This window comes from Lactuca virosa, chromosome 9, assembly GCF_052849685.1.
Source record: "Lactuca virosa cultivar CGN04683 chromosome 9, Lactuca_virosa_CGN04683_v6, whole genome shotgun sequence".
Lineage (NCBI taxonomy): Eukaryota > Viridiplantae > Streptophyta > Magnoliopsida > Asterales > Asteraceae > Lactuca > Lactuca virosa.
The window spans coordinates 45,626,595-45,698,683 of record NC_136434.1 but is presented as its reverse complement, the minus strand read 5'-3'; the positions used below and the strand labels follow the sequence as shown (position 1 = coordinate 45,698,683).

The window sequence follows — 72,089 nt, the reverse complement described above, 5'->3', positions numbered from 1 at the left end:
AAAGGGACTACATCTGCAGTTTTTTAAACAAGAACTATTTTTTTATTTTGTTAAATATGGAACATTTCTGTATTTTTTTTAAACATGAACTATTTTTGTTGAAAGAAATAAAATTAATCCTTATTATAGCATTGTCATCCAAATAGATTTGAATTCCGGTCATTATTTATTTATATTAATTCATTTACTATGTATTATTTTTTGGTATTTTTAGTTTTCAACCCACACCCGTGTATTACACGGGTTTTAACCTAGTAAATAAATACTGAAAATGCTTTTTATTTAACTTATTAATTATATACTAATATTCTAAACCGGATTTACAGCATATAGTCTAAGGCGAAGAAGATGCAAGATTTTGTTGATATTCTTGTTGGTAGTGTGAAAATATACTAGTATGTTTGAGGTCATGTTGCACTGACTTCATGTCTCGAAACTTTTTTTATTTCCATATCATATGGTGTTGTCTCTAGCTATGTGGATGTCTTTATGAAATGGTCCAAAAGTTGTTTATTTCCTTGTTTAATAGTATTGATGATGGTTAAATTTTTTCATAAATTCTCTTTTTAATTTCTAGATTTATTTATACCTAATTGGTTGTTGAGATAGAGAACAACCTTTATGAGATTTTTTTTTCATCTAAATTCAGACAAAATAAATACAGCCTTGAAGACATTTGTTTACAAGACATGTCAAAAACTATGTGAATAGACATATCAAAAACCATATTCACTTGATACAACTTAAGCATGAACTAACTTCTAGCCTTTTTAAATTTGGATGGTCGATGAATATTACTTTGGCTTGATAATAAATCGTTAATTAATTATCCATAGTCTATTTATAGAACTAATAGGGATAAGCTTCTTAGTTTGGTTTAATTGGATTTGACAATGCGATGTATCAAACATTTTCATGCATCTCGATATGTTTAAACAGATTTGATAATATCATGACAAATTCAAGATTCTCATACTTCTCAACTTGATTCAAATATAATTTAACAATATAAGAATGTATTACGTAATGTTGAATGTGATAAACCACTAGAAATATATACTTTACTATTTTTTCTAGTTTTTTTATTCCTTTTTCGAAATTAATTCTAACTTCGAAAGGTATATGTAAATCACTTTATAACATTTTATTATCATTGTCTTACTCTTTATATAATAATGATAACTTGCAAATGACATCTAGTTTTTGTATTAGGCTATATATAAATAAAGGACAAAACTGCAAATTTGGTCCCTGTGGTATTCAAAAAACTTTGGATAGGGTCCAAAAAGTTTTCAACTTGCATGGACCGTCCTTTTTCTCAATTTGTTCTGATTCTCGTCAATATGAGCTTTCAAACAAGAACCAGTTGTTAAATGATTATTAAAATCTGGAAGAAGTAAGAAAATCAAACCCAATTGTATGTCTGTGTTCGATTTTGATATGTTGTATGTGAAAATGGCGATATTTCTGGAAAAAAGTGTGGGTCAGACTAGAGTCTGTGGGCAAAAAAGTTGAAGAACAAGAAGTTCAAAAGTGAAGCCTACCCCAAGATGAAGCATCCCACCATCTCCTATTTCTTTCCCCCCCCCCCCCCCCCAACCATTTTTCAGAAACCCATATCTACAAGCTTTTCTTTCAATTTGAATCTGCATTTGGATCGAGATTTGCAGGGGTGTGAGTTTTTCATCATCAATTTCTGGGTTTTGCATCATTGTGTGTGTGTGTGTGTGTTTATTTGCGCTGTATGTGTATGAATGTGTTGAAGAAGATGAAGTGATTATTACAGCAAGCCATGAACGATTATTACATCAGCAGGGGTGAAGAAGGCTCTGTATCCAGAGACGGTTCTTTTTTAGAAAGAGGCGAGAGAAGAAACCCATAGCATATAGTCGTCGATGACTACTTCATGAGTGTGTTAAGGTATACGATAGTATGTGTGAGAGAGAAGGGAGGGTGACTAGAAGCTCTGATTGTGATGACGGGATTGTTCTGATGATACTTAAGGTGTGATTAGGACTTGGAAACCCTCAATTGGACCTTAATTCCTCACATTCGATGTCGTGTCCGTCATTACTAAACGTGGAAGGTAAAATTATCCTTTCCTGAATCTCTCTTCTCTTCTTCTTGGTTGATTGCTCATGTACGACATCCTCTTCTAACTACTTTTTTTGTTCTGAAGATGATGTTCTTGGGAAGAAGAGACAGGTGAATGAAGATGGGGAAGAGAGAGAGAGAGAGAGAGAGAGAGAGAGAGAGAGATAAAACGGTGGGGGTAGGTGGGGGTGGGGGATAATTCTTTTTTTTTCTTTTTTTTTCAAATAAAAAAGGTATTAGAATGATTATAAAAAATACAAAAAAGAAAATAAAAAGGCAAAACCGTCTTTTCATGTTTTTTTGGACCAAAATCACAGTAAATTCTTGATTTTGGACGGTCCATGCAAGTTGAAAACTTTTTGGACCCTATCCAAAGTTTTTTGAATACCACAGGGACCAAATTTGCAGTTTTGTCTAAATAAAGCCTTCTAGTCTTTCGTTTTATTCATTCTAAACCTTTTATCACTTCCATCGATTATTGTAATTCTTTTATACCTTCTCATTTAGTCGACATTAATACATATCAGTGTTGGTGATTTTAGTGTAACCATATTATGTTTGGTGTAAGAGAATCTACAGATTAACAATGAAGTTCAATTCTTTATTTAGACAAGTTATGAGGTGCCCCCAACCTAACTTGACCCAATCTATTTAATTAAATGAGTTTAGATTTCCAATTCAATCTAACTTGTTGTAGACCGTAAAGTGCTCCTAATAAACTAGTTGCTAAGATCTAAACGAACTCCTTATTGTGAATATGTATATAAAACTCTAGGCACAACTATTCGCAAATATAACTATTCCATGTATGATTACTTTAGAACAATTTAAGAATATATTGCAAGAAAATTGATAATGCTTTTGAGGTCCTAGTTGTCTATAGTTCGGCCATATAATTTCATTTAGCGAAATACTAAAAGCGAGTGCACAAGGCATAAGCAATGAGTTCAAACATTTTGAACTCTTTATAAAGGAAAAAGAGGTAATGGTGACTTGTTCATCAATTGAACAATAAATCTTCCTTTACAGGCCTCTACTAATAGTCAGTATTTATAAAATATATTTTTTCATGAACTAAATTTACAGTGATTTCTACCCCTAGCCATTTGTCAGTTTGTTAGTGATAAAACCTATGTTCTATACATAAGAGTTTAACAATTTTGTATAACTTCACCATAATACAAGTAACTAAAGTGTAAAAATGACACTCTTGAATGATGAATTCACATCAATCTTACATCCAATAAGGAAAAGATAAAATTATAATGTCCCAAGAAAGATGTCATGGTTTGAACTTGAGATCTCATTTATAAATTTTCACTTTCTTACTGTTAAAACAAGCATACAAAGACCATAATATAAACATAAACTTTGGATTAAGAAATAGCAATGTACTTTTAGTGACTGAATTATTATAGCATTCTACTTTCATTATTATTATTTTTTTTCTATTATAGCATTGTATTTCATAAAATCTACCAAACTATAACAATGTCATCTAAATACAAAACAATGTTCTAATAACATTTTCATTTTTTTACTTCCAATAAATTCAAAAATCTTTAACCCTTTACATCATAATTACGCTTACTCATATACAACTCGTTAAAACATTCAAAGAACAAATCAAAAACAAATATATAGAGAGAGCAAGAATTTGAATAGCATAACCTCATTAGAAACCGTTTTCAAATTAAACAATCGGAATAAATTTGAGTTTTCAACATCTCATAAACCTCGATCCCCTTGGGGTGTCGATTCACTTTGTCTTTAATAAATTGTTTTTCTGAACAAGCAAGAATTGTGCTCAAAGCCATGGTATTAGTCACCCCTTGTTCTTTAAGCCAATTATACATCATACACCTAAGTTTAACTGTCTCAATAGCATAAGACAAAGAAGAAGGGTACGCACATAAACAAGTCAACTCATACCCCATCTCATTCACCAAAAATCCAATCTTCATTTCAAGAACTTCTTTCGTTTGGTTTACAATTTGAGGCGAAGATTTAAGCATTTCCACCACATCTTTTTGGTCAAACCCCATGTTGACCAAACAATCAAATCGTTCTTGAAGCTCGCCAGCTCGCCCACGAAACCTCTTGAGGGCCCGCTTCATTTCATTTGAATCTTTTACAAATCCTAAGTCTAATAAAAACTTTGTTTTCTCTTCGGTGCAATCTTTTGATGATGGAAGTGGTTTGACTTTTGTTCCAATTGCTAAATTTTTTAATTCTTGTGGGTTTTTCATGATGATGTCACAAAGTCGTTTTTTCCCTGAATTTAAGGAATTTAAAGCGGTTTTCACACCCTTTAAAGACCATGACCCGAGTAAATACGGGTGGGTGCAAAAAAGCTTTGCAATGTTGTCAACTTCCATTTCAATGTCCAATAGGAAATGATATGAACGCCTTAAATTGTAAAGACATTCTTCACCCTTAATTTCAGGGAATTTCATAAAAAACGAGAGTATATTGGTTTTTGTAGCTCCAAATTTAGTCAAGAAACCGATAATTAAAACGGATGTAGTTCCTGAGTTATTTAATAAAAGGGTCGGGTGTTGATTGACTAATCTTCCTAATTGCTCGTTTTCACAGCCTAATCTTTTAAATAAACACAAAAGCTCAAGAATATGTCTCCAATCGTATGAATTTTCCTCTGATAAATTCTCGATAAACCAACTATTCAATATCCCAGAACTCTTTAGTTCCTTTACAACCTTAAGAACATCATGAATTGCATCTGGAATCAAAAGTGAAGGACATAAACCCACTAGCTTGATAACAGTAGATTGATCAAGAATGATGTTTTGAAGATCATGAAGACGTGATGATAAAACCTCGTGATTATATCTAAAAACTTCTTTGGCTTCCTTGTAAATCTTTCCTATCTTATTGGGAGCAAATCCATATTGACAAAATACATGATAGTTCTCTAGCAACACATTGTCGTCACTTAGAAACATCAAGTTTCTAGGCAAAAAAGTTGAGAATTCATAAGGTTCCAAACCCATGCTCTCAAAAAAGGGCTCGAATTCGTTAATTGGATGGTATCTCAAGTATCGAGTAACAAATTGCCCAACATTTTCTTTATTCTTCACCCCTTTTAACAATTTTCCAAGAAATTTTGGTGAATTACGACTGATATTTTCTGCATCCACAAACTGCAAGCTTCGAGTGGAATGCAAGTAATCTAACAAAGCATCTTGAGCTTCTCGACAAGCTACACGAGACCACAAACCGCCCTTTCCATCATCGGGTAACAAATCATTCAAATTTTGACCGTTTTTGGTCTTACAAGCGGCTTTTGTGGTATAAAACCTAGGGTTTTGGGTATCATGGTATGACCCATTTGGGCGAATCGATTTTGTTGAAGATATGAAGTGGTTTCCAGTCAAATCAACCAATACCCATCGGAGGAAAGATGATTTTTTAAGATTCTGTATATGATACATCAATAGTTTTTTAAGATTTTGGCAAGATATTGATGAATGTGGGGTTTACTAGAAAGGCAAATTACTTTATCTTTGTGTAAGAAGATGAAGAGATGATGGAGAGGAGGATTTACCTTGTTATCCATATGGTTTTCGTTTGATGGAGAGCTCTGATTGTCGCCATCGTTGTGGGTTTATGAATTCTAGTGCAGTGGCTGGTAGCCATTAGAGAGGCTCTCATCCAGGGTTTATGGGTTTTGCATTTGCGACCATTTGTATATTCTTTTCTATCCCTCAACTTTAGGGGAAGACATGTAGGCCCTTGTGGTATACGAAATGAGATAGATATCCCTCATTTTGATTCTTTTATCATGGAGAGTGGAGACTATTACAATAGAGGGTGTGAGGAGGAGAGATCTATTGAGAAAGAAGTGGAAAGATAGTCTTACGTTAGACTTGAAGAAGTTAGCCTTACGAAGGATATGACCTCAAATAGAAAAATATGAAGGCTTAGAAATTAGAACTAGAGGTAGCGGAGTATATTCGGGTAGTCTAGGGTCTAGCTTTCGTTCCGATATATGTGTTTGTCGGCCAATTTTTCACATCCTTACTTTTGTTTTCCTATTTACTTAAACCATGTGTAACTAGTATCTACTTTCAACTTACTTCTTATATATGGTCTCACTACTTGCGTATTTATCATGTTTTACTTGTTGACATATTACCTCTCTTCATGTACAGTTTTTCTTTTCATTCAGACATATTCCACTTTAATTCATATACGTTTGATGTTTTCTGTGCATGGATTACTTCAATGTAGGCGCTATTTTAAAATTTTACTTTTATTTATCTGTTTGTATCTGCTTTTTTATTTTTTTTATCGAAAGTCTCCTATGAAAGCAGTCTCTCAATCCTATCTTGGATGATGTCGGCCATCCTACCCCCTACCCTATTTGCATGAGATCGAGGTAATGTTGTTGTTTTTCTTGGTTCTAGCATGTCGTGAAGCCAACTCCACTCAAGCTAGAGCATTAGAAAAATACATCAAATTTGGTGTAATATACCAATTTCTTGTTCCACCAACTATACATGGTTATTACCATGTTAGAAATCATATATTTTATATAAATTATTGTTATTATCATTATCATTATAAAACTTAGAGCATCTGCAATAGTTAAGATATACTAATACTTAAAACTATTGTCACACTATCATTCTAAAAAATCTAACATCTAATTAGATTTAACGTCCGTAAATCCGAGCTAGTCAATTTAGAGACAATGAGCGTCAAAAATGATTTTTTGATAGAAGATTATTTAGAATAAATAATCTTAACCAAATTATAGTATATGTCACAAAGGTTCCGTACATATAAAGAACGCCGAAATCCGAGTTATAACGAAGAAGTTATGACCTGTCGAAGTTTTACGGCAAAACCGGCACGGCACCGGGAATCGTAAAAAGTTAATTTTTGATAAACTACTTTTTAGCCTTATATATCTAAATGAAAGTTGTAGTATATGTTAAACCGAGAGCGTACATAAAAAGAACGTCAAAATCTGACTTCGTATGAGGAAGTTGTGATTTTTCTAAGATTTCGCATAACAGTATACAGCCCGGAATTCGAATATTAGATTGGCCGATTTTTAGCCGACATAAACTAAACAAGAATCGAATGTCTCGTTAATAGTAGCTCAATGGTAAAAATACAGACGAAAACGGACGTCGGATGAAGAAGTTATGAATTTTTAACGGACTTTTCCTGTCTCGGCCTGTTAAAAATATAACTTTAAAAATAAATTCAAAATTAGCCAACGAAGTCTAAACGAAAGTTGTAGAGTACGATCCCACCTACACGTGGATATAAATAACGTCAAAACCGGAGCTCGTATGCAAAAGTTACGGATTTTAGAAGATAATTAGTTTTTACAGTAACCAGCGAGTGACACGTGGCACAATCTGAGCCGCACCTTCTTCCCCACGGCTTTGCATGAGATCGCAACATGTGGCACATTACGCCCAGCTTAATTTTGAGTATGCTTAGCGTAACCCTTAAAAACCCATTACGCTCAGCGTAATTCTTGAGTACGCTTAGCGTACTCGGCGCTGGCAGCCTATAAATAGAGGCGTTTTTCCTCATTTTTCTTCACACCTTTTCTCAACTTCTCTCCCAAATACCCCCAAAGCCTCAAGGATTTTCTCTAGCCTTTCTTAAGAGTTAGTAGCGAGTCCCAGAGCGCCACAAGGCCCCGAGAATAAGAGCTTTCGACTCAGAAGTTATGCCCTCGCAGAGCCCGGTTCTTCGCTAAACACCCTTGTAAGTGAGTTATGCTTACCCTACTTTAAGTATAACTTATGTTTAAGTTCATTATCGTTATTATGAACCAATAAACAAGATTTATCAGTGATTCCAAGTCATTATGCTGATTGATCTACTTACGGGGATGATGTCTAGGCTGTGATTTAGTGAGGTGTTTAAAGTGAGATTTCCAAACAGTATACTTCGTATACCAAACGGACCCTACCTCCGATATGATCCTACCTGGTTGTTGCTTACTTGATAGATCATGAAAATAGACATTGAGTTAATGATGAATATATACTAATAATTAGTCGCAATAAAGATTAGAGTAAAACTTAGCGATAATAATGCTAGGTTTCGCCAAAGGAAAATAGAATCGTTAGAAGCGAAGCGCTGCCCGAGTTTGGAATCATCACTTTAACAAGTGAGTGCATAGTTACTTTCATCTTACACATAGATATGAAGTATTTAATACGTGCTATCTTTGCAAATTATATGTGTTCTTGATATCTATGCTGGATGAACAATTTTATACATGTTTTAGTGATTTAAGTTGTATAAGTATGTTATATCTACAAATGTGTTGGGTGAAACATGGGTAGATGAATGATGGGAAATGAAAGATGATATAAGTAAACATTAACAACTATGGATTTAGTGCTTTACGGACGAGCATTGGCAGCTATGGACTTAGTGCCTAATAAATAACGTCGGTAGCTATGGACTTAGTACCTGTTAGATAAACGTTGGTAGCTATGGACTTAGTGCCCAGTAAATGAACTTTAGCAGCTATGGATTTAGTGCTTTATAAATGGACATTGGCAACTATGGACTTAGTGTCTGTCATATAAACCCTGTAAGAAACAGACTTCGGAAGGAATGAATGCAGGATAGATGATACTTAGGGTAGACCCTTAAGAATAAAGAAGATAACGGGAATGGGTAATTGGGTTAATCGTTTGATGATTAAACATAATAATTATATTATTGTGGGTTGAAAACCCTATGTACTCACCAGGTTTCCCAACCTGACCCACTAAAGTTTATTGTATCACATGTATCGATATAAAGTTACATTACACTGAGAGATTAAGGAGATGTAAATCACTAGTGTTAATTAATGTAAGTTCTGTTTATGCTTATGTAACGACGTAAATTTCCAAAACAATTTTTCATTTTCAATCATATTAAATTTCATAAGAACAATTTCAAAACCCATTGTATCACATATTAACTCAATAAACAACCCCAGAATCTCAAGTACATAAATCTTCATCAGTGTGTACAGATCATGTCGGCGCCTTCCCGCGATCCTCGCTAGTACCTCAAACACATATCACATAACATGGTAAGCATAAATGCTTAGTGAGTTCCCCAAAATACCACATACAACACATACGCCACTCAAGGCCATAGCTCTATGGGACCTTCCGATCCATGTGTCTCAGGGAACTTCCGTCCCAACCCTGGTAGACCTTCCGGCTCTACCCGTAATGACCTTCCGGTCCTCATCATCTTGACCTTCCGATCAATACATTGTTGACCTTCTGGTCCATATCATAATGACCTTCCGGTCCATACCATACTACTCATAACATAACATAGCACATACATATCACATAACAACATATATCACATATTCTGCCTAGCATATAAGACCTTCTGGTCACACATAATTACCACTCTAGGTAAAGTATAGTGAGAAGACTCACCTCGTACGAAGTCGGATAAACTCTCGTGCTTGACGTCCCGACCTAGCCTCCTCCTATCATCCGAATAACATTCCTGATCAATACCCTCTCATAGTCTCATCTCTAAAGATTGGGTAGAATGCCATTCTACCCCTCCCTTAACTTTCTTGAATCAGCTTGACCAAAACCCTAAGGTCAACTGAAGTCAACGGTCAAACTTTGACCCGACTCGTCGAGTGCACATGGGCCACTCGGCGAGTCCATGCGGGTCCTCTGAATCCTTCTAACCTCACTTGGCACGTCGAGTCATCCCTTCACTCGACGAGTTACTCCTGTCACGAATCGCGGGGCAACCCCGACTCGACTCGTCGAGTCCACTTATGAACTCGGCGAGTTGCGTCCATGGCAACACTCAAATGACCTTCTGAGGTCAGATCCGCTTCTCTAACCTATAGATCTGACCTTTCCATACCCACTAATCACGTAAAGGTGAAACCTTTACACTCATGCAACACATATATGGTTCCTTTTGAAGAAATAGCCTCAAAAATGGCAACCTAAGTTCATTCCTTCCATAACACTTCATAAATCAAGATGGATAATGCTCTCTGGACCTCTATGGGTCCAGATCCGAAGCCTAACACATAAAGGGACCATAAACTCATCAATTCAAGCCATAAAAAAAGGTATAGAAAACCCTAGATTCATAGATCTTAACCAAAACAGAAGGAGAGTTCGATTTGCTACCTCAACACTGCAGATCCAAGCTTGGAAACCACGGATTAGCAATCCTCTTGACCTCCTCTAGCTGGAAACACCTTCTTCTTTGCAAAACAACACCAAAAAGGATTAAAATGGCTTGCTCTCACACACAACTCGCCCAAGCTCTCTAGGGTTTTCTCTTTGGACTGGTAGCCGCAAATGAGGGCTATAAGGACCCTTAAATAGGGCACAGGCCCAAAGATTTAGGGTTTCTGCCGCCAGCACGGACTCATCGAGTCCACCCATGGACTCGTCGAGTCCCTTCATTAATCCAGTCAGCAAATCGTAATCCTACTCGACGAGTCTAGGCGTCAACTCGTCGAGTCCCTCCTCAAAACTCAAAAAGAAATACTCAAACTGCCATGCCTGGAAATCCGGATGTTACAATTCTCCCCCACTTGAAATAGATTTCGTCCTCGAAATTGCTCCTCAACCACATAGATAGAAACCAAACACTCGAAAAGCACCACTGAGAGGTTCTCACACCAAAACGATATCATTCTCCATGAATACCTGGATCCGACCAGGAACTCCAAATTTGGAACAAAACCGGCCCCTCTGTCTCTAAAATACCCCTTTCTGACCTTCCCAGAATCGGGAACTCTAGTGGCCTGGCCCGCCGCCAGACCGCCCACTCACGCTATCACCATGATATTCGCTCTTCGAACATCAAACCCTGATAACTCACTGCTCCTCTGATTCTCACAAGACAAAATCCGACAATCGGCTACCGATCACTCATACCAACGTACCAAAACAGTCTGAATCACGCCCCAAGGAACGAAAGGGTTTACATCCCACCAGGGCTCATCCACTGAACTACTATCAGAATCCATCTGAACAGAAAACTTTCAACATCCTGTTCTCCGACACAAGAGAATCATGCGCGCTCAGAAGTCCTCAGACATCTAAAATCATAAGCCTCAGCTCCATCCCTCGTATCCCTTTTTAACACTGAGTACCAGGTCTGATCTCGACCCAACAGTTGAACCTCCAGGGTCATCCGTTGCATTATCCCAACCGTCTCCATGGTTTCCTTCTTACTATAACTACATCGGCCCAATGTGACACACAAGTAACGAAGTTCGCTTAACCCTAAGCGAATGCTACCTTCCCAACTGGAGATCGACTCAACCCCGACCTCTGTCATCTGTTACTCATCGTTCCATGCAACTTGCGGTACCTCCCGTACCCGAGTACTGACCCACACAGGTCTAAGACATCAGATGACAAACAATACTCCTCAACATGGAACCCTCCTCAGAATCCAGAATCTCATCTCGCCTATCCAACGCACCACCAGAGCCAAACTCAAACTCGAGAGTTTGGTCCGACCCAGAGTTGGAACCACTCGTCCCAACGAAGCACTCAACTCAGAACTCATTTCCCGCAACCCATGCGTACCTCACTTATCCCATTATTTCGGATTACGATGACCACACCTTACTCAGAACATAATGACTCCCTATCATTGAGGAGACCCCGGTCTCGCCCCTGGTCCGACCACCAGGTTCCCAAAAACTCATAAATTAGGGTCACCCCATGCCTAAAACTCTTCTGCGCCATGCTCTGATCAAAGAGTACTTTATCATGACAACTTATCACTGACTAGTGTGTACTACGTCTTCCCGTAGCATCACATCAACCTCTCACTGACTGGTGAGTACTACGGCTTCCCGCGGTATCACCACAACCTCTTACTGACTGGTGAGTACTACGGCTTCCCGTAGCATCACAACAACCTCTGACTAGTGAGTACTACGGCTTCCCGTAGCATCACAACAACCTCTAACTAGTGAGTACTACGGCTTCCCGTAGCATCACAACAACCTCTGACTGATTCACAATCCGTGGATCAATCATAGATAGGTGCATGCACTTACCCAAATTATGCATCACTATATCTGGCGGCAATCGACATAACAAAACACCCTTCCCTGCTACGATCCATATTCTTGGACAATTTCACTTGCTGTCATTAACCGAAAGGGCTCCCACTGGAATCATCGATGCTTGACCCACCACTTGCCGTCTCCACTCAAGACTCAAAATTATCCGAAATCCAATGCATTAAATTCGGATACCTCGATACACCCCATAGGACCTCACGACGTCTCGTCTCATCCACTGATCTTCCTGTTCCACAACCTGAAATTGGTTGTCTAATCAACTTCTTCCCTTTTCAAGCTGAATAACAGCCCCATCATTGAACCAAAATTTCTCAACCGCCAAACTCACCCTACGAGCCAACCATCTCGAATTCACCATTATGACCTTGAAGAATTCCCGTTCACCCCAAGGTCTCCGATCAACGGCCACTTGCCGTGGAGGCACTCATCCTTTTCAAACATAACACATGCATTATCTCGCTCTGCACCTCGTCTCAATCACCAACAACCTTGGGCTCAATGAATTCGCACCGCCGGTCTCTATATCCAGATCTCTAACCATTCTTGATCGAATCTCTGATCCCCTCAATAAAATACCCGGTTCTCCCCCACTTAGGGCTCGAACCATCCCCAATCGGCGCACCAGCAATCTATCACACCGACTGTTTCCACCAGTAATCATCGCACCTACTCTTGGAAGGTGCTACGCAACGCTCGATGATCTCCCGACAGAGATCGAGCAACTCCAAATGCCCTGAAACTCAGATGAAATCCTCAGAACTTCCTACCATGACTGCCTCTAGTCATTCAGAATCTCACACCATTCCATCACCGGACCTCCCAACTGTCCAGTATTAACCCTGACTCTTAGTTTGGAAGTAATGATCTACCGTACTCCTCATCATCGACTCCTCAACCAACGTTCCATCACGTCACTTATCATAAGAGCAGAAACCATTTTTCCACTCTTAATACCCATCAAAGACAATAAGGGCCACCGCCCTGATATACTCCTATTGATCGTCCGACGCTGCAGCTAACACATGCCCTACTATACTCAATTAGGGTGTATCCTGGTCCTTGACCATCTCAGTCCCCACTGATGACCTGTTCAAGCTATATCTTTACCTCGCGGCAGACTTACTGCCATATACTCTGGTTGGAGATCACCATCCGTGCAATCCCACAGGGCTCACCCCCAAACTCAAAAACCGAAATCTCATCACCTCTTACGTCTCCCACAGGAAACGGAAATAGCACCACTCGGGTCACAGAAAGTGACCTCTCCACTATCGGCCGGTCGCCCAGCCCAGACCGTATTCTCCCATAATGCACCATCCCTACTCATCCATGAGTCTTGCGACTCCAACTGGCATATCACCCACAATTCCTCGGAGCTCACTCGATTTCCCTTTTCAAGGGATGCTCCACTAAAACTTGTTCATCAAGGCCTTCTGGCCCCATACTCATTCACCTCTGATCTCAGTCTAGACAATCCCCACGGAATAACCAGTAAAAACCAGAAATACTAACCGCCACATGTCATGGTACTTAAACCGCGTGGCCACCTCTCGATCTGCTATGAATCATGGTACCTGCACCATGTTATCTCCTCTTAATCTTCTACGAATCATGGTACTCGAACCATGTTCCTGTTGGAGATAGTGTCTAAGTCCATAACTATATTTGGTATGTACTTGACCCGACCCGACATGGTCCATTTGGGTTGCACTTCACCCGAACAATTTACGGATAATCTTTTGAGAATAGTATAAGTTATGATTTATTAATATATTATAAGTTCTAATATATTAATATAAAATCATATTATTTAATTAGTGTTGATCTATAATTAATTTAGAATTAATTTAGAGATCAAAAGTATGACTAATTAAATATGGGCTCTTGTATTTATATAGTGTGGGCTAATGCTTATTTGGAATGGGCTAGGCTTGCATGGAAAGTCCATGGATACTCCATGGAGCTTTAACCCATGGATCTCATGGAAATGAAAAGACATGGGTATTAGGGTTTACATGGATGTAACCCTAATCCACCACACTATATAAAGGAGGCTTTGGTTCTTGAAATTGCACTAGTTGATGTGTGTAAAACAAGAGGGCCGATTTCAAGAAGTTTGTGACTATTCTCTCAAGTTTCCAAGTTTGTGGTGATTTGTGACTTCCATTTGAGGCATCCACATTATTGGTGCTAGGCTCTCAAACTCCAAGCAATCAACTACTACTACAAGGTAAGTAATTCTACTAGTTTTATTTGATTCAAGTATCCCATGCCATGCTAGTTAGGATAAGAACCTTGGAAAAATAATTATTTGCATGTATCTTAGTCAAACATAGATCCAAGGTTTCTAGGGTTGCATGTACACCATAGGAGTGTTAGAATGCTGAAAACCCATCAGTTCCCTCTTCTCATTCCACCTCACATCATGGCACTCGAACCATGACATCACCTCTCAACCTGCTACAACTCATGGTACTCGAACCATGACGTCACTTCTCAATCCGCTACTTATCATGGTACTCGAACCATGACATCACTTCTCAATCCGCTATTTATCATGGTACTCGAACCATGTCATCACTTCTCAATTCGCTACTTATCATGGTACTCGAACCATGACATCACTTCTCAATCCGCTACTTAAAATCCTCCGGATTAACCTTCCGGATCGCCGCGGTCATCTCGTCATCAATCATACGGCGAATCTCATCATCGCTAACACCGCTGCTCTCCGGTGTGTGTGGTGTACCAACCATGATGTCTCTAGAACACAACACAAAGATACCAGAGACTCGATCGAGTATACTCGCACTCGATCACCCAACCCTACTTGTTCCTTGGTACCCTAAGGATTCTAACTTGGATTGCTCACTGATCCGGTGTTTCCACTAGTACGGGCCCTATACTACCTTTCACACCGCATCAGTATTCATCCCAAGTCCTCCTCCTAGGATACCAGATCATAAGTACTCTACACCTCGCTAAGCATAGGCTACCCTTCGGTAGACCTCTCATAAGCTCCTCACTAATAGTTTTAGACTTATCCAAGTGGGAGACTGTTGGATTAATGTCTAAGTCCATAACTATAATTGGTAAGACTTGACCCGACCCGACATGGTCCATTTGGGTTGCATGGCATCATGCATTTGGATAGACTATAATGAGAGAAATAACACTTAAGGTTGGTTAATATATTATAAGTTCTAATATATTAATAAGGTTATTTAATTAGTATTGATCAAGAATTAATTTGGAATTAATTAAGTGATCAAAAGGAGACTATATAAATATATGGGTTGATTGTGTAAATCATTCATTCTTATATATGTGGGCTTGTGATCCAAGATTTCTTATGTTGGACTAAGTCCATGGGGTGACCCATGGATACTCCATGGAGGTTAAAATCCATGGAGCATAAGGAATGGGTAAAGTTATGAGTTACATGGTGTAACCCTAATAGCCATCATATAAAAGAATCCCATGGCTCAAGAAATCGTGCACTAATGTGTGAATATGAGGGCTAGACGATTTCAAGGAGTGTTCCATTTCTCTCAAGTCATTCCATGTGCATTTGGTGTTGTGTGAACCATTTGAGGTGTCACACTTGGGGCACTAGGCACTCAAGCTTCATGGAGACAAGCTACATCAAACAAAGGTATGTATTCTATCCATTTGATTACCCAAGTATCAAGTATTGTATGCTAGATAGGGTAATACCTTGGAAAGTTCATAATTGCATGTATAATAGAGAAAACATAGATCCAAGGTATTTAGGGTTGCATGTACACTTAGGAGTGTTAGAATGCGCAAAATCCATCAGTGGTATCAGAGCCAAGGCTTGTTTTCTTGTTATACTTGCAAAATTAGCTGAAAAATCGAATTGTATTAGTTTAAAAGTTATGCTAATTACTTGAAAAAAAAATTGATGTGAATTATCTTTGTTCATATGAGTTTATTAGATTAATAGAAAAGTTAATTGATTATGTGTTTTCAATCCATTTTAATCTAAGAGTTGATTCTAAAATGTGTTTTTGTAACTTGTCCTCAAGTTATATGAAAAGTCACATTTAAGTTTCATAAAACTCATAAAAAGTTGGCAATGGTTACAAAAATGAAGAGTCTTGTCCTCATTAAATGGTTTTATGACTCCATAACTTGTCCTCAAGTTATGGAGGTTCAAGAGTCACTTCATTAAATGATAAAATGTGTAACCTTAATTAGTTCCATAAGTTACAAAAATAAAGAAAAGTTACATTCTTTTATTAGTTTAAAGTCTTCCATAACTTGTCCTCAAGTTATGGAACTTGAAGAGTTTTTTTTTAATTAAAACTACTTTAAACACATAAGTTATGGAATTAATTAGTTTTGAATATTTTCAAAACTTGCCCTCAAGTTTTGGAATTTGTAAAGTTTTCCCCATGAATACTTTAATTCCAAGTTAGCCCTTAGAATTTTAAAAGTTAAAATTCAACCCTTATACTTTATAGTATTATAAGTTAATAATAAATATATGTATAAGAGCAAGTCAGTCTTACCGTTAGTAGGCCTCATTCACGAAGCCGGTCTATAAGGGGGGTATAAGGTTACTGCCTATAAAATGGTAGTTTAATGGGTGTCCACTCTCACCCACCGATTCCTTGACTGGTGGAGGGTCGTTAGCCGAACGGGTAGGACAAGGACTATAATTCTCCCTTCATTAAAAGTATTAATGATAAATACTAAGTAACTAAACTTTTTATAAATTCTCAATCTTAGTTACTTAGGAAAATGTGAATAAGGTGCTAATCCATGAAATTACACTTTGCACTTTGTTTAAACCGTTAGTGGAGCGTGTGTGGTTAACCGGCACACTAACCTGGATTTAACAAAGTAGGCAAAGGTTAACTTAATATTTATCATAGTATCGGTGGAGCTCGTGTGGTTAACCGGCACATCGATTGAGGGGTAAATATTAAGGGTACCAAGTATATTTGCATGGTTACTTCACACCTTGTTTTGTGATCCTCGGCATCCCAGTCACAAAACCTGAAGGGCACACTCGAGATTGAAACATGCCATTGAAAAGTTCAATGAATCTCAAAAGATCTAGGAGTTTCAAATCCAATTAAAAACCTAATTACATTATTTCGTTTTTCATGGTGGAAATTGGTAAATCGTCATTTACCTACCTTCAACTATTTTATAACTCGGATTACAGCATCCCTCTTCCAGTTATAAATAGGTTGTTGGATCCTAGCCTTAATATTTCATATTGGGTGTTATATTAAGGACTTTAGATCAACTATCTTGAATATCTCCCAAAAGATGTCTAGTTCAGACATCTATGATCTTCCCAAATCTCTTGGAACTTTACTTCCTCCACCTCCTCCAATTATTCTCCCTAACCCACAAGTTCAAGGTCACTCAAGCCCTAATGGCAAGCAAGGTCTATGTGTGATCACATCTTAGAGATGAAGTCACATATTGACAAGCTGGGAGAGTTGGGTGTCAAAGTCTTCAGAAAGTTGGATGTTCAATCACTTTCTAAGTCACATAGTGAGTTCCTTTGGGACTACTATGAAACAGACTATGACATGAACCTTAATGATCATATCTATTTGCTTGGTGCTGCTGAATCAGCAATGATTTAGAACGATAGTAAAGCAAATTTGATTAGAAGATCAACTTCCCAAAAACTTTATGGACAGTGACAATGGTGACACTGGAAATCCAGAAAAAGCATTCTCTTCCCAATGGAAAGGGATTGGCCATAGTCAACCCGGTTGACCAAATGGTAAGGAGAAAGGCTAAGTCTGAGATAGTCCCATTACCAAAGGGTCCATATGCTTATTTTGCCAAAGGAAGGGGTGTTGATTGCAAAGCTGCCAAGTTTACCTAAGGATGTTAAAGTCAATAAGTCTGACTCTACTTCAGGTAGAGCCCATTATCTAACTCTGTTAAGTTTCTATTCTAAGATCCTCATTACATGATGTGACTGGGTCACATGTTGATGTTTTAAGAATCAAAGAATAGAGAGAAAGCTTAAAGGAAGTATATGCTGATTCTGATCGCGTAGGTGGATTTCGATCGCATCAGAATTTTGAAGCTGTTACTTAGGAGTTATGATATATTGCTTAGGAATAGATAACAACAAGTTTTTCCGTATGCATTTGCACTATAAGGATAAGTTTTTTCCGCAAAGTTTTGAAATAAAATAAAAGTTTTTAATTTTATATTTATTTTAAATATCCTTACAAGTGGCATTTGTGAAAATGGTTGTTTATATGATTCCATTGATAGCAATATTTGAAAAAAAAATGGACTTGATTCTTTCGTTTGTGGTAGTGTCATAATTTACCAAATAAGGAAAGATTCTCATTCCCAAGGCTTCAGTTGGATAGAAACTTGGAATCATGCAAGTTGAATAGTATGATGAATGAGAACTTTCAAGCATTGGAAAATTAAGACTTGTTCACATGGATGTGTGAGTCAAGTTAAGGACTAAAGGGATCGAGTACACAGTCTTGTGCACTGGTCAAGTCCACCACAAAGCTCGTTAAGACTATTCGTCATGATTTACTAAATTTTAGTAAATATGGTTATACTTACAAGTTTAAGTATAATTCTGAAACATTGGAAAAGTCTCAATGTATGGCAGAACGAATGGGAAGAATCAAATTAGGCAGTCAGATAAAAGTTTCTCAAATCTGAAAAGATGGGAGAGTACTTTAGTATCATGTTTTGTGATCATCTTAATGATTAAAGAACCACATCACAATTGGTCTTCTAAGGACATCTTAGTGCATTCTTATGACTAAGAAGAGGAGTCATGAATTGTTGAAATGGTTAAATCAAGAAGATGAGTCATACTTCGTTTCAAAACAAGTCTTAGAGTCATACTCCAACACTATAAGTTGAGTGACATATCTTAAAGAAAGGTTCATAACACTTGTCAAATGTAAGAGTAAAAGTGTCCTACTCTTGTACATTTGAAGTTGGTAAGTTGTGATGTTTTGGATTAAACAAAGACCAACTAAGGCCAATTGTGTGAAGTGTTTGTCTTGATAAAGAATCCGCACTATCTCTTGAATATTTGGCAAGATAGTCTTATATGTCAAGAGGACAGTGGGAGTCTTAAAGATCTTAAAAAGAATTTCAAGAACTAATCAAGAATAAAACCTGAGGTTCTTCACTAGCACACGACTTGAGGTTTATAACCTATCATGTTGACATATTCTGTGCCCATTCCAGTTAAAGTTGGCTTTGCATAGGAGCTCTGAAAGTTCTCAATTGGTTGCATAACAACTTGGAAGCAATGGCAGGCCCTGTACTGCCAGGTGGCAAGAAGTTAAGATTGCATAAGTTCAATCCATATGAGTTTGGATTTGTCATTATCCTTGTCTTGTGACTATGGTTTTGACGATTCACATGGATAAGAACACATACACCATAAAATCTAAGGGTCATAAGGTTTCTCTCCGATTCATGAAAATGATGGTGAGGAAACACTTCCACCAAGTAGATTTGAAGCAGATGGCAAAAGGTCTAAACAATTGAGACTATGATTACGGCATCCCTTTTCATAGTTCTGAAATTGTTTAGACACACATGCATGCTATCTAAGGAAAGGTGTATGATTTTGATAAAGTTTTATCAAAGCATCTCGTATCAGAAATCTGAACTTAGGTAAGGAAGTCAATAAAGTATTGATTTCTAGAAGTCCAGCTGATTTCTGAGTACATGTCAAAGCTAGTGGGAGCATAAGTGTTATGCTAATAATCATCATGTTAGTGGGAGCATGATAATTATTGTTAGTGTTGCAAGTTAGCAATGTTAATTATAGAAAACAAAAGTTTCAATTCGTGAGGCTACAGGGATTGAAAAAGTTGTTTTGCTATAATTAAGGGAGAGGATATACTTCATTTCAGTTCTAAAGGCTTAGATTGAGACCTTAATCATCTTCAGTCAAGAATATATATATATGAATTTCATGTTGGATTGGTTCAACTTAAGGAAATTCTATATATTGCGTTCTTAAAATTCGATTATGATTACGGCATCCCTCTTCATAGTCAAATTTTGAAAACATGGCAAATAAAAATATTGTAGCAAAAGATTGGTCTAGAATCATGTCTTTATGTGAGAGATCATGAATCGTGTACCATTTGCTTTGGGTACAGGATCGATTGCATGTGCTATAATATTTGTCATTTCTAAATTTTTCCAAATGCCCAGAGGCATTAAGAAGGGAAAAGGTCTAGAATTGGATATGACTAAAATGATTAAGCAATTGTCGAGGACAATCTGAGGCTTACCAAAGATTGGTTGCTCAAGGACAGTTGGAAGTATAGTGCTAATTTTTGAAGGACCATATTGACATATTCTGAAAAGAGACATCTCTTGTTCAGAAGTGATAGTCAAAATGAGAATATGGAGTTGTCTCCATAGGTGGAAGTTATCTGTGTAAGATTAGAAAACTTAATGCAAGAAGCATGTCCAAAGCAATGTACTTTGAATATGAGACTTAGTTTCCATGGAGTTGATCTCCATTGGAATACCTTATAATGACTGTTGACAAGTCTTTGTGACTTTGTACATATTCATTACAGGAGGGTCAGTGCATATAAGTTTAAAATCCAAACAGATTTCGATAAATGATAGGAATTTGAAATTTTCACATTTTTCGATAAGGATTTGGGAGTGTGAAATTAGAATCATTGAAATTATGTTCAATTGGTTTATTTCACAAAGTAAGGATCATAGACAAACATAGAGTTCATACTTGGTGTATGGAAAAGCTATTATTTAAGAAAAACATAGTGTACATGCTTGGTGCGTGAGACAACTAGTGTTTTTAATTAAAGTATAAAGTTGATAAAACCGAAACAATGAATAATGAGTAATCAGTATGGTGATAAATAAAAGTGTTTATTTATATTCATAGGGTTTGATACCATATTTGATTCATTTATTCTTGTGTTTCACTTTGCATGTTTTGACTTCCAGAATAACTAAGTCGCTCTTCCTGAATGATTAAGTTATTCAAACCATCCACAGTCGGTCATATGTTGGAAGTAGATATGAATCAAGACTGCCATGGGTTGGTTTGTAGAGGTCCAAGTTGGTGGACAAAGTGGTGCTACAACACTCATGAGTGCTCATAAGTTCTGAGTATTGGATTCAACCCGCGCTCATTTGAATCACTTCATGGATTTTATCACGAGTGATCATGAGACGATAATATCTTATATTCTTCAAACCTAGAGATATGAGTTGTTACTATGAGTTGGTTGTACATTGATTGCACGAAAACGCATTCGGTAACTCGATGTTATAAAACGTGCCTTTGTGTATGATTCAACAAGTAGTAGAACAAGCCATATGAGTCGAAGTTTATCCATTCCTTTTACCTTCGGGATAAAAGCGATATCTGTGGGCCCCTCGATGATTTAAAGATGATACATGTGAGTGTTTGGCCAAGCCAGGACTGATTTGATTTGTTCAATCAGTCAGTCATCATGAATCGGAAATCAGGAAACAACAAATGGACAGAGAGAATGATTGATAATCCATGTCTCAGTCCATATGATATCTAGAATGGAGGAATATATGATCCCTTATCTAATGGACAAGTCATTGACAAAGGTCAGAGTTCATCGACAAGGTCAGAGTTCGACAGAAGCTTTTGAGAGCTACGATTGCTGATCGGTTCCTGAAGTCATACGCAATAATAGTTTTAGACTTATCCAAGTGGGAGACTATTGGATTAATGTCTAAGTCCATAACTATAATTGGTAAGACTTGACCCGACCCGACATGGTCCATTTGGGTTGCATGGCATCATGCATTTGGATAGACTATAATGAGAGAAATAACATTTAAGGTTGGTTAATATATTATAAGTTCTAATATATTAATAAGGTTATTTAATTAGTATTGATCAAGAATTAATTTGGAATTAATTAAGTGATCAAAAGGAGACTATATAAATATATGGGTTGATTGTGTAAATCATTCATTCTTATATATGTGGGCTTGTGATCCAAGATTTCTTATGTTGGACTAAGTCCATGGGGTGACCCATGGTTACTCCATGGAGGTTAAAATCCATGAAGCATAAGGAATGGGTAAAGTTATGAGTTACATTGTGTAACCCTAATAGCCACCATATAAAAGAATCCCATGGCTCAAGAAATCGTGCACTAATGTGTGAATATGAGGGCTAGACGATTTCAAGGAGTGTTCCATTTCTCTCAAGTCATTCCATGTGCATTTGGTGTTGTGTGAACCATTTGAGGTGTCACACTTGGGGCACTAGGCACTCAAGCTTCATGGAGACAAGCTACATCAAACAAAGGTATGTATTCTATCCATTTGATTACCCAAGTATCAAGTATTGTATGCTAGATAGGGTAATACCTTGGAAAGTTCATAATTGCATGTATAATAGAGAAAACATAGATCCAAGGTATTTAGGGTTGCATGTACACTTAGGAGTGTTAGAATGCGTAAAACCCATCAATAACAACATATATCACATATTCTGCCTAGCATATAAGACCTTCCGGTCACACATAATTACCACTCTAGGTAAAGTATAGTGAGAAGACTCACCTCGTACAAAGTCGGATAAACTCTCGTGCTTGACGTCCCGACCTAGCCTCCTCCTATCATCCGAATAACATTCCTGATCAATACCCTCTCATAGTCTCATCTCTAAAGATTGGGTAGAAGGCCATTCTACCCCTCCCTTAACTTTCCTGAATCAGCTTGATCAAAACCCTAAGGTCAACTGAAGTCAACGGTCAAACTTTGACCCGACTCGTCGAGTGCACATGGGCCACTCGGCGAGTCCATGCGGGTCCTCTGAATCCTTCTAACCTCACTTGGCACGTCGAGTCATCCCTTCACTCGACGAGTTACTCCTGTCACGAATCGCGGGGCAACCCCGACTCGACTCGTCGAGTCCAATTATGAACTCGGCGAGTTGTGTCCATGGCAACACTCAAATGACCTTATGAGGTCAGATCCGCTTCTCTAACCTATAGATCTGACCTTTCCATACCCACTAATCACGTAAAGGTGAAACCTTTACACTCATGCAACACATATATGGTTCCTTTTGAAGAAATAGCCTCAAAAATGGCAACCTAAGTTCATTCCTTCCATAACACTTCATAAAGCAAGATGGATAATGCTCTCTGGACCTCTATGGGTCCAGATCTGAAGCCTAACACATAAAGGGACGATAAACTCATCAATTCAAGCCATAAAAAGGGTATAGAAAACCCTAGATTCATAGATCTTAACCAAAACAGAAGGAGAGTTCGATTTGCTACCTCAACACTGCAGATCCAAGCTTGGAAACCACGGATTAGCAATCCTCTTGACCTCCTCTAGCTGGAAACACCTTCTTCTTTGCAAAACAACACCAAAAAGGATTAAAATGGCTTGCTCTCACACACAACTCGCCCAAGCTCTCTAGGGTTTTCTCTCTGGACTGGTAGCCACAAATGAGGGCTATAAGGACCCTTAAATAGGGCACAGGCCCAAAGATTTAGGGTTTCTTCCGCCAGCACGGACTCGTCGAGTCCACACATCGACTCGTCGAGTCCCTTCATTAATCCAGTCAGCAAATCGCGATCCTACTCGACGAGTCTAGGCGTCAACTCGTCGAGTCCCTCCTCATAACTCAAAAAGAAATACTCAAATTGTCATGCCTGGAAATCCGGATGTTACAGCTTATGTTTCTATATTGACGATGACTTCCCAGAGTTTTAAAATGAATAAAATACATTTCTTCGGAAATGTTTTGATAACGTATTTATCATGTTTTTTTGGGAACAAATTCCACAACATTTTTTTAAAAGGATACTCTGATTTTCAAAAAAAAAACATAAACAAATGGTTTTTTCTGGCCGTGAAAATGGGGATGTCACATTAGATAACATCTCCAATAGTTAACATTTTCTTATTGTTTTTTTTTTATAAAAGTTTAACTAATTTATCCATATCTATCTAAAATGCCACATTATAAAACCCTCTTATATAATTATACATTTTTCAGACACACATCATATTTTAATTTATTAAAAATATTACAATACATTAATTCAAAAGAAATATATATTACAACATATCATTCGGAAAAATTAATACAAAAAAACTATCATGGAATAGTCATAAAAAAGATTGAAAAAAAAATATAATCATTATAATTTATATTTCATAAATAAAATATCGTTTAATATTTAATAGATATAATTAATTAGTAAATAAATAAATAAACATTTAAAACTAAAATATATTTAAGAGGATAAAATAAAATATAACTAAAATATGAGGGGACTAAATGACAAAACATATCAAAGGGCTTCTGCACAACGGTATCCGATGTTGCCTTCCCTCCTTGAGGTCGAGGGTTCAAGTCCCACTGTGGACATAGTTGAAATAATTTAGGTGTAGTTTAGTATATATTTGTATTTACCGTTTCAAAAAAATAAAAAATTATAAATAAATAAAAATGACAAAACATAGAAGTATATTGACCACTCAATATATAGTGTGATCAATAGAAAAAAAAAGTTGTATGCTACAATGGTAATAAATGCTTAATAAAAAAATTTAATAGTAATAAGCTTTAGAAAAAAAAAATCCATTAAAGATACTCTTATTAACTTATAAAACCATGGATTATAAAACACACAACACATCGTATAATAATGGTTTCTCCATCACAACAAAAGATAAACCTATAAGTATGCCTGTTCACAAACTATATGCAATCAGAAAACCCAAAACCATACGTAGGTTTTCTTACAAACAACAATGATCAACCATAGGTGTCGGCAGCTACCATCCATCCGTCGTCCAAAAAAATATCATTCAACTGTTAACTATCATCGAGGTGGTTTAATAATGATCATTTGAAAATTAAGCATTTTAAAAGGAGTTGTCGTAGGTTCGAATCTCACAAGTCACAAGCATCAACATTGGGATGACTCACTGCCCCAAAACATAATTGCGCCTCTCATCTATCGGGTTCTCACTTTCTTTCGTAACATTAAGTGGGTTCTCCTTTGTGGAATTGTGGAATTGGTTTTTCCATACTGTTTTAGTGTTTTTACATTTTCTCCATTTCCTTGAAGAATCCTTAGTGGATTTTTAAGACTTGCTAATGAGTTTTAAGTTTTCACCGTTGTTTCTCCAAGACACATGACGGTAATATCATATATACTTCATCAAAATTGTTAAATACATATATAAATTACTTTTTCTTATTTGTTTATAATATAGAGTGCATGTGCTCATACGTACTATATATATATATATATATATATATATATATATATATATATATATATATATATTAAGTGGGTTCTCCTTTGTGGAATTGTGGAATTGGTTTTTCCATACTGTTTTAGTGTTTTTACATTTTCTCCATTTCCTTGAAGAATCCTTAGTGGATTTTTAAGACTTGCTAATGAGTTTTAAGTTTTCACCGTTGTTTCTCCAAGACACATGACGGTAATATCATATATACTTCATCAAAATTGTTAAATACATATATAAATTACTTTTTCTTATTTGTTTATAATATAGAGTGCATGTGCTCATATATATATATATATATATATATATATATATATATATACATATATATATATATATATATATATATATATTAAGTGGGTTCTCCTTTGTGGAATTGTGGAATTGGTTTTTCCATACTGTTTTAGTGTTTTTACATTTTCTCCATTTCCTTGAAGAATCCTTAGTGGATTTTTAAGACTTGCTAATGAGTTTTAAGTTTTCACCGTTGTTTCTCCAAGACACATGACGGTAATATCATATATACTTCATCAAAATTGTTAAATACATATATAAATTACTTTTTCTTATTTGTTTATAATATAGAGTGCATGTGCTCATACGTACTATATATATATATATATATATATATATATATATATATATATATGTTCAGGTTCATTTCAGACCATGCTAATTTTGTAAAACTGTGAGGCGCAATCTAAAAATAATTTTAAAACACAAAATAAAAAGAAAAATCCAAAAATTCTTTTTTTAATTATTATTTTCGTTATTTTATTTACCTAAAAAATAAATAAATAAAAATTATCGTTTTTTTCGAAAAATACGTGAAATATTCTAATACAATATTACACTGTAAATATTCTAATGTGATTTTTAAAATGTTAGAATATTCTAGTATTCTAGTAGATTTGTAAGATATGTAAAATATTCTAATATTCTATTAGAATATGTAAAAAACGGTAATTTTTTTTACTTTTTTAATTTTTTTTTTGGAAAATATAAATAACGAAAAAATATTTAAAAAAAAATTCAAAAATTTTCAATTATTTTACATTTTAAAAATGTTTTTTTTATCTACAAAATGAGTTGCTAGGATTGCGTCTCACGGTCTCACAAAATTAGGTCGTCTCACATGAACCTATATATATATATATATATATATATATATATATATATATATATATATATAGAGAGAGAGAGAGAGAGAGAGAGAGAGAGAGCTAGGTTCAAATGTGGATTGACATCTATTGTGCGGACGTGTGGATAGTGTTATTCTGTGAGAATGACAAAGAAAATATGTTGTTTGGTGATGTGAATATGTTCAATGTTACATAACTATTGTCATTATCACGCATTCTCACTCATTAAATCGTCTATAAGGTTATTATAGACCTTTTTTTATTATTCTCATTCTGTCAGAATGTTTATTGAGTCGTATTCTATAAGAATTAACATGAGCAAAAAACGATGCGTGAGAATAAAAATGAATAAGAATTAGTGAGAATGCATGAAAATGACGATAGTTGTGTAAGGTTGAACGTATTCACATTAGCAAACAACCTATTCTCTTAGTAATTCTCAAAGAATAGCATTGTCCACACGTCTGCACAATAGTTGTCCATCCACACGTCTGCACAATAGTTGTCCATCCACATTATATATGGAGTGGTTCAAATGAGAACCCAAAAAAGTTAAGAACCTTAAGAACCATATTTTCAAAATGTTTTTATTAAAGAAATTTTAGACAAATCAACATTTATATTGCATTAAGCAAACATTTTCATTCCTTATTTACAAACTTTTTGCCACATGTTGTTAGACCACTATCGAACCGTCGTCGGACCACCATCGGATCATCACCGAACTGACATTAAATTCAATAGCATTTTTCTGGTGGTATTCACAGTTTAATAGAACGAAAATTGTAGCTCTCATTTCTTTGGTAATACTTTTTATATTTCCAGCCAAAATATACAAAACTTTAGTAAAAAAAATAGTATTGTCATGAAAAACTCAATTTTCTTTTTTCAAAAGTTGTAAATTTCTTTAAAAATTATACCGTGTATAAGAAATATTCACAATTTAAGATACAATATTCACAGTTTAATAAATATAATAATTTACTAATACACAATTTAATATTTTAATGCATACATTCATTCATATTTTAACACAAAATTTATATAAAATATACAACTTAATACAATCCATTTTTAGTTCACTCCATAAAATTCACAACATAACATAATACAATCTATTATATACTAATTCACATGTTTAAAGAATTCAAAATCAAATTGTCCCACCACCACCACGACCAACTACCACATGTCAACACCAACCACTCGTACTACCGTTGCAATCATCCTTCCTTCCAATTCAAATATGTATATAAAATCATTGGTTGACAGCTTAAACACTATTCACAATTTAATAAAATAATTAATTCACTTACTCAGAGTTTAATACAAAGGTCCCCACGTCAACACCAACCACTCGTACTACCGTTGCAATCATCCTTCCTTCAAATTTAAATCTGTATATAAAATCATTGATTGACAGCTTAAACACTATTCACAATTTAACAAAATAATACAATTTAATAAAATCATTGATTGGCAGCTTAAACATTATTCACAATTTGATTGACAGCTTAGACACTATTCATTAATTATAAAAAATATTACAATTTTACATTATTATACAATAAAATAATAAATATGTTCACATAAATTAATACAAAAATTCATACATAAATCATGCATAATTTAACACAAAATTCATTAAAAATTCACAGTCAGTTCACAAATTAAATAGAAAATTCACAACTTAATGCAATCAATTCACAGTTTATAACACAACAATCACAGTTTAATACACAAAATTTAGAGTTTAATATAGTCAATTCACAATTTAAACAGAAAATGTACAACTTAATGAAGTTAATTCAAAACTTAAAACACAAAAATCACAATTTAATGCACAAAATACACAACTTAATACAATAAATTCACAATTTAATACACAAAAGTACAAATTCACAACCATACTATCAACTTAAAACTCTTAATACTGTCAATTCACTTTAATACATAAAATTCATAGCTTAATACAATAAATTCATAGTTTAATACATAAAATTCACAGCTTAATGTAGTCAATTTACAATTTAAAACAAAAAAAAAAATACAAATTAATACAAAAAAATTCACAGCTTAATAAAAAAAAGAGAAAACAGAGTTTAATATAACATTTAGACACTCTTTCACATATTCACAACTTAAAGAGACTACTCCAGACACTCATTTACAGCTTAAAAAACAAGTTCATATATCCATTCACAACTTAATAGACTAGTTCATACCCTCAGTCATAGTATTCATAACTAAACATGCCTTTATTTCATTAAGGCATTTCATCTAACACCTTCAATGCAACTTATTTCCAGATCTAAGAGTGATCTATATCTTCATATCCATGACCACCGCCAACACCAACCACCGGTGTCACCACCACCAACATCATTCTCTTTAAAAATTATATATGAGTACAAAAAAAAAATCAGAATTCACAATTTAATACAAAATCTTAGACACTAATGTGCAGTTTAATATATCAATTCATAAATCATTCACTATTTAATTCACCAATTTATACGTCGTTTACAGCTTAATGAAAAATTTTATACACCATTCACTACAGCAAGCGCCAAAAACCAAAGTTGGATAAAAAAAATCATATTTGGATATTTAATACAATCATTCATACACTAATTCTCAATTTAATATATCAATTTGTTATTAATTCACTGTTTAATACACTAGTTCAAATTATGAGTGTTTGAAACTGGTTATCCAAAAATTCGGATAGTAGATTTTTGACACGAATTCGCATTCGAAAATTCAGATACAGATTTGGATATTAAATCGGATATCCGAAATTCATGATTTGCAATTATGAAATTCCTTTTATTGATGCTTTGTTACTTTGGCAAACAAAATAACAAAGTCATTAACTTCGTAACACAATTAATAAACAAAAAACTAAAGAAGTATTATGTACTTTAGCCTTAATTGATTATCATAGTGGCTTTTGAAGCTATATACTTTGAAAACAAACAAAAAGTCACAATAAACTATGCAAATATAATATTAAAAAAATGATTATTTCATAACAAGTTTGTAAGTCTTCTTGTTAATAAGTTTTTATGTTTAAAAAATTGAAGTCCATAATGAACTTTTCAAACAAACTAAAACTGACATCAAAATTAGCTTCACATATAAATTAGAAAAAAAAACATTGCAAAGAGACTAATCATGGTTTCATCACTTAACGAACATGAACAAAAAAAGTAGAAAAACATCATTCCATCTAAAATCAATAGCTATTAATTTGATAATAAATTATGTTGAAGTATTACCTGAACCGAACGCAACTTGTGCTTGTGATCTAGAAACTCGATGTGCTTTTCTTATTTTATTCCTTGTCATATTCCATATCATCACTTTACAAAGATCTAAAAATTGGATCTAAAGTTTTTATTTAGTAAACAATTGACGTCTAAAATTTCTCAATCACAGTTAAAGAGTTTTTGTTTGATAAACAATTGATGTCTAAATTCTCTCAGTCACAGAGTTTGAACAAATACCTTACTCTTCGGTTTAAATCTGATTTGTTAGAGGAGGGAGACTGTGGTGAAGAAGAGGAGTGACAACAGTGGAGGCTACGACTAGCGGAGAAGGACGGCGATGGTGGATTTTGGCCAAACCTAAAAGTTATTTACGATAGCAAAAAAAACCTCACTTTAAACTTCGATCTTGATCTGAGCTGTTGGAGGAGGGAGACGGTGATGAAGAAGAGGAGCGACGACAGTAGATGTCACGATTGGCAGAGAACGGTGGTGGTGGATTTTGGTCAGTGGTAGAGACAACAAATGGGAAGGGGAAAGTTGGGGATTTTCTGGAACGATGAAGAAGAATGAAAGAGAATGACGTATCAGATGAGGGGAAGGGATTATGCAAATTGGCTAGTTATTTCACTTATTTACAATAATACCACCGTTTGATTTTAAATAGCTTGGTTCTCATGGTTCCTAACTATTAATAGTTCTCATTTGATCTTTTATATATATATATATATATATATATATATATATATATATATATATATATATATATATATATATCACTGAATTACACAAAAAACTCGTTAAAGGACTTTCCATATTATGTCCAAAATTAACATGGTACCAAGAGGTCTTTTCCCATTATCGTTTATCATTAGTGAACTGCGACCTATGTACAACGTTGTCCACCACCCTGTGCTTCTGCCTCTTTCTGGCCAGAGATCTCTAGTGTTGTCCTCCTAGTCACTTCCTATTGCTATATCTACTAATAGGGCATGTTTAAAACAAATTAATCTTGATTTAAACCTTTTTAGTAAATTTCAAAATCTAATCAGCCTCGTTGTGGTAACCCACAAAGTTTTTGAATAATCAAACTGATACGTGCATCCACCCCGAATTAACAAATACTTGACCCATTAATATGACTAATTTGCAATATTATAAATTACATAATTATTATGCATGCAACAAAGTATTATCCATAAAATATTACCATATAAAATTTTTAATGCATCACTAAAACCTGATATAATAAGAATCATATTTTACTTAATACTTAAAGTAATATTTCTTAAATAAGATATGTCTACCATAACAAATGATACACATTAACACGTACAAATTACTTTCATGATTAAAAAATAAGCTTCATTAAAATACAAAAAAGCAATATACTAAATTCAAATTCAAGTAAATATATGTAAACATACATTTTTTGTTTCCTCGTATAACGTCCCAAAAATACTAAGTAAAAATTTTTATTTTTAAATCAACCAAAACCATCAACCATTCATTTCAAAACCACCAAAGTGTGACAATGTAAAAGATAGTTATCAGAGCATACATCAAAATCATAAAATGCAGAACACTGGTGGATGTTATGCGATCATGTCTGACCCTTCCCCTTCGAACCAGAAGTACTTGAAAAACATTTTAAACATAAACCGTAAGCACGAAGCTTAATGTGTTTCCCCCAAAATACCACGTACCATACATACAATTTCCATGGGCTATCCCTTTGGTATTTTCCCTGAAATATCATGGGCTGCCCCTATGGTCTAACATCCACGTGCCATGGGCTACCCCCATGGTCTTTCCTTGAAATGTCATGGGCTACCCCCATGCTCTAACATCCAAGCGCCATGGGCTACCCCCATGGCCTTTCATATAAATGCCATGGGCTACTCCTATGGTCTTTCATACAAATGGCATGGACTATCTCCATGGTCTTTCATATAAATGTCACGGGCTATCCCGGGGGTCTTCCATGCAAGTATCACAAAGACAACTAGCACCCTACATAGTATAGTGAGAAGGCTCACCTCAATCGATAACATATAACTCTCACACCCGAGCTGCTGGTCCAAGAATCTCCTCACACTAAATATATTAAAACCAACCCTAATTAAGAATTAGGGTAATAATCATAATTAAAGGTCCATTACATACTCTCTCTCACTAAGGGTAAAAGACCGTTTTACCCTTCCAAGGCTAAACCCACCCAACTTGGCTCAAAGCCAAAAATTCTAGGAGTATGCCATGTATACTCCTTCATTATGCCTTGCATATCGAGTTACCACATAAAAGGGAACAGGGCAAAAACTCATTACACGCTGCGTACCCTATAGTTATGCCTTGCGTAACCCAACCGATGCCAAAATCCACTTTTATGCTCTTAATACCTAAAGACTAAACGTCCAACTCACAGATCTTGATCTTAGGAATGTATTAACTGATAAATGTTGTCAAATTTAAGCTTTTACATGGCTTAATAGATCCCAAAACCAAACCCTAAGTCCATAACACTCTTTAATAACCTCAAACTATTGCATGAGTGAGAAATAACAACAAAGACTTCATTTTTATGACACATTATCCTTAGAAACAACATAAAAGGACAAACTTGAGATCTGGAGTAGCTTTTACTCACAAGAACCAAAACCATGAGACCAAAAGCTTGTAAATTGTAACGGTCGTGATTCAGGTATTTACACTTCTTACCCCTAACATGAATGTCATTGTAAAAGTTGGTCCTTTAGTATGTTGGGCGTACTTAAGGACTACGCTTAGTGTACTAAGGATGGGTGGATCGCGAAGGTTCAGCAAATACACTGGGCGTACCAATAGTTACGCGGGGCGTACGTAACTGAACACCAAAACCTAATTTTCGGGCTTGAGACCTATATAAACGTCCTTATGGCTTTTGGACCAAACCCTAATCAGCCTCCATAGCCTCATTTTGTCCCTTAACCTCAGATTTCTTTGTGAGTGTGATTCCTGAGCTTAGAAGTGTGTTGGTGGCCATTTTAGAGTGCATTCAAGAAGGAGAAGGTGGTGATCAAGCCTTGGGTGTCATTGAGCTTCTAGATCCTGTATCTAGCTCATCTTGAGGAACTTCTAGAGGTATAAAGTCATGACCTTGTCATCTCTTTTGATTGTTTGAGCTAGGGTTTTGTTATTGAGTTCCTTTTTGGCTTATTGGACCTTCTTTTGTGAGTTGATCAACTCTAGAGATTAGGATTGCTAGATCGAAGCTTTTTGAGCATGTTTGATGCATAAAGGTGCCATCTTGGAGGTTGTTTTGATCCCATGCATAAGTTAGAGGTCTTAAATGAGGTCTTAATGAGAATCATGGAGTATAGGGGTCACTCATGACATGTAAAGGCATAAAGTTGCCAACTTTATGCCTTAGGACATCTTAATGGACTCAAATCTAAAGTTTGATGTTGAAATCTCAAGTATTAAGTACTTGATGGTCGATTGTGCATGTCTAGCTTGTACGCGATGCGTAGTATCGTGTATGCAGCGCGTACTGCTCAATGGGCTAGTACCCTGAACGTACTGGAGTGGAACGCAGGGCGTACGCACTTAGATGAGTTTGGGCCTTGTTTTGGGCTTGTAAGCTTATTGGGCCTGGTCCCATTTAGAGTTTTGGGCTGATATTGTGTTTTGGGCCATAGTTGTTGTGGTTGGGCCTTATTGGGTCATGCTGCCCATTAATGATTTTATCTTGGATCTTAGGCCCATTAGCAAAGGGAAGACTTTTGGGTCATTATGGAAGGGCTTAGGCTTAAGTGTTTAGACTCTTTGATTAGGTTGTGCTATAATACTAATTTAGGGTTAATTGTATCTTTGTTCAGTGTGTGGTTTCGGACTGTTAGACGAGCAGCTTTTGTGTTCAGCAGACTGAGGTGAGTCTTCTCACTACACTCATGGGTCGAAGGCACCAAGGCCGACCCATTAATTGATATGAAATGTTTAGTCATGGACTATGTAATGGTTGCTATTTGATCTATGTGTGAATTATGTGAAGACCATGGGAGGAGCCCATGACACTTGGCAAGACCATGGGAGGAGCCCATGACTCGGGGGTATAAGACCATGGGGGTAGCCCATGACATTCTGATTAAAGACCATGGGGGAGTCCATGTCAACCTTATAAGTATGTGTACATGGCATTGTGTGGTTATATGTTTTGTGTGTTTTGGGAAACTCACTAAGTGTGTGCTTACAGTTTTGTTGGATGTTTCAGGTACTTCTAGCTTTAAGGGCAAGGGCCCGGCTTGAAGGCGTAACATGCACTCTCCAGCATTTTTCCCACTAGTTATTATGGACACTCTGATCTTTCTGAATAATATGTTGATTTATTGAATTTTGGAAACAACTTATGATGGGAATTTCTAATTATTAAACATGGATTGTTAATATTTAAATGAAAATTTTTACTTGAAATTTTGGGTTGTTACAAGTTGGTATCAGAGCTTTAGTTTGAGAGATTCGGGCACACTCTTGAGTGTGTCAGAACTCAAACTGAGGAAATGGTAAAAAAAAATTGTTTTCCAAAATCAAAAGTATAATTTTCTTGACGTTAATTTTGTATGTAAAAGGGGAGAGTGAAATGCGCGTAATCGGACGAGCTCAAGTAAGTATGCCCAATGTTTGAGCCATGGTAAGATATTGATGTTGTATGGATTAATTGCTAAGTGTATGCTTTCAAAGTTGTACATGCTTAGGATTGCATAGCCTTAGAATGAGGGAATATGCCTTATTCCTGTTCCTTGTCTGGTTGTGGTTTAGGGTAGAAGCTTTATTTGACAGTCTATGCCATTCTCTTTGTGTATAAATTGCATGCATAGGGCAACCTGCAATGATTAATCTGAGTTTATGGTTTGGTGAGGGTTGAGAATCCTATAGCAGTCTAGGATCTAAGTTAGTGTTGTGTTTATGAGTCATGATTTGTGATTGGATGATTTAGGGGTATCAGGTATGGCCTTGGGGAAGGTACAGGTAGGTGTGGAAGGTAGTATTGGACCCGTACTACTGAAAGCACAAGACCTGTACCCGAATCTATGGCAGATCTTATAGTTCTTAGGAGCCCAGTGAGGAGGAATCCTTTTCGGTTTCCTTATCTTTGTTAATTGTGACATTTTCAGTTGAGGATGGTGATGATCACGCGAGGTACAGGTTCAGGTTTAGGATCAAGATCAGGTTCAGGCTCTGGTACAGAGCCCATTGATGAGAGGTTGCGCGATCTTATCGCAGCCAAGGTTACTCATGGCATCCTTGACGCTACCCTGGTGATTTTTGGTACCGTCAAGGAGGGCATCATGGATAGCATGGAGGAGCGGCTCAAGTCTTTCCGAGATGAGATTGTTGTAGGCCAGATTGGGGCCCGAGCTTTCTCGTTCTGGGATTTTAATGCGTGTGGAGTGCCTGAATTCTTTGGGGTCAGAGATCCCATCACTAGTCGACGCTGGGTGGCAGACATGGAGAATGCCTAGCGCACGAGCTTTTGCCCCGAGGCGAAAAATGTGGGGTTTTTTCATCTTGTATGTTGAGGGATCGAGCACGAGATTGGTGGGAGGAGGTGACCCGCGAGGTGGGATTCACGGGTGTGGCTGAGATGACTTAGGAGGAGTTTGTGCGGCGGTTTGATCAGGAGTTTGCACCATTCATCGATGTGCAATGTTTAGTGGGAGAGTTTCAGGATTTACAACAGACTACCAAGACTATGGCGGAGATCACCGCCAATTTTAGGGAGAGGGCACTATTGGTTCCGAAGTACGTTGCGGATGAGGAGATGAAGAAGATGAGGTATCATTCCAAGCTGAGGGATAACATTCGGGAGTTTGTGAGCTTTTCGGGGTGCAAGACCCTGAATGACATGGTGGAGAAGTACCGAGAGTGGGAAATTGAGTTGGAGCTCTGGACCAAGCGGAAGCCGGAGCAGGTTCAAGCAGCAGTAGGTCAGGCCAAGAAGCCTAAGACCTCCGATCCTCCCAGCAGGGGCCAGCAGGGTCGTGACCGGTGTGCCAAGTACGGTAAGCCGCACAGTGGAGCCTGTCGAGCAGCAGGCTCAGTATGTTATGCGTGTGGCCAGCCTGGTCACACGAGCCGGGATTGCCCCAAGAAAGGCTTGATTTTTTCCACTGCAACCAGACCGGTCATAAAAAGGTCAATTGTCCGAGGTTGGGTAGAGGAGGAGGAGCAGTGGCGGCGCCTACGCCAGCCACAATGAGGATTACTGACGGCCGGCCGATCAAGGCGGAAGCTCCTGCGGTGAAGAGTCGCGCATTTCAGCTGACTACCGAAGAGGCCCGAGCAGTGCCTGACGTCGTGACTGGTATGTGATCTATTTTTGTCTTGTTTATTTTATTATTATGCTTATGTTGTTTTGATTTTTATATAGGGACCTTTTTGGTCAATGGTTTGTCAGCTCAGATTCTTTTTGATTCGGGGGCTACCCGATCGTTTGTATCTCTTGTGGTCAGCAAGAAGTTTCGTGATGCTCCGAGGACTTTGGATTCCCCACTCGAGGTGCAGATTGCGGATGACCGCACCGTGAGTTCTGTGAGAGTATTTCGGAGGAGTGTTCTGAATATGTTTGGGGAGAGGTTTCCTATCGATTTGGTTCAGATTCCTTTGCGAGGATTGAAGGTGATCATCAGGATGGATTGGTTGGGGCCCAATGGGGCCATGATAGAGTGCGAGCGTCAGTTAGTAAGGGTTTGTACCCCAAGTGGGGGAGAACTTGTTATTCATGGAGAGAGAGCCTCGCACGGGCCAACTCTCTGTTCGGCTGCGAGGGCTAGGAGACTCCTTCAGCAGGGTTGTTGTGGGTTTTTTGGCTTACGTTTCGGATACGAGGGTGGAGGCCACGTCAGATATGATCAAAGTACCGATTGTGCGAGATTTTCCTAATGTATTTCTAGAGGAGTTACCTGGGGTGCCTCCCGATAGTCAAGTGGAGTTCCGTATTGATTTAGTGCCTAGTGCGGCTCTGATAGCTAAGGCGTCGTACCATTTAGCTCCGCCTGAGATACAAACTTTGTCTACACAGCTTCAGGAGTAGCTAGACTGAGGATTCATTCGTCCGAGTAGGTCCCCCTGGGGAGCACCGATCCTGTTCTTAAAAAAGAAGGATGGGTCGCACAGGATATGTATTGATTATCGGGAGCTGAACAAGCTAACGGTGAAGAACCATTATCCGCTTCCAAGGATTGATGATTTGTTCGATCAGCTTCAGGGTGCATCGTGGTTTTCCAAGATTGATCTTCGGTCAGGGTATCATCATATGAGGATTCGGGATGAAGACATACCGAAGACGACGTTCAGAACTCGTTATGGTCATTACGAGTTTGTGATGATGCTATTTGGGCTCACCAATGCTCCAACAGCGTTCATGGACCTCATGAACCGGGTTTGCAGACCGATGTTGGATCAGTTTGTGATTGTTTTCATTGATGATATTTTGGTCTATTATAAGACCAAGGAGTAGCACGAGCAACATTTGAGAGAGGTGTTGGAGACCTTGAGGAGGGAGAGGCTTTGTGCCAAATTTTCCAAATGCGAGTTTTGGTTGCGTGAGGTGCAGTTCTGGGGCACATCATCACCCAAGAGGCTGTTTTGGTAGATCCTGCCAAGATTGAGGCGGTAATGCGTTGGGAGGTTCCGAAAAATGCATCCGAGATCAGGAGTTTCTTGGGATTAGCGGGGTATTATCGGAGATTCATCCAGGATTTCTCCAAAATTGTTGTACCCTTGACCCGTTTGACCAAGAAGAGTGTGACCTTTCGCTGGGTACCAGATCAGCAGTCGGATTTCGAGACATTGAGGCAAAAATTATGTGAGGCCCCGATTCTAGCTTTACCGAGGGATTGGATGATTTTGTAGTGTATTGCGACGCTTCTATTTCAGGATTAGGAGTTGTGCTGATGCAGAGGGGGCATGTAATTGCTTATGCCTCAAGGCAGCTGAAGCCTCATGAGGCGAATTACCCCACTCATGATTTGGAATTAGGGGCAGTGGTATTTGGCCTCAAGATTTGGAGGCGTTATCTATATGGGGTACGATGTACCATCTTCACCGATCACAAGAGTTTGAAGTATTTGATGGATCAACAGAATCTGAACATGCGTCAGAGGAGGTGATTAGATGTGGTGAAAGATTATGATTGTTAGATTCTAACGCCCCGATTCTCAGGTATTGATTTTTATATAAGATTTTCTTGATTTCAAGGTCTAATCAACGAGTTGGTTGCCCTACTCGTCGAGTAGCAGCGGGTTGGTCCACGTGTTTAAGTGACCTACTCGCCGAGTCCAAAGAGGGACTCGACGAGTAGGTGCTGGAGGATGAAACCCTAATTTCTGGGGTTTTGCACCATATTTAAAGGATCATTGGCCTCCACAGCCTCCCCTTCACTGCCCCTTGACACTCTAAAACCATAAATCATGTGTGTGTGCTTCTTTGGTGTGTTTAAGCTTGGAAGAAGGATCTTGGTGAGGAAAAACTTGGGGAAACAAGAGGATTGAAGCAAGGAACTTGTGGGAATCAAGATCTACTTCAGTTAGCATCTTTTGGAACGTATTAAGCTGTTATCTTAACCCCATTTCATTCTAGACCTCTTTTGGGTGGATTTTAGGGCTTTTCTAGCATAATAAGAAGCCATTATTGGGTATAAGCTAAGGTCTGAAGTTGTAACTTCAGATCTGGACTCTCCTTGGTCTCTAAGTCCATAAAGTTTTCAGCTTTGGCAAGCATGAACCTTCCCTCAAGTGTGAGACTTCTTTACAAGCTTAGTTTTGTCATTTTAAGACTTTGGAGCTTTGCATGCACATAAAGTTTGCAACTTTACGTGATAAACATTCCTTGGGAAGCTGGATCTGCAATTTGGAGCCTTAGCATGGCTTAAAAAGCCTCTGTATGGATGAAGGACTGAAGGGACTCGGCGAGTCGCATGGTCGACTCGGCAAGTCCGATGAAGATTGTCGTGGGCTCGGCGAGTCAGATGAGTGACTCGGCAAGTTGGCTAGGGTTTTCCCAACCATTGGACACGTATGAACTCGGCAAGTTATAGGGGGAACCCGACTAGTTGGCCAAGGAGTTTACGGCCACTAACACTAGGAACTCGATGAGTCACTCAAGTGACTCGGCGAGTTGGCGAGTTATGCAAGGAACTTGGCGAGTGGCTGGTTGTACTCGACGAGTTAAGGTCAACATGGACTGTTGACTTTGAAAGTTGACTTTGACTTTGACCAAGGGTTGACTATTGGATTTCTGGGACATTTTGGGAAATTGGAAATTTACAAGCATGGTTCTATGGTGCATTTAGGTGGTGGAGGTTGTACCGGAAATCCAAGAGCTTGAGTTTATCTTCGAGTCGACAGTGTGAGGTGAGTTATCCTCATTATACTCAAGGGACTAAGGCACCAAGGCCATCCCTTTGGATTGTTATCTGGTTATGTTATGTTAGTATGATCTGTTAGATTGGTATCCTAGAGGGTAGGATGATATTATGTGATATGTGATATGACCTGTTAGTTTGGAATCCTAGAGGGTAGGATAATATTATGTGGTATGTGGTACGGTCCGTTAGACCAGTTGTTGTCTATAGACTGTTATGTGATTATCTGTTATATGTGCACATGTTCGTTTGGCGGTTGAGGCTTATCTGCTTTGTGCGAAAGCCAATAGACCTGGGAATTCCAATCTGTTGGTTGTGGGCCGTGAGTATTCCATCCCGAGGATGACTGGACTCATGGTATGTGGGCATTCCATCCTGTTGATTATGGGCCTGGGGTATTCCATCCCGATGATGATTGGACCCATAGTATGTTGGCATTCCAACCGGATGGTTGAGGGCCTGGGGTATTCCAACCCGATGGTTGACTGGACCCATAGTATGCTGTTTCTGATTCTCTTTGTATTGTTGTGAGTATGGGTATATTGGGGGGGGGGGACTCACTAAGCTTTAGGGATTACAGTTTCAGTTTATTGTTTCAGGTACATCAGGGGATCGCGGCAAGGCGAAGGCATGATCGTACAGCTCTTCATGTTTTGTTTATGTTTCTGGAAAAACTATGATATTATACGTTTTGAATACAAAGATGTAATGATTTTAATAGGTTGAAATGTTTTTAAAAGTTCAAATTTGGCATAATTTTTATGGGTGTTACAGACATCTTGTACTATTCGGGGAAGGCCAATGTGGTAGCCGATGCTTTGAGCCGTAAGACAGAAAGTTCTCCGATTCGAGATGTTTGCTTGAGGATGACAGTGATTTCACCTTTATTGGATATGATTAAGGAAGCACATGTGGAGGGTTTAAAAAGGGAGAACTGGAAGATCGAGCGGATTCGGGGGCAAATTCTGTTGTTTGTTCGAGATAGTCGGGGGTTATTGACTCAGTGTAGTAGAGTTTGGGTTCCGGCATCCGGGGGTGTGAGGCAAAGAATCTTGGAGGAGGCGCACAACTCCAAATTTTCTATTCATCCGGGGGCCACCAAGATGTACCGAGACCTGATATTGAGCTATTGGTGGCCCTGCATGAAGCGGAAGGTTGCATGGTTTGTTGAGCGGTGTTTAACCCGTAGGAAGGTCAAAGCCAAACATCAGAGGCCTAACGGCAAGATGATGCCGCTACCTATTCCCATGTGGAAATGGGAAGAGATCACCATAGATTTTATTACGAATCTACCTAAGACGACGCGGGGTGTGGATTCCATTTGGGTTATAGTGGACAGTTTGACCAAGAGTGCACATTTTATTCCGATTTCCGAGAGTATCTCCGCCGAGAAATTAGCAGACATTTATGTGCGGGAGGTGGTGATCAGGAACGGGGTGCCGGTATCTGTGGTCTCGGAACACAATGTTCGTTTCACCTCCAGATTTTGGAGGAAGTTTCACGAGGAGTTGGGTACTTAGTTGCATTTCAACACTGCTTACCACCCCCAGACTGATGGACAGAGCGAACGGACGATCCAGACGCTCGAGGATATGCTTCGGGCATGTGTATTGGACTTTGGGGGGGGAGTTAGGATACTTACCTCCCTCTAGCAGAGTTCTCATATAACAATAGTATCATGCTAGTATTGACCGACCCCCATTTGAGATGTTGTATGGTCGGAGGTGTAGGACTCCAGTTTGTTAGGGGGAGGTTGGGCACAGAGTTATGAGAAGCACTGAGGTGATGCTTAAGACCACCGAGTTGATTCAACAAGTGCGTGACAGGTTGCAAGTCGCGCAGAGTCGTCAGAAAATTTATGCTGACCGACGTCGTTCGGATCTCGAGTTTCAGGTGGGAGATTTTGTCTTGCTGAAGGTGTCACCTTGGAAGGGTGTCGTTCATTTTCGGAAGAGGGGCAATCTGGGAACCCGATTTATCGGTCCGTTAAAGATTGATGCCCGGGTCAACAGGGTTGCTTATCGATTGGAACTTCCGGATGAGCTCAGTCAGATCCATAACACCTTCCATGTGTCTCAGCTCCGGAAGTGTATATCAGATGAGTCTGCAGTTATTTCATTGGATGATATTCAGGTAGATGAAAGCCTGAATTATGTTGAGAAACCCGTCACAGTGTTGGATAGGAAGACTAAGGCTCTTCCTAACAAAGAGGTGAAGCTGGTGAAGGTGCAATGGCAGCATCGAAGAGGCTCCAAATGGACTTGGGAGTCGGAGGACGAGATGACAAAGCATTATACGGATCTTTTCACATCAGCAGACTTCGAGGACGAAGTCTAGTTCAAGTCGGGATTCAGGTATTTACACTTCTTACCCCTAGCATGAAAGTCATTGTAAAAGTTGGTCCTTTAGTACGTTGGGCGTACTTAAGGAGTAGGCTTAGCGTACTAAGGATGCGTGGATCGCGAAGGTTCAGCATGTACGCTAAGTGTACCAGTGGTTTTTGGGGGGCGTACGTGATTGAACACCAAACCCTAATTTTCGGGCTTGAGACCTATGTAAACGTCCTTATGGCTTTTGGACCAAACCCTAATCAGCCTCCATAGCCTCATTTCGTCCCTTAACCTCAAATTTCCTTGTGAGTGTGATTCTTGAGCTTAGAAGTGTGTTGGTGGCCATTTTAGAGTGCATTCAAGAAGGAGAAGGTGGTGATCAAGCCTTGGGTGTCATTGAGCTTCTAGATCCTGCATCTAGCTCATCTTGAGGAACTTCTGGAGGTATAAAGTCATGACCTTGTCATCTCTTTTGATTGTTTGAGCTAGGTTTTTGTTATGGAGTCCCTTTTTTGGCTTATTGGACCTTCTCTTGTGAGTTGATCAACTTTAGAGATTAGGATTGCTAGATCGAAGCTTTTTGAGCATGTTTGATGCATAAAAGTGACATCTTGGAGGTTGTTTTGATCCCATGCATAAGTTATAGGTATTAAATGAGGTCTTAATGAGAATCATGGAGTATAGCGGTCACTCATGACATGTAAAGGCATAAAGTTGCCAACTTTATGCCTTAGGACATCTTAATGGACTCAGATCTAAAGTTTGACGTTGAAATCCCAAGTATTAAGTACTTAATGGTCGATTATGCATGTTTAGCTTGTACGTCATGCGTAGTATTGTGTACGCAGCGCGTACTGCTCAAGGGGCTAGTACGCTAAGCGTACTGGAGTGGTACGTAGGGCGTACGCACTCAGATGGGTTTGGGCCTTGTTTTGGGCTTGTAAGCTTATTGGGCCTTATTCAGCGTTGGTCCTGGTCCCATTTAGAGTTTTGGGCTGATATTGTGTTTTGGGTCATAGTTGTTTTGGTTGGGCCTTATTGGGCCATGCGGCCCATTAATGATTTTATCTTGGATCTTAGGCCCATTAGCGAATGGAAGACTTTTAGGTCATTATGGAAGGGATTAGGCTTAAGTGTTTAGACTCTTTGATTAGGTTGTGCTATAATACTAATTTAGGGTTAATTGTATCTTTGTTCAGTATGTGGTTTCGGACTGTTAGACGAGCAGCTTTTTTGTTCAGCAGACTGAGGTGAGTTTTCTCACTACACTCATGGGTCGAAGGCACCAAGGCCGACCCATTAACTGATATGGAATTCTTAGTCATGGAATATGTAATGGTTGCTATTTGATCTATGTGTGAATTATGTGAAGACCATGGGAGGAGCCCATGGCACTTGGCAAGACCATGGGAGGAGCCCAGGAGGTGGCTCTTGGCACTTGTGTGTAAGACCTGGGTTTTGGCCCCTAGCTTGGCAAGGAAAGACTATGATACAACTCATGGCATGATAGTAATTGTAAGACTATGGATGACACATATCATTCTCTATTATATGTATAGTATGTGGTATTTTGGGGAAGTCACTAAGCTTTGTGCTTACGGTTTCATGTTTATGGTTTTAGGTACTTCCGGTTCCAAAGGGAAGGGCCCGGTGTGACTGCACAACATCCCCTAGAGTTTTCCGCATCGGCTATTTATGATTTTTACTCTGATGTTTAAATGATATATTCACTTTGATTGGTTTGGAACAACTCGTTTGTATGGTTAATTGTTTTTAAAATGAAAATTTTACTATGAATTTTTAGGACGTTACAACTTGGTATCCGAGCCTTGGTTTGATGGATTCGGGTACACTCTCCGGTATGTATGAACTCAAACTGAGGAACTGGTAATCTTTTTTAAGGAAAATAAGTTTTCTAAAAAGATTTTTTTATAAAGAAGAAGGGGTGTGATGCGTGCAATCAGCCGAGCTCAAGTAAGTGATTTCCAAAATACCCATACAAGTGAATATGTTATATGATATGGAATGTTTGCATGCTAGGATAAGGCTAAGGATACCTTCAGGAATTGCATGATAGATTGGCCTGTTGTAGGCTAGAAGGAATTGGATGCTATGTTAGAATTTGAATATATATTGGTGCAAGTGATTTCAAAGTGTATGCTTTAAAAATTATATATGATTAGGATTACATAGCCCTAGAATGACTAATTTAGCTTTACTTCCTGTTGTTCATCTGGTTGTGGTCCTAGGGTAGAATCATTTATTCAACAGTCTATTTGATCCAGTAGTGTGTATAATTTGCATGCATAAGGTAACCGACATCGTTAGTGGAAGTTCATAGCATCGTAGCAACAAGTGAGTTTAAGTTTTACTGCACGAATGTTGCTTTCTTTGTGCTTTGTGGGACTCTTGTTGATGTGAGTTAACTATTAAGTGAATATGTTAAGTTACAGCTGCAAAGGTTAAATAATCTCAGAGTGATTGATTTGGCCTTATTGTACAGCTCTCATGAGTCTAACCAATGTAGGGTTGAGTCCTTTAGTCAAAGGATTATCTAAGCTTTGTTGCATGTAATTGTATTCATGAAGTAGTTAAATGACATAAGTGGGAGTTCTTCAGCAGCTGATGGCAGCGTGAGGTGAGGTTCCTCGGAGATCCTAGGAAGTGTTTAAGTGGGTTGGATGCGATGTTTAGTGGGTACTTGGAGTATTAGTTTGAGAAAATAACTTAAAGGATTCGGGATAATTCTTGAGGAAAGTATGGATAGCTGTGGAAGGTAGTATTGGGCCCGTACTACTGAAAGTACGTGATCCGTACTCGAATCAAGGAAAATTTAGGGGATTCTAAAGAGATGATTGAGGGTAGATTGTATGGTTTGGCACCATGATTCATTGTGATGTGTTTCCGCCTTATTTGGTATATCGGTTATGGTTGATCAGGCGGAGGATGGGTCTGGTAATTGTTTCGGCCTTAGTGGGCATGTTAGCTTGGGTTGAATAGTGCAGACCTAGATAGTAATTTTGAGGTCTCGAGGGCCTTGCTCGAGGTAGTGCTAGTTGAGTCACGAGACTAAAAAAGGAAGCGATTGTGATGATCGGCTCGAGGATTGCAGCTAGAGGCAGAGAGATTGGCTGATGGATTAGGATGTCACTATCTACGACAGGGGTTATGTTCTTCTAGCTTTCTATTTTCAGAGGAAAGGGAGAGCAGACATGTGATTTTCAGAGTTGGGATGTAGACTCGTCATGGGGCTAGATAGTTGCAGGTTTTGGGGACATGTATGGCACTGTGGGAATACACAAGAGGACTCTTGTGGTATGGTTGCCTTTAGATGGGATTAAGGGTCTTATTTCTTTGAATATGGTCAGGTCAAGTGCTATTTGATTGTTTCAGGTGATCAGGGAAGTGAACTGGGAATGACAACTTGTGTTGTCTCTGATGTATCTTGACTAAGAGAATGATGCTTCTGGTATTCATGAATGATGCTCGCGATGAATTGTTTGTTTTGGATTTATAGGTGGGGTGTGCGGTAGTCTATTTTTTTTAGATAAAGAATCAATGATGTGAATAAACCGTCAGAATTATTGCTTGTGCATCTGAATGGGATTCTTAGTGTTAGGGGCGGTTATGCTTGGGAAGTTTCCAAGGTCTTCATCTGAGATTCAAAATCTCTTTAAGGTTAGTTGGAATTTGTATGGAGGATCATCTTGCATTGTGTTATACATTCCGAGGGCCAAGGATGGTATGCACCGGGTTGAACCGGTTCTAGGCATCAGCTCGGGAGGCGACGGTTAGTAGCGGCGTGAGCACTAGGTAGGAGTGAACTGAGTGTTTTGCTTGGAGGATCAGCAACCAGATTGATTTTAATGGTATCAGCGCAATGGTCCAGAGGAGGTTGTAGTATAAGTTCATCGGATTTGGGAATTCGATATGGTCGAGGTCTTCAAGGTTGATAGGAATAAGGGATTGATCAGCATGCAGGTTCAAGGTGAGTTGCTGTCAGATTCATATTTTCAGGGATATGCGTATGCTCCTTGCATCCGAGGATTCTAGGAAAAGATCTCGTTGTAGTCGGTTGTCCCTTCTAGGACAATGGAGATAGAGTCTAGAGGTACTTGTGTCGCTCAGGTGGGATTCCAGTTATAGGGTTGGTTAGCTCGTTAGATTGATTTCTATCGCTAGTAGGGTAAGAACCGTTGTGATCTATAAACTTCTGGGTGTGGGTGATGCATTTTCACATGAAGTTGTTTAGTGGTTGAGATTGTTCGAGGATTCCGGTTTATCTTATGACCGGTAAAGGAAGGAGGGGGTGTCAAGGATAAAATGGGTGTCGTTTTGGTCTGAATAGGAAGTTCGAATGGTTATTAAGACTGTTATTGTGTAGTTGAATCCAAGTAGGGGAGAAACGTTTGGGAATTAATGGAAATATTTCCAAATACGGGTCAGCAATTCCATAAATAAGGACAAATAAGTAACAATTTGGGTTAGGGGTATGAGTCAATGATTATGCCATGGATAATGTCATTGTTCAGTTGTAACCAGGGAAGCAAAGATTGAAGATTCAAGGGTTATCACATTTAAAGACATGAAGCAACGACAGTGGCGCAAGGCGGATTTGTGGCTAGTCTCAGGTTGAGGGTTGTGTTAGGACTTCTCTGTCTGTTCTTGTCTGATGAAGGCCTTAAGGTTTGAAGCACGACTTGAACGCCTGTTGAGGATCAACATATTAGATTTTTTGCTTGTATTGATTCATGGCTAAGTTTTCTCGAGGATAGGTGGCAAGACCATGGTATGGAACCATGGCAGTATGAGAGTATTGTAAGACTGCGGAGTAGACCGTAGCATTCACTAGATTGATAGGCAGTGGTAGAAGTGTTGTAAGACTGCGGTGTGGCCGTAACATTCACTAGGTTGGACGGCAGTATGGAAGTGCTGTAAGACTGTGGGGTGGCTGTAGCATTCACTAGGCTGGCTGGCAGTATCGAAGTGTTATAAGACTACGGTGTGGGTCATAGCATTCACCAGGTCGATGAGCAGTTATCAGAGTGTTGTGAATCTACGATTTGGTTCGTAGCCTTCACTAGTTAGAGTTAGACCATGGCAGGAAGGGTTGTGAGACTGTGGGTGGGCGACATCATTCATGGGATTGAGGAAGGTTGTAGGCCGATTTAGGGCCAGGTGTGATGTAAGACTGCAGCTGGGCCGATTATGTCGTCCCTTGAGGACTGTTGGAGCCAAGTTGGCCAGCAAGCTAGGATAGCTTTTGTCAGATAGACTCTTGATTGGAGTCTCATAGTGCTGTCGTATGGAAGGCTATCGGCTTCAGTAACCGGTTGGAAATTCGGTACATCAGTTAATTGGTAGGTTAGCTCGGAAATCAGGAGGTTTCGGATAGATCAAAAATGCGAAGGTTTGATTATCAGGATGTGATTATGCGTTGGTATGGCACCAATGATTGAGACTTGTGTTGGTAGTCGCCTTTGTTTCAGGAGCAGAGTTATCGGCGTCGGCGAATGCACACATATTTTGTTTTCCAGTATCAGTGGGATAATTCAATGTCAGAGGAGTTTATTGGTCCGGGTTGCAGAGTGGAGTCGTTATGGTCATGAATCGGAATGATTTCGTCTGCCTGGAAGTCAGACATGGTCTTGGGGTTTTCAGATTTGGGGCAGAGTAGTGATGGCTACTCTTTATTGGTTAGGTTGGTATGACATGGTTCGCTTCTTCGTCAGGATAAGAGATTTCTGCTAAGAATGGGATTTAATAGCAGTATTGGAAGACAGTCGACTGTAAGAGATGACTGTTCAGTCTAATTAAGAGCTCAGGATGTTCGGACAGGCTTGACCGGTGCAGCAGAGGGAGTAGTAGGAGATGATTTCGGGCATGGAATCTAATTTAAGCGAGGGAGAGTTGTAACACTCTTTTTCCAAGATGGGTTGATTTAGGGTTTCAAGGAGTCAAAAGGTCGATATTCGGAGAAAATCGAGTGTCACGACGAAACCATTGAGTGGTCACGACGTGACAAGCGTAAGTATGTAAAATTGTGTTCGGGACCAATCTCACGACGTGAGACATAAGGGCTCATGACGTGAGAACTGCTGCAACCGAAACCCATTACCCTTTTAGGGTTTCCTTCGTATTTAAGCCCCTCTAAGTCATTTTAGGGTTCATTATCAGCCCCCAACACCCTTTTACCTCATAAAAACCCTAACCCTAATTCCTTGGTTGATTCTTGGTCTTTTGGAGCATTTCGTGGCTTGAAGAAGAAGAGAAGAAGGAGAAGAAGGTGCTCTATTGATGAAGCTTACAAGGAGACATCATCATCATCATCTCATCTTGTTTCTGGACCTTTGCAAGTGGAAAAGACTCAAACTTTCTTGCTTAAGGTGGTTAGATCTAAGTTATTGTCCCATTTTTTCATGTCCAAGCCAGTTTGAAAGGAAGGAATACATAAAGTTGGCAACTTTATGCTTTCTAAGGGTCCCCTGAGTATGATAGTGTTCAGATCTAGGAGTTGGTTTATTATTGGATCCATACATGAGAATTTTGGGTAGAATCCCTTCATTTTGACCTAGAATGAATGGAGGACATGCATAAGGCATGCATGTCCATAAAGTAATAATTTTTATGGACCTTTGGAGTCCCCTTTGGCTTCTGGAAAAGTTGGAGTAAAATGCTTAATGGATTAAGGACTTAAATCTTTGGATTTTGGCTTCAGACTGTGCTCACGACGTGAGACACAAGGTCTCACGACGTGAGAATGAAAGAACTTGTTTTCTGCTGAGCTTTTGAGGCATACGTCGTGATAGCAGGATGTTCACGTTGTGAGTCCAACTCAAATGATTTTTACAAGACTGAGTTGGCTGAGTTGGGCCGAGTCGAGTTGGAATCGGACTGATTGGACTCTCACGATGTGACCAAGGACTGGTCATGACGTGAGGCCTGATAATTGGCATTGCGGGTTGTTGACTTTGACTTTGACTGTTTACTTTTGGCATGGGTTGACTTTTGGTCAAATTTCTATTTTTAGAAGGTAGACTTAGGGTTTACCTTGTGTGAAATGTTAGGAGGTGTTTAACATCCCATCATTTGGCAGTGAGAGCCGTTAGCTATGGTCAACGTGACATTGAGCTGAGCTTTAGATGATTTTGTGAGTCAGGTGAGTCTCCTCATTGTACTTGTGCGTCGAAGGCACCAATGTCGACCCATTGGATTATGTTATGTAGGAAGACCAGGGGGTGGCCCCTGTCAATTGTATGAAAGACCTAGATATGGCTCCCGAAAATTTATATGCAAGACCAGGGTCTTGACCTTGGCAATGATATGTGGGATGCTAGTTGTCTTTGTGATACTTGCATGGAAGATCAGGAGGTGGCTCTCGGCACTTGTTTGTAAGAACTGGGTTTCCCCCTGGCTTGGAAAGGAAAGACCATGATACGACTCATGACATTATGGTAATTGTACGACTATGGATGACACATATCATTCTCTATTCTATGTATGGTATGTGGTATTTGGGGGAACTTACTAAGCTTTGTGCATACAGTTTCATGTTTATGGTTTCAGGTACTTCCGGTTCCAAAGGGAAGGGCCAAGCGTGACTGCACATCATCCCCCAGAGTTTTCCGCATCGGCTGTTTATGATTTTTACTCTGATGTTTAAATGATATATTCACTTTAATTGGTTTTGGAACAACTCGTTTGTATGGTTTACTGTTTTTAGAATGAAAATTTTACTATGAATTTTTGGGACGTTACAAACCTGTAAAACCCTATCTACATATAAATTAGGGTAAATTGTACCCAAACCTATAAACAAACACGTCTAGAAACATATCTAAAGACAAAGTCATCTAGAAACCACCAACAAGCCAACCACAAACCCACACAACAAAACCACACATATCAAAAACATTTGACACACTCACACGAATCATACAATTTGTCATACGTACATGGATCAAAAACATATTATGATATAATCGATCCATGAACACACAACACTAAACCACCAAACCAAACCTACAAAAAATAAGCAAGCAAGGGAAATGGTGTTTGAGGATGGTGGAGGTGTGTGATGATGAAGTATAACCAATAGTGAAAACAAGTGATGATGGCTGTAACTTATGGTTAAATTGTAGATTAGGGTATATATATATATATATATATATATATATATATATATATATATATATATATATATATATATATATATATATATATATATATATATAGGGAAGAGTTATTTGGAAAACAAAAAAACCCTAAAAATCATAAAAATGCATAAAAAAAATACTTAGAGATCACAAATTTTTTTTTTGAAAATATCGCAGCTTTTTATACAAAATCGGTGAAAAAAATTTTGAAATTTTTTTTTTTACAAAAAAAAAAATGATTTTTTATTTTTTTTTCAGCGAATTTCAACAAAAACCTGCGATTTTTTATAAAAAAAATTCAAAAATATTTTTTGTGATCTCTAAATATTTTTTTTATGCATTTTTATGATTTTTAGGGTTTTTTTAGGGTTTTTTGTTTTCCATAGAACCTAAACACACACACACACACACATATATATATATATATATATATATATATATATATATATATATATATATATAAGAGAGGGATAAAGAAAGAAAGAAAGAGAAAGAGAAGCAAATATTAGGGTTTATAAATAGAAATAGAAGAGTGTAAAATGTGCTCATCGGACGAGACAATGTCAAAAGAGGGATCTGTGTCTGAGTGTGCATGTAATTTGCATGTGAGTAGTATGAGTGTACTTTTTATGCATCAAACCACACCATCTTAAGGGTTTACGTTAACCCGTCTCATGACCTATGCAGGAGGTCAATCACGATACATTATGTTTTAGGGGTGATGTCTTTATGGCCAAGATAAGTTCTTTTTAGATGAAAGTCGATCCCATAACCATACATACATTATATAATAGTATACATATATTATCAAGTGAATAATTTTTTGGATAAAAAATCGTTAAATTCTCGGAACAAATATAAAGATGTATATTTCAACTTTTAACAATGCAAATATAAAAACATTGCTCACGTTATATAAGAATTTTTAGTTGGTAAATTAGATAATAGTATCTTTTGATTCTCCATGATTCATGAATCATCATATTAAAGCATAAGAATTGAGATGCCCGAACAATAAAATGTATGTGTTTCGTATCCAGCCCTAGGAAAGACTAGTAAAAGTTTCACGTATAGCCCGCCCGTATAGGGTGAATAACCAAGCTAAGTTTTTAGTACCCAATTTAAAATTAACTTGGGCCTGAAATCCCACACTACCTGTTGCATTCCATTTTTTAGCAAGTAAATAAGGTTAGAGTCTCTTAACCAAAGAATGTTAATTAAAATTAAGATTTTTTGAAAAACAAATTGGTAATTGTTAGTGGTTGCTAATATTGAATATCTGATGGGATGATAACACAAATGATTGGCAAGGTAGTCGCCTTCTTTCAAGACTTGCAATTTTGGCCCCACATTTCAGTTAAAAACTGTTGCATTATGATTTTATTATTATGTTTTGATTAATAGTTTATTTATTTTATGTAAAATATATTTTCATATTAAAAATATTTAAGTAATGCTTACTGAACTAACCTAAATATTATAAAATACATTAGTACAAATTTAATAAACAGCAGACATAAAAGAACTATAGTGAATATATATATATATATATATATATATATATATATATATATATATATATATATATATATATAGGTTCATATGTGGATGAACAATTATTGTGTGGATGTAGGGATTAGTATGAACCAATCATTTTACAATATTAATTTTGGTAAAATAAATAATTAAATCCTTAATCCCTTTTATTTAGGTAATTAATTTAATGATTCATTGGTATGGAATCGGTTATCTCCGACGACTCAGGTTTCACTTAAATATATTCTTTTGATTTGTGTGCAACAAGAAGAAGCGAAAACGATAATGAAGAAGCTATGCGATACAATCTCGGAATTGGCTTCAAGTATCCTGCCTGATAACGGTTGGCCGAAACTGTTGTCGTTTATGTTTCAGTGCGTTTCTTCCGATTCTCCCAAGCTTCAAGAATCTACGTTTTTGATATTTGCGCAGTTGACACAATACATTGGGGAGACTTTAATTCCACACATAAAGCATCTTCATGGCGTGTTTTTACAGTGCTTGACTAAGTCGGGGAGCTCAGACGTGAGGATTGCTGCTTTGGGTCCTGTAATTAATTTTATTCAGTGTTTTTCGAGTTCTGGTGATAGGGATCGGTTCCAGGATTTACTTCCAGCGATGATGACGACTTTGACTGAAGATTTAAATGGCGGACAAGAGGCTACTGCTCAAGAGGCATTGGAATTGTTGATTGAGTTGGCAGGGACTGAGACTAGGTTCTTGAGGAGGCAGTTAGTGGAGGTGGTGGGGTCTATGTTGCAGATAGCTGAAGCAGATACTCTAGAAGAGGGCACACGACACCTAGCCATTGAGTTTATGATCACGCTAGCAGAGGCTAGAGAGAGGGCACCTAGTATGACGAGGAAGTTGCCACAATTTATCAGCAGGTTGTTCTGTATTTTATTGCAGATGTTGCTGGATGTCGAGGATGAACCTGCTTGGCATACTGTTGAAAATGAGGACGAAGATGCAGGAGAGTCAAGTAATTATAGTGTTGGGCAGGAGTGCTTGGATCGGTTGGCTATTGCTCTAGGTGGGAATACCATTGTCCCTGTTGCATGTGAACAGTTGTCGGCTTACTTGGCTGCCCCTGAGTGGCAGAAACATCATGATGCACTTATCGCTCTTGCACAGATAGCAAAGGGATGCTCAAAGGTAGCAATATTTTTGGAATTTGTTATATCACTTTTGGTCAAGTTTGATTGTTCAACGCATCATTTGTTTAACATGCAAATAAGTGCATTTTTATGATTGGATTAGTTTGCCTAGATATGAACCTTTTCACATACTTATTATTTCCTTGCATTTTGTTTGTGTTTGTTATAATGTTATGTCATGCAAGTAGTCTACATTCTTTTAGAATACCTCACATTCTTTTAAAAAATACATCACATTCTGTAAGATTATTGCATATTCTTTAAGAATTCTAATTCTTTTGATATAGTTTTCCAATAAGAATGATTTTGATTCTTCATTCTTTATTTGTCGTCACATCAAATGAAGAGTTTTCTTTTAAGAATTGTTTCAAATTTAGAAAAAATTTACTATGTTGTTTTTGTAATTCTTTTAAAATTATGTTTTGTTTTAAAGAATATTTATAAATATTCTTTAAGAATGCTCTTCAATTTGAAATTATATTTTTGGAGGGGACCGGAAAAATATACAAGTTTTCTTTAAGTATTATAAATAATAATTAATATAATTAATTTGATTTGGATAAGTTTCCTAAATTTATGGATTTGATTAATTAATTGCCTAAAATGATGATATAAAAAAAGTGTATATTACTCCAAAATGATTGGTCCGAAATTGTCCTTACGTCCACACAATAGATGTTATCCACATATTATATATATATATATATATATATATATATATATATATATATATATATATATATATATATATGACGTAGTTTGACCTATTACAAATAATTATTATTTTTTATTATTTAAATTATGAATAATTCTATACAATGTTAATATATTACTGAATAATTATTAACTATAAACAGAGCCGATCCGTTAACTTTAAAGTGTGTGCGAAAAATAAAAATAGGCCTTTGAATATATAATTTATTATTATATATATATTAAAGTTATGAAAGATTTTAACAGTAAAGTGACACCTTTTTTGTCAATTTTGGTCCTCCAACTTACAACATTGACCCTTCATCTTTATGTTTTTGTTCACAAACAACCCTTTCACTTTGGTTTGAATTTTTCATAACCCTCGCCTTTTATTACAAATTATTAGTATTTTGTCTTTTCGCAGAAATGGTCCCTCATCATTATTATTATTATTGTTAGACAGAATTACACGATTGGTCCCTGTGGTTTACCAGATTTAACATTCTCTTTTTGGTTTTAAATTAATGTTTTATTTATTAGAAAATACCCACCCACCATCTTCCATCACCACCACCACCACCGCCGCCAAAATTACATAAATGGTCCATATGGTTTACCCATGGTGACAAATTCAGTCCCTACTACCTGAAAAGACCAAATTACCCTCACATTAACGGACAAAAAGCAACCAACATGCTACTTTACTTTACAAAGCAATACCTTCCGACCTCGGCAACGCCTCAGAATCTTTTCTAGTTTATCTAATAAAAATCATTGATAAGTTGACAAGGGTTACAAAATTAAGCAAAAGAAACATGTGTCATTGATCCGTAAGTAATCCTTATTAATCGGTTACTAATCCGTCGCCAATAATAATATACGTAAAAAAATCAGGCCTCTAAATGACACATACCCTATGTGGTGGCACACACCACACATACATAGGGTTGGCCTGACTATAACTAATTACAATATTTGTTAACATGTATAAAGTTGTTGTCGTGTCAATAAAACCCATTTCTGATAGAGCAATGCAATTTGTATTAGAATGCTATAGAGGTAAATGAAAAAGCTAATATGGTACACTTGAAAGACCACTGACATTGCATTTACTTGGATAGTTTAAAGGGTTGTTATTCAAATGTAACAACTGAATCAATCAACATTCAATACGTGTAATCCGTGTAATCCAGTCTTTGAATGACCTCTAAAAAAAAAACTTCTAAATAATTAAGGAACCTACTTTCTCCAAACAATCAAGCGATTAGAGTTACACAACACTTAATGGTTCCAGTTTATCGATCAACCCTTAGGAAAAAACTGAAACAAGATGAGGTTCTAAAACAAGAAAAAAATATTTATAAATGATAAAGCCAAATTAAATACATATAGTCCAAGTGACAAATGTCCTAGTATCAATCATTGTGTATATGTGAACATGATTTTATAATTAAGTTTTGATATCATATGATACATCTAGATTTCAATCTTGAAACTAATGTGTACTGAGCGGATGTGATCGAATAACATACATATTCATCATTTAAATTCATAAGTTATATTTTCTAAAAGATGACCAAACTCACAAGACACGTAAAATTATGTTTAAACGTGCACATACATGATATTGAAATTCTCAAAATTAACCCATAGCTAACAGCTACAAATGTATATTGTTGCACAACTCTATGCTTGCATGCATATTTATCTCATATACCAATTCCATACATAGCTTAAAGTCCTAAATAACCATGATGAGTAGTTGTGCATTCGTCATTGTTTACTTGTTTCATACATGCATTTCACGACCAAAAGATTTAGGGTAGATATACATTGTATATATGTCAATCTTTATGTATGACATATCATTGCCTTTTCTCCATCAATTATTGGCTTGTTGAAGTAGTACACAAATGCTTTCATCATGTACATTTGTATTAGTTTTACATAAGAAAACCACGCAAATCTTTTATTGTCATCCATATATCGTTGCTAATCAAAACTCATCACCTTCTTTTGTCATCCATGTTAGCCAGTTGTCATACGAGATTACGTCTCACTTTAACCCTTCTTTTATTCTTGATTTGGCTTTTTACGTGAAAAATAACCCCCTCCCGACCTCTCCTGTTCTGTTTAAAACACGTATGCCCTAAACCTGAATAATATGACTTCTTGAGCCACAAGTATTATGATGGAATTCAATCAACAAAATTAACTAAAAGTGTTTACATTTTACTCTTAAGTGTTAAGTGCATTATTATAAGTGCCATGTCTGTAATCTTGTAAGAATCATGGTGTTTAGTTTATAGTAGCTATTTATTTTTATTGAACCATTATATTTTTACTTATGTTTATCATGCCACTGTATTTCGAAAAAATCTTTCAATTATAACAACTTTTACTTTATATATAATTGGATAAATAAAAAAAAACATGATATTCTGATGAGAAAAATAATTATTCTTTATAAATATTTAATGATTTAAAAGGTAGATGTTGAATAAAATAATTGGCAAGATCTACAAAGGAGGTTTAGGTTTTATGAATGTGTGGGGACTTGTAATAAAGCTAAGGGGTGATGCATAGTTGCATACCCAAATCTTCCTTTTTTGATTTTTGAGTTGCATGAATCTTTGGCTACGTACATGTGTGAAAATACATTTTTTTTTGGTTAAGAAATTGATTAGGTTTAACAAAAACCGGGATCTTTGAAATTAAAAAAAAAAAAAAAGTTATCTATTGTGCATCAAGAGACAAAGGACTCTCTTGTCATAATTTGAACATTTGTTTTATATTAGGAAAAAAAAACCCTAAAAGACGTGACTATCTTCCAACTCGAGTTGGGTAAAGCGTTTGATTTCTTTTAAAAGCTCTTCCTAGTCATTTTTGTTCTATAGGTGGATAGAGATTAAGGTGTTTGATTTTTAGAAAACCATATACCTAAAAAATTAATATCTTCTTCTCCTAGAAGGCATGTCACATGTTCTTTCAAAACTGGAGTTTGCGCTTCCTATTTGAATGGTCTATATAGTATCTCCTTTATCCATTAAAAAAAAAATAATAATATAACCAATAAAAACATTGTAATTAACAAGATCACTAATGTTAATAGTAATAAATTAATACTTACATTAAAAAATAATAGTAATAGTAATAACAATTTAATTATTACAAATAACATAGTATATTATTGTTATTAAAATTACTAACAAAAATACCTAAACATAATAATAATTGTATTATTAGTAGTATAGATAGTTTAATATAATCTATTATTAAAATAGTTAATCATAAAAATATATTTGATACTAACTAAAATAATAACGATCAGTTCAATGTGTTGCTTCGAAATAATCATGTAATCATGTATGCGTTGATGATCATGAAGTACATGGTAGTGCAGTGGACAAGAAATATATGGTTCTGTGAGATGAAATTGTTGAACATTTAATGCAAAATATGGAATAAATACTTTATATTTTTTGTATGCTTGATGTATGAATTAAATTTCAGTATTGTAAAATTATAATCTGTCTCGAAAAATATTTTTATGTTAAAAAAATCAGTTTATTTAAACTTATGTTTTTTAGCGGTATACATACTTTAAAAAACTATTTTTTTTTTGCAGATTACAACACTTTAATACATCTCTTATTCTATAGATATGATCTACAAACGACAAGTGTTTTACCTCTTTAAAAACTAAAAGCTAAATATTTAGGAGGCTATATTAATTGTATTACAAACCAAAAGTTTAGATCTTTAAACAAAAAAAGTGATTTTTTGTGGGTTATCTATCATAGAGAAACAATTAGTAGGCTGGATGATGTGATGTCACTCTTATCGAATTTTTTTCTTTGTCATATAGACACCATCTCACTGCTATTTCATTTTTACCACCAAATCAATGTTTTTTGCCACACACTAGGAGTGGGTACCATGACATTAAAAAAACTCCTCAAAACTTAGAAAATAAAAACAACTAGAAATTTTAAATCCTACAAATATAAAAAAAACACACAACAAACGATTTAAAAAACAAATTAATATACCGTTTTTTAAGGTCGGTTTTGATCGCTAAAATAATTTCAAACTCCTCCCTGACCATGTGACTTGTGTCTAGCGTTAGTGATTTCATGTCTATCTTTGTTTCCTGTGCTCTTTTTCGAAAGCAATTTGCAAAATTTTGTCAATTCTTTCATTTAGATCATTCACCTCGTCTCCCATCACTTTCAAGTCATCAAAATCTATTTTTTTGCCTTTGTCTTTGTCTTTTGTTTTGTCCGTTCCCATTGGTCGGGAAGATGGTGTAACTTGGACGGTTTCATCATCGTTGATGTTGATTCCAATACGAGTATCTGATGTGGTGGATTCGGATTCGGATGTTCTTGAGCGTTATGAACCACTATCGATATGCTCATCGGATGTTTTGTTCTTTTTCTATTTTTGGTTATCTTTCACGAAATTTTGAAACTCAATAAACTTGAAAGCCTTCTTGTTTTTTTGGTATACTTTTACAACTTTCTGCAAAATCACAAATTCACTTTCTCCACTTTGCTATTGACATTTCATGTTGTTATACAAATCATTAAACAACATAACTTGTTTGTTTGTCTTCCCCTATTTGGAATACACTTGGTCTTTTGAACGATACTCTCATAGATTCATTTTTTTTGTGGAACCTTTTTGTAACTTGCCTAAAAAAAAAATCATGTATTTGGTCTTTTCCAACCTTCGCATCTTCAGAAACATCGCCATGCATGTGTCAATGCTAGCACTTCTACAGGTTCTCATGATTTGGTTGTCGCCTTCTCTTTTCTTTTGTTAAATACTTTGGTTGGTTGAGTTTCTCGAATGATTTCAGGTTCAGAATCAAATTTCTCTTGAGTTTCTTGAACGAATAAGGGACCGCGTTTGTATTGTTGGCAGTGGAAAATAGTGTTCATATATTGTCTCCATATGAACAACCCTCAACACTATTCTATCAATAATTAACTTCAAGGGGGTATAAAGACATAAAGGAATGTGGATGGGTTGAATATAGTAAAAGTGATAGGGTCATATCACATTAAATATATAATATATATGAAAATAAACGTAAAAAGTCATTTAACATACGCTAAAAGAAAATTTTAAATGTTGTTAACACTAAGGATGAAATATGCAACATATTAAATTATAAAGAACCTTTCAAAGTTAAAAAAAAATTTTAGGGACCACACATAAAAAATACCTTAAAGGGTTTAAGAATCATCCATATAATTTACTCAAGAAAATATTTTAATAATAAATAAAAAAGGAATATAATTATACGGCGCAGTTGAAGGCAACATCACACGGTGGGTATCTTTGATTACAAGCATTCCTTCTCTATATTAATGTTTTCTCTTAGAAACCTCTATGATATTATTATTCTTTCCTTCTTTATTTTAATAATTTTGATTCTATTAATTACATTAATCCACACATAACTTATGTGGATTCACCCACAAATCACTTCTTTATTAGTAATATTTTTAATCATTTAGTATCTAATAAATACGTTTCTGGTATATTGTATTTTTTTTTAATTTATTCAGTGAAAGTGTGAAACAATCAAGCAAAATATACCAATCAAGCATATTTAATTTCTAACTTAATCATTGAGGTTTTAAAATAACTGAGAAAAAAAAACTTGAACTCTTTATAAAAGCCCTTATTTAAATAATATTGACAAATTTGGTTTTTACTTTTGTTAAAAGTTCAAACTCAAGTCTACTCATAAATTGATTTATACTCGATAGCAGATTTGAAAATTTATAAGCTTCATCGGAGACAACATTTTTGTTGATGAAGGAAGACATTGGTGGTGATAAACTGTCAAATGATGGTGGTGCTGCAAATGCAGGCTAGAGGTGTGGCAATATCTGTAAATTTTTGTTTAGGGATGAGCATGAGACGGAATCAGTATCAATCAAGAGTATCGAAATAGATGAAAAGTAATACTAAGTAATGAACCGAACTAACATTACCGGTACTAGTACCGTACCGGGCATGGTACCGGTTTTCAGTACCAGCACCCGTATCGACAATATCAAATCCCGAATTTTATGATTTTAAAATACCGAATCCTGTCTCATATTAATATAAACGGTACTGGTTCGGATCGGGAATTTGAGTAGTCTTGTTCCCCCTTTTTTGTTTTATTATATATCTAAATACTAAGGGACTAAGGGAGGGGGAAGTTCATCCCTCCCGATCTATTTGCCACGTAGGCACTACATATATATTTTTTCATCTCTCACTTTAAACCCTCATAACCCATAACACATTGGAATTCATCTCTTCTAATCCATACCCTACAGTACAAGTTTGATAGGACATGTTACAAGTAGAGAGGAGATAGAATGTCGGCTTAGGTAACACGAAATTCCACCATCTTGGTGGTACAACTCCACCAAGGAATGGTGTAGCTGACGGTATCGCCGTTATCGTAGTCAACCAACTGCATATTTCCTTCGACTCCATCCACCTAAAAACGTATTTGTTTTGCTAATTCTAATAACATCTACTCTTATTATATATTTTTAAAAAGACAAAACTGTAAAATTGGTCCTTATGGTTTGCGAAAAACTTTCGATAGGGTCCAAAAAGTTTTTAACTTGCATGGAAGGTCCAAAAGCAAAAACTTTCTGTGATTTTGGTCCAAAAAACTTGAAAAGACGGTTATGCCATTTTATTTTCTTTTTTTATTTTTTATAATTATCCTAATACTAATTATTTTAAAAATAAAAGAAAAAGAAAAGAATTATCCCCTTACCCCTACCCACCCCCACCGTTCTCTCTCTCTCTCTCTCTCTCTCTCTCTCTCTCTCTCTCTCTCTCTCTCTCTCTCTCTCTCAAAGAAAAAGTCAAAAAAACCCCGATCCATCTTCTTCTTCCCCTTCTTATTAGAAACTGCTTATACAATAAGCAAATTCAGATGGGAGATTGTGTTTTCTCCATTTTTCTGTATGGTCCTCGTAGTCCTTCATCACCACTGGAAACCTCCTTATCCCTTCATCTTCTCCATTTTTTCTCCAGCTCTGCTCCTTCATTGACTGTCAAATCTACATAACTGATGAGTATTTCTGGTTTCAGGTGGGTTTCTTGAGTATTTTAGTTTTCTGTCTGGTTTCTGGAGTAATGATTTTACCGGTTTCTGGAGTAGTGATCGAAACATCTCTACTTCTTTCTGTAGTTGCTTTCTTCCGGAATTGATCAGAACATCACTAGAGATTTCTGGAAGATTGATTTTATTGTTGATTCCCCTCTTTTCTCTCCTGATTCCAATGGTTGGAATGGCGGAATCGAGGTTACCTTTTGAATAAGAGTGGAGAAGACGGGTCTTGTTGCTAGTGATGAAAGTCGACCCAATAACCTTCATTCTCAATTTTGCTAAATCGAAACACCGTCTCCTCTTATTCCACTGCTGTGAACCACCATTGATGGAACCCTAGACGTCGTTTTCACCGCTGATTTATTACCATCACTCATCTGAGTGATTTCATCTGTTCAAGAAAAAAGTTTGAAGAAGTAAGATACAAGCAGGGCGGCGGTGGTAGTGGCTTTAGGGTGGCGGTAGTCGTGGCTTCAGGGCAGTGGCGGTCCTGTGGTGGTGGATTGAGGTCCTTGATGCACACCATTGGAGCTGGAATCACCGATTTGATCTTAGTCAATCTCAGAGAAGAAACTCGAGGTGAAGAAACACGAGGGGAAGAAGTGTGAGGGGAACAGATTGAAAATTCTACACGAAGTGTAGTATTTGCGATGTCGTGTCTCTGATTTGTGGAAGATAAGGAAGATGGGTTGAAGATGAAGGGTGGGGAAGAAGATCTGAATAGAAAAGGTCGTATGTATGTATGAGAGAGAGAGAGAGAGAGAGAACGGTGGGGGTGGGTGGAGGTAAAGGGATAATTCTTTTTTTTTTTAAAGTAATTAGTATTAGGGCTTGCTTGTTTGAATCTTAATACGTCTTAATAAAGGGTAGGTCTGAATCTTTAAGACTCAGACCGTTTGTTTATCTCTTAAGTTTTGGTCTGAATCTGAATTTTAGCACTTACCGAATCAGATTTCAAACTCCATCTGAAAAAATAAAAGACGTGCTATGCCCTTGACCCAAAAACACGTTCTCTTTCTCGCCCCTTCTCCTCCTTCTCACCCCAATTCTTATCCCTCACCGATCTTCAATAATCGTCTGCTTCCTCCGATCTACAACACCACCGCCGCCAATTCCGTCGCCCCGCCTCCGCCATCTGTTGCAGCGACATAGACCTCCACCTATTTAAAACGATGCCAACCTCTGGTTGTAGGTAACGTTTTTGTCATTTTTTTGCCCTGAAAATCGAGTAGCAATAGATATAAACTTGGTTTTTGCTGTTTTTTCTGGAATGTGTTGTTGATTGTCGGCGTCTTCTCTACCTCCGGTGACTGCTGCGCCTCCGGCAGCTTTGCCTCCCACGTTCCCTCTTTCTGAAAATTGATGCTATAGTATATGATGTTTGATAAATCTGAAAACTGATAAATCTTAAATGCTGATATGGCTTGATTTCTGAAATATAAGTTGATGATCTTGCTGATTTTATTGATTTCTGAAATGTATGTGTATGTATAGTTGAAATCCGTTGCTGAAATTTATTGAGTTTGTGTTTATTTGTTGAACTATATTGCTGAAATCTGTTGCCGATGTTGTTGATTTGTGCTAAATTATTGCTGAATTCATTTGCTGAAATGGAATTATGAAATCAAAATATATGTGTATGTATAGCTGAAATTGAATTAATGTGCTTAAATTGAATTCATTTGCTGAATTTATTTGTTATGGGATTTGTTTATTTGGGTCTTTTTTTTAAAAAAATGGGTTATGATTAGTGATTAGTGGGTAAGATGATGGTTTAAGATCATGTTTGCCAATTTGACTGGTTTCATCACATATGTTTTTAAGTTGTGGTTTCGGTGGTTACAGAAATAGGAGGAAGGAAGAAAAAAGATGTTTTTCCCAAAATGACCTTGGGTTAAAAGGAAGAAAGATGATTAGAAAAAGTAGGAATGAAGTGAGGGAATCAGTGAAATGGGAGGAAGGAAGAGAAAACATGTTTCCCCATTTGTGAGAGTTTATGTTTGTATGTAATTAGAGAGATACAAAACATGCATGCCTAGATAGATTTATGTTTAATTTATGTTTGATTTGAATTTATGTTTGATTTTGATATATGTTTAATTTGGATTTTATGCAGTTTTTATATCTTTTTATAATTATTTATGAATTTGATTTGGTTATTATATAAACAAAAACCTTGAATTCAGCAAAAAATAATATAAAAGGGTAAAATGGTCGTTTTTATCATTCAATATTGTAATTCAGAGGTTCCAACCAAACATCATTTCAAAATTCAGATCTTAAAAATTTAGACCCTCTTAGAAATTCAGACCTCTTAAAAATTCAGATCTTGCCAAACAGCCCCTTAGGATAATTATAAAAAATACAAAAAAGAAAATAAGAGGGCATAACCGTCTTTTCAAGTTTTTTTGGACCAAAATCACAAGAAGTTTTTGATTTTGGACCTTCAATGCAAGTTGAAAATTTTTTGGACTCTATCCAAAGTTTTTCGCAAACCATAAGGACCAATTTTGCAGTTTTGTCTTTTAAAAATATAATAAAAAATTAGTCAAATCATTAAGATAGTCATTTTGTTTTATATGACCATTTTATAGATGAACCCATGACATCATTTGCAAAATGATCATAAAGCTATTATTTTTTGTACAATTATAAAAATGATCATAAAGATAATTATAAAAAACACACGGTACGATCCATCCAAAGAAAAAATAAATAAAATACAATGCAATAATGATAAAAAAATCTAAAAATCTAAAATAAACTAATAAAATAAGGAAATAAAATAAGCTATCAGTAACATATTTATTTTTCATATATTATCTTGTTAATGAACTCAACTAACAATATTTACTTTACACTTCCCACCTTATTTGAATGTTATATAGAGTTTTAATTTCAACTAGAGGGTATGCCCTTGCGTTGCTAGGGGTCGGGAAGTTTTTTTTATTGTTTTCTTGGTTGTTTCAGATTTCACAGTTCGTGTTTGTTTATGCACAATTTTTTAGAATATACATAAGGGACGAAAGTTGACAAAATATAGAAACTATGGTGGTTAGATGTTGAAAAACAAAAGTCAATATTAGAGAAGGGACCAAAACTGCCAAGCTGTAGAAAATATTATGGCTTACTGTAATTAATATTAGAGAATGGACCAAAAGTGCCAAGTTGTAGAAAATGGACGAAAGTTGACAAAATATAGAAACTATGGTGGTTAGATGTTGAAAAACGAAAATTAATATTAGAGAAGTGACCAAAACTGGCAAGTTGTAGAAAATATTATGACTTATTGTAATTAATACTAGAGTATGGACCAAAATAGCCAAATGGTGTAACACTAAAGAATAAAGGACCAAAAGTGTTAACATCTCAAACAATTGTTGCCAAAGTTTGAAGAAGAAAACTATACTATTAAAAAAAAAAGGTCCAATAGGAAAAGTTACTGTTCTTAGAGGAACCCTCTTTTAATCTATATATAAATAATTTTCTTATTCACTATAAGATGAATTCATAAAATTATTATTTTTTGTACAGTTATAATTAAGTATGCATAATTATTTTCAATAATAATCTTATTCATCTGAATTTAGTGTTTGACAATGTGAAGAAAAATATTATTATGTTTATTCTGATATTAATTCATCTCTTGGTAGCTTGAAAGAACTGCTACCAGCTAAAGATTATGATACTTAAAACCTATTTAGAAATGCTATCAACACATATGAAAGAAAAAAAGAAGAATTTGTAGTTGATACTAAGAAAAAAAAACAAAAGAAGCAGAAAAATGGTTTGATGTGTTTGAAAGGCTTCCGGTAGAAAGATACCATCTTGCAAACTTTGTTAGAATTATAGGAGGTTTTATTGACCATGCACAAGCAATGTGTCCCGTATAATTTCTCAATAATTAAGTTTGTAATTAATATAATGACATTTTGTATTGTTTTGGTCTAAGTAATAAGTTTGCAATGTTATTCTATTGTTTTATATTATTGTTTTATATTGTTCTTGTTTAAGTTATGAAAATAAAAATAAAATAATTGTGTCGTTCATGTAGTTTTTTCAATTCCTTGTTGCACAAAATATAGGAAGTAATCGACACAAAGCATAAGATCACATGTTATCCTAAATCTAAAAATCAAAGCAGCTAATTATGCAGCTGCAGTCACAATAAGCGAACGATGGTCTAACAACAATTGATCTAAAATCATACAAAGAAAGACATTACAATCTCCTAAGATTCCTTCTTGTTGCGACAGTCTTTTAAGCCAAAACAAATTTTATAATGATAGGTCGTCGCAGTAAGCATGCATTCATCACGTAGTCCAAGTCATCTACAACTTTCACAACTTTATCTTGAAATTTTTGATATTTGATCACTTCATGTATAAGCAGTGCAAAACCGCCTTCCAAAACAAGATTGTCGTATATTATAAAGTCATGCAGTCTAGCCATAGCTCGCAAGTACCTAATGACGATTTATAGGAAAATAAATGCCGTCAATAATAAAAAAAAAATCTCTAGAATGTATAATCATAAAAAATACATAACTTTGAAATAAGTAAACTCACACGATCACTGAATGTTGCAACATATGGAATGTAGAGGGTTTATTCACTTCTGTGTTCAAATTAACTTTGCAAAAAAAGATTATTATAATATATATGTATAGTTTATTAATAACAGAAACTTTTTTTTTTTACATCGTTGGGTGTTGGCATACGAAATGACATGACATTGTTAAAAGGTTGTTCAATATACGAAGGGAAATCACCGATCACTTCTAAATATATAAATGTACCACGAAAAAGTTGTTTTTAGTCTACATAAAACTACGTAAAGGCAAACTACTTCTCTATTTTATACAAATCATTCACTACATCATTGTTTACAGGCGACTATAGCAATAAACCGTGGATGGAGGTCATCCTATATATACAAGTTGAGGGACCTGATGATCCTTACATGTCCTCTTTCCTATGCTTCTTTTGTTGTTTCCGGAAAACATACCACTCATTACGTATGTCTGTCCAATCCATTTAAGAAACTCCCAAACTTTGTATATGCAGTATTAGTATACCTCAATGACGTCTAGCAAATTAATGTGGACAGTCAATGCATATTTCCCAATCCATATCTAAGAAACTAATAAATAAATTATTTTCATATGCCAAAAACTAAAAACAAAATTTTATATTAAGAAAAAAGATAAATCATACATTGAAAAGGAAAAAAAAAAAAGAGACGATGTACTTAAACGGTGGCGAGGCTTCGCCAAGCAAAAGACGAATTGTGCACTTTTCTATTTTCATAAAATATTTGCAGATCTCATAGTAAGTGTGCAAACTATAAAAAACTCACCTATCAAAATATGTTATAAAGAGAATTAAATTAATATTTATAAATAACAAATTTAATAAACACAAGAACCGTAAATTTCATACTTATTCTATTTGTTTAAGTCTACAACCAATGAAAGCCATATATTTGTAACATTGTATGTATTCTCGTTTCTTAAAAAGCATTCACATAAAATTTTAGTAAACATGGTCTTATAGCGTCATTGTCATCAATGTGGAAGAAAACTTTGTAATGGATAATTTCATGTAAATGAGCAACTGTCAACGAGATATCTATTTGTTCCGGAAACACTCATTGTAGAACGTTGAATCTACTCTTTTATTTCCAAATTAATTTACACCCAGATGGTTATCGAATTTCAATTCGATGTAGAATTAAACACAGTTTCGCATGTCCGAACACCTCTTGCTCGCCTAATAAAAACCACAAACACTCCTATATGATTAAGTTGTTGTTTGTTTTTTGGAAAAAAAAACTTTTTCAGACCTCTAATTGCTGCGCGGCGCAGCACACGCGCAACACTTTTTATCTCGCAGCTGTTTGTTTTTCAGAAGTCTTCGGATTAAAAAATCTCTGCGCGTGTTCTTCTTGGCGCAACATTTGTTTTGTCTCTTCCTACCTCTTCCAACCTCTTTTTTTTTTTCTTGCTAAAATATTGATTATATATTGATGAAATATTATTTCACATTTTTTTTTCGTTTTTTTTGTTTGTTCTTCCTGAATTTTTTTTATATTGAATAATAATAATTTGTTGATGAAATATAATTATTTTATGCTAAAATATCTTTATTTTTTGTTAAAATATCATTATTTTTTTGCTGAAATATCATAAATTTTTGCCGAAATGTCATACATTATTAAATTTTCGGTATTAAAAAACTATTTTTGGATTATAAAATCAGTTTATTTTAATTTTTTAATATCTGCAGCAGCATGCAGATTTTAAAAAAACAAACACGCTTCTTATTACAGTCTGCAGCCGTTTGGTCCACCTCTTCTACTGCAGAGGATTGCAGAGGTGGTCCGCAGACTTTATGGATTTTTGCTTCAAAAAAACAAACAACACCTAAGTGAGCATCCTTTCGGACCTCATGTAACGTAACCCCAAGACAGGTGAGTATGTCCCCTGGAGGCCTATGTACGTCTTCCTAATATCCAAAGGTAGTGGATTCAAATAACGACATTCGATCTTCTTCTTAAACGGTCTACAACTCCTTTAACGTTATCCACAAACGGTTTGGAATTTATCTGCCCAATAAATGATTTGTTCTCATTTTACATTAAAAAATTCTTAAAACTCAATATATAACACTCATAAATTTGTATTTCTGTAAATGGATCTCTCATTTTCGTAGATGCTATCTGCAAAATGTCATATCCATAATTTCTCGAACACAAATGACATTTTCACATATGAAATCCATGCTAATGGTAGATATGTCTAATACATTGTCGTATTCACAGATAAAATCTGCAGAAATGTTAGATCTATTTAAAAAATGACACTTTCCTACATAAATAACCGCAAAAAACGTAAAGAAAGTTAAAAATGACAACAAAGCTTATTTGTAGATGGTAGAATGTTGTCGTCTTTCGTCTTCTTTAAAGAGAATATACCATCAGATATCTCTTATGAAATTATGGTGTAAAAAGTGAGAGAAAATTATATTTTACATTATATAATGGACAACTAGAAGCCAATGTCGGATATAAGTTGGCTCATTTCTCGAACAATCGATACCATTTCTTAGCAAAAGTATATTAAATTATACTGATATGAGGTCGTTTTATATTTTCGTAGATGACATGCCTTCTTCACGTATGTTATTTATGAAATTATGGTTATTTTGGAGATTTCATAACTTTTTGTATTTTTTCTTGAAAAGTGTTTAATGTAATTAACAATATTTGTCTTTTTTGTATTATTAAAAACATTAATAGATGATGATTTTGTAAATAAATAAAATTATCTTATGCTTTTTAGGATGAAATGCAATCACTAAAAATATAAAATAAACAACATAACGGAATGAATAAGTAATGAAAATAATTAATTATTTTCAATTATCTTGGTTGTATATAATAAAACAAATAAGTAATGAAATGAATTATTATATTCAATTACAATATTTTGTTGTCCAGAATAAATTAAAAGTTTTCGTTAAAACATATGGTTTGTTATTAATAAATAGAAAACAAATTAAATAAAATCATTAATAATCAAAGTATTAGTATTTTCTGAAAGTACTATTTTAATTAAATTAAAATAAATAGTTAAATAAATTCAATATGGAAATATTTATTTCGTTCAAAATGCATATGATATATTTATGAATAGTTTAAACATAATTATAAAAAATCTAAAAGATATAAATAAATGATATAAATTTTATAAATATAATTATAGTAGAAAAGAGTTTCATTTGTTTAAAACAAAATTTATTTAATTGAATTTTCAAAAACCATAAAAATGTATAAAAAAAATGTTTTAATTGCAATATATACCATTTTATTTTCTGAATCTATCTCTTCTAATAAATGAAACCTAAAATTGACACGTGTCAGTTTTGTAGAATGTTGCTTTGACACGTGACATTTTTCTATGATTTTTATTATGTCCTTTTTTTGTAACAAATCAAATTCAATTCAAAATTTGAAAATACAAAATTATATCCTAATAATATTATTATGCTTATTTTGCTTAACAAATTAATTCATAATTACTTACAATCGACAATATCTTGGTTTTTTTTACATTTATTATTTTTTATCTATATAAAAATTTTAAATATACCGACCGTGGTTTCCACAAATTATAGCCTAGTAAATTATTAAAAAAAACATCTCTCATGCATGGAATTAAACAGTGTTTAGGACACGAAGAAAGAATCTCCATAAATAGTGTTTCATTTTTATTCTTGTATGGCTGTATAGTAATCAAACATTAATGTTATAAAAACTCTTAAGTTTTCAGGGTTTTGTCGGTTTTGCCCAAAGTTGAATTTTATGTCCGTTTTTACCCTAACATTTTTGAAAAAAATGTTCGGTTTTACCCTTTTACCGGTGATAACAGGTTTTCCAGGTTACCATTATATTAAATTCGAAAAAAAACCCTTAAGTTTACCGTTTTTTTTTTGCATTTTTACCCTTAAGTTGATAACTTTTTTTACACTTTTACCCTAAGTATTTTTTTTCATAATATACGTATTCATGCAGAAAAATCGTATTTATATATGAAAAAATGTCTAATTAAATATTATATTTATATATTTTTTTAATGTTATATATATATATATATATATATATATATATATATATATATATATATATATATATATTTGTTTGTTTGTTTGTGTGTGTATTTTTGCAAAGTTATACCATTTAAAAAGATAAATAATATTTTTAGAATTATGAATACATGTTTTATAGATATAGTTTTTAGAAGTATAAATACATATTTTTACATTTTTATATATTAATATGTATCTATATTTCTAAAAATATATTTATACTTAAAAAAACATATATCAAAATACATATTTACACTTCTAAAAATATATGTATATACTTATATAAACATGTTTATGATTGAACAAGTTTTTTTAATTGATATGTATATTTTTAAATACATAAAAATACGTATTTGTAGTTCTGAAAACATATTAATTTGTTTTTTTACATCTTAAATGGTTTATCTAGGAAAAAAAACCCATATACACACACATACACACATATACACACACACACACACACATATATATATATATATATATATATATATATATATATATGTATATATGTGTATATAATATAAAAAAAATGTAAATACAATATTTAATTAAATTTTTTTCGTATATAAATATGATTTTTCTGCATGAATACGTATAATATGAAAAAAAAAATACATGGGGTAAAAGTGTAAAAAAAATTATAAACTTAAGGGTAAAAACGTAAAAAAAGCTGTAAACTTAAGAATTTTTCGAAGTTAATATAATGGTAACCTGCTATCACCGGTAAAAGGGTAAAACCGAACATTTTTTGGAAAATGTTAGGGTAAAAACGGACGTAAAATTCAACTTTGGGCAAAACCGACAAAACCTTGAAAACTTGAGGGTTTTTATGACATTAGCCCTGATTTTTTTTGTTCATTCTGCTAATATTTCATTTTATTATTATTATTATTATTATTATTATTTTGAAAGAGCTGCTAATATTTCATTTATTTGCCTTTTCGATTACTACAGACCAAAAATATCTCATTTATTTTTCTATTGGACTACTGCGTACCAAAAACGATAAATTACAACAAAATCAGTAAAGGATATTTCGATGCTTTTATATATTTTTAGGGGGTGTTTGGTTTATCTTTTGATATGCCAAAAGTCTTTTTAGGAAAAGATAAAAGACAAAAGATGTTTGATAAAAGCATTTTAAAAACTATTTTCGGATTTTGGATATAAGGAAAACTGACTTTTTGGAAAAGTCAGGAAAACCTAACTTTTTGCAATTTTTCCAAAAAGGACTTTTGGCCTCTCAAAAGATAAGCCAAACACCCCCTTACTTTTGGTTTTCTAAAAAGATTTAGAATCCAATATAAGCAAAATAATAATAATAATAATAATTTATGTTTGTGTTTATGTCAACCAAGTGCATGTCCTAATTAAATTGTTTTGGATTCTAATTAGTTTATACGTCCTTACAAATTATCAAATTTATCCTCTACGTCACAATCTACAACCACATTGAGGCTGTGAGCGTTTTATGTGTTGGGTCGGGACACATATTAAAATTAGATATCTAAAAGCAATCAATAAGATTACTCGAGATTGATGATATTATTAAGAAATACTATTAAAAGTTATATTTCCAAGAAAAATATGATATTTACTTAACTAAACCAAACAATTAATTAATATTATATATCCTGAGTTGTTTGGTTTATTTTAATAAAAAGAATAGATATTGGGGTAGTAATTACGGCGGGGAATCGGCCATATTTACCTCATCGAGCTGCAGAGACACCCTCCTGCTCCTGTTCCTGCTCCTTTTTATTTTGTTTCTTCTGATTCCGATGGACCACCTTTTTAATTCTTTTATTTGACTGATTTTACCATTTTGACCGCCTCACAAGATTGTTTCAAATTATTCTAGCGGCTTCACCCCAAAAGATTTGCATAATACAGATATAGATGTAGCAAAATATAAAATAATGAAATCGATTTTTTTAACAAAATTTAATTCAGTTAAAGTAATAGAATTGGAAATGAATGAATTTATGATCGGATGTCCCTACATTATCATCACCGATATAAGTGTTCATTTGAATAAACCGGTTTGATCCAAGTGAATTCAAATTGATTTTGGTTTTTAAAGCATGGATATAAAAATAGTTTTAATAAAATTTAATTTTGATTCTAACAACCGGATTAAACTTTGTTTGGATCGTTTTTTACAAGTTGGTTTTCAAAAATTAAGATCTTTAATATTAACAAGTTTGAGTAGTCTTCTTTGAATACACAAATATTAAAAAAAAAAAAGTTGTTTAAGATATTTTTTTTAATTAGACCAGACGTATCGGGTGGCGCTAAGGCCGTATTCCATAACGTCAACAAGGTGTTGAGTGAACGTCAAGTTGATGAGTCTCTTGTAATGCTTACAATGGATTTCTTGAATGTCTTTAATCTAGCGGATATATTAACATTACTTCATGAGGTCAGGTTCATGTGTCATTTTATTTCTTTGTGGGTAGAATTTTTATGGACAAACAATGAGGTTGTATTTGAGAGACAAACATATATGGTCCACTATTGGGTTCGTTAAGGCGATCCTTTAGGACCACTTCTCTATTATCTTTGTATTGCACCCGATTGTGAATAAGATTAGAGACGATTACAAACTTCTTCTTCATACATGGTATCTAGATGATGCCATCGTCATCAGAGATTCAGAGAAGGCAGTCAGAGTGTTGGACATCATTACGATAAACAATCCAAAGTTAAGTCTTGAACTGAATATTAGGAAAACTTAGCCATTTTGGTACTCATGTGATGGTAATAAGCTTCATGAGGGTTTGTTCCATATAGACATCGAGATGACGTTATTGAGGATGAAGCTTCTATGAGGGGGCTATTAGTAGAGATATACGTTTTATTAGTGAGTTAGCCATGAGAAGTGTTGCCAACATTGTTGATTTGATTGGCCTTCTTCTCACAGTTATGTGACCCTCAGAGTGAACAACTTTTGCTTCGATCTTGTATATATATTAGGGATGTACTTGGCAGTAAAGGTTTCATCTTATGCCTTTCTGGTCTCAAGGGCCCAATCTAAAGAGTTATAATACCACATCTTATGAGATAATGACATGTGTGATATAGATTCTGATTATGTTTGTGCTTTTAGATTTTCT

General features: G+C 35.7%; 2 protein-coding genes across 3 annotated transcripts; one reads left to right on the top strand and one right to left on the bottom strand.

Annotated features, from left to right (window-relative positions):
• Nucleotides 1-3,739: 3,739 nt before the first annotated feature.
• On the bottom strand, nucleotides 3,740-5,817 carry LOC145141370 (transcription termination factor MTEF18, mitochondrial-like). Of its 2 annotated transcripts, XM_079074652.1 has the most exons (2): nucleotides 5,660-5,817; nucleotides 3,740-5,531 (listed from the first exon to the last, which is right to left on the bottom strand). In XM_079074652.1, the coding sequence occupies exons 1-2, from the start codon at nucleotides 5,669-5,671 to the stop codon at nucleotides 3,783-3,785; spliced, it is 1,761 nt and encodes a 586-aa protein (XP_078930778.1). In that variant the 5' UTR covers nucleotides 5,672-5,817; the 3' UTR covers nucleotides 3,740-3,782. The 2 variants fall into 2 exon arrangements, with proteins under 2 accessions (XP_078930778.1, XP_078930777.1); XM_079074651.1 differs by having other exon boundaries at nucleotides 3,740-5,816.
• Nucleotides 5,818-51,622: 45,805 nt separating this feature from the next.
• LOC145139193 (uncharacterized) lies at nucleotides 51,623-52,588 on the top strand. The gene has a single exon (XM_079073106.1). The coding sequence runs from the start codon at nucleotides 51,623-51,625 to the stop codon at nucleotides 52,586-52,588; it is 966 nt and encodes a 321-aa protein (XP_078929232.1).
• Nucleotides 52,589-72,089: the final 19,501 nt, after the last annotated feature.

Coding starts and splice junctions, on each gene's coding strand:
- LOC145141370 (XM_079074651.1), bottom strand. CDS start 5,546: ATGTATCATATACAGAATCTTAAAAAATCATCTTTCCTCCGATGGGTA.
- LOC145139193 (XM_079073106.1), top strand. CDS start 51,623: ATGAAGAAGCTATGCGATACAATCTCGGAATTGGCTTCAAGTATCCTG.